Source organism: Mesoplodon mirus, assembly GCF_964341445.2.
Source record: "Mesoplodon mirus genome assembly, chromosome: 4".
NCBI lineage: Eukaryota > Metazoa > Chordata > Mammalia > Artiodactyla > Ziphiidae > Mesoplodon > Mesoplodon mirus.
In genome coordinates, this window is record NC_138979.1 from 188,041,679 (window position 1) to 188,111,643 (window position 69,965).

The following is a 69,965-nucleotide window of genomic DNA, read 5'->3' on the forward strand; positions in this document are numbered from 1 at the left end:
TGACGCATACGAGGCCCCAGCCCCTTCCCCGCTCACATCAGGGGCTCTGCGCCCAGAGGGGTCTTTGAAGCCACACGGAGTGGACGCTCCCCTGGGGATGAGCCTGAATGGCTCTCGAGGATGCTCGGGCCAGCAGAGCCTCTGAGGTTGTCCAGGCCAGCCCAGCCCGGAGGAAGGCCCAGCTGCAGCCCCCCTGCGAGGCCTCGGCAGGTGTTACTAGGCCTGTCACTGCCCAGCCAGTCAGCGCGGGGGAAGGGAGCCCTTGAGACACTAGACAGGGCAGTGGGGAAGGGGCTGACCCCCTACATCCCCTCCAATTAGCAGTCCCCACGCTGACGAGCAGGGCCGCGCAGGAGCCAGATGGAGCCTTCGAGAGAAGGTCAGCTGACGGAACTGCGGTGGGAAATCTACTCTGTAATAAAACTGTTCATAAAAGTGAACTGTCGGTTAAAGGCTGCGTTTCCGCGGGGAATCAGTTTTTATGTCACTGACTGTCTTGAAGACGCAGGGACCTCTCCGCTCACTATCCGGCTGGGCTCGGCAGGGGGTGTGGGACCTCAGGGGGTTCACAGGGGCAGGGGGGCCCCATGAAGCTGCAGTTTAGAGGGACCCCAAATGCCTCTGCTCCCCCTGCCCTCGGCCCTAAACGGGATCCGTGGGGACCGGCCACTGTGGGCACCGGCCACTGTGGGCACCAGCGTGAGGGTCCACCAGCAGGACAGGGTCCAAAGAGCAGGCTGGGGCGGGAGGCAAGCGGTAAAGAGGGGCAGAGGGGTTCTCCCCCAAACGCTTCTCCACTTACCCCAGGCTACGTAACCTCAAGTTGTGCAATGAGGCGAACTCAAGCATCCACTTTACAGGAGCCTCAATGGAGCCACTGGCCCCAGTACAGGTGGCCGAGTGGGCGGAGAAGCGGGTCTGTGGCCAGTTCCTGTGTCTGGAGGCTAATTTCCCGAGGAGTCTGGACTCGGAGGGGGTGTCTGACGGCACTAGGCGTGGGGAGGAGCCCCAGGCACGGGAGAGGCGGTCCTGGCACGAGGCGTAAGGGGTCACTGGCGCAGCTGCGTCGACGGCGCCTGAGGCTGGAGATGTCAAGGCTCCCTCCCTCACGTGGCCAGGGCTCTACACGAGGCCTCCCGTGTGGCCCGGGCTTCGTCAAGGCGCGGCGGCCACGTTCCCAGGGGCTGCCCCAGAGAGCCAGGTGAAGCTGCTACACCTTTACAGCCGAGCCTGGCAAGTCACACAGGGTCACGTCCCCCACATCTGGTCAGCTGGGGAGACCCAACGAGACCCGCCCTGTGCCAGGGAGGGAGGCGGGCTCCACCGCTCGATGGCGGTGGGGCGGTGGGCATGAGCGCCTGGACAGGCCTTAGGCGGCCGCGAGAGGCTCCCCCGGCCACCAGGGGCTCCTGATCACTACGGTCCCGTGTGGTTGCCCCCTTGCGTTGGGCTGGACTAATTCTCACACTTTCAGGGACTAAAATACTGCAGAAGAGATGGGGTGTCGCTTCTAAGATTAGGTTAAGAAAAGACTGGCTTCCGTCCTGTGGCCTCCCCTGCTGTCCCCCACCCCTACCTCCCTGGGAGGCCAGCTGCCGTGTCACAGGGCAGCCCCGTGGAGAAGCCCAGGTGACAAGGAGTGGAGGCCTCCTGCCAACAGCCGGTGAGGGAGTCCAGGTGGGTCCTTCCCCAGTGGAGCCTTCAGGCAACGGCAGCCCCAGGCTGCACCTGGGAGACCTGAACCGGAGGCACCGGGCTAAGCCACACCTGGATTCCTGACTCGCACACGCTGTGAGGTGCTGAGTGTGGCTTTCAGCTGTTCGGCGTCAGGTAGTCTGTTACGCAGCCGTACATAACCGATACATCCCTGTGGTTTGCGGGCAGCAGGGACGGCTCGGATATTGTGGTTCTTCTTTGAAGAGTCTGTATTGTTGAGAGACGCTTACAGAGGCACCTGGGATTTGCAGGTGTGGAGACGGGGGCGCAGGTCGTGAGAGACAAGCCTGTCTCACGGGCGAGGCCCATGAGGCAGGGAGCGCGCGAGTGTCCGCTGCTCGGGCTGCCCTGCTCTGGCTGCGTTTGCTCGGTGTGCTCAGGCACGGGCCTGCAGACAGTCTCTGCCGCCCTGGGCGCTGCTGGGAGCAGGCCCGCCGCCCTGCAAGGGCACCCTCCCTCGTCACAGCCCCTCCTGTCCTCACCCCAGGGCCCCAATCCTGTGGGCTGGACACTCCCCGGGGCAGGAGAAGCCCCAGCCTCCTGGATAGTGGGCCACGGCTGGGCCGGGGGAAGTCATGGCAGCCCCCAAGGTCCTCCGGTCAGCCAGCTGGAGATGAAGGCAGAACAGGGGGGCAGGTGGGGGCCCTGCTGGGAGCCGGAGCAACCTAGGGTCCCCAAGTCTGGAGGCGGGTGGATTCCCCAGCCCCGAATGCCCTCCCACTGCAGCGCCTTTGCCCTTGGCTGCTGCCCCCTCTGCGGTGAGGGGAGACCCCAGAGGAGGGGCCTCCTCTGCCCTGCTCCTCCGGGAGCCCCAGGGCCTGCACGTGGCTACCCCTGCGCCGCTTCCGTGCCTCCTCACCTGCAGCCTTCGTCAGCCAGCCTCCCGCCTTCCTCCCTCCTAAAGGCCTCTGCGGGGACCAGCAGCCCCGGCTCACAGCCGGACCATGACGCAGAGCTCCCAGCCCAGCCCCGAAGGCCTTCCTGCCCCCAGCCCACCCTGCAGACCAAGGCCCTCAGCCCATGGGATCTCGTTCTTGCGCGGCTGTGACTGTGGGTGGCTGCGCGGTGACGCAGCTCCTGTCACCCCAGCCACCAGGGCGCCTCCTGTCCCTCTATGACAGTCCAGGCGGGACTTTCCCCAGGAATTCTGTCCCTATGCTGTCAGCGCCTCAGGGCAGGCAGTGCCCCTCGGGGGCCTGTCCCTGCCGCAGCTTCAGGCGGGCTCTGTCGGGGGTGCCACCGACCCAGGGGCCCGCAGAGTGGTGGCCACTGCCTCTCAAGGGGAGGGGGGAGCGACCCTGAGAATCTGGATGGTGGGAGGTGGGGGCGGGGTCCCCTGGCAGCTCTGGGTCTGCCCCCACCTGCCCCCAATCCAGGTGAGCGAACCCACCAGGGCTGGACTCAGCCTGCGTCTGCCAGGATGGGAGCCCCAGGCCTGCCCCACGTGCCGTGAGGGCCGGGCTCCCCACCGCCAGCTCCTTCCTCCAAAGGGGAAAAGTCGGGCTTCCCTGGTGGCGCAGTGGTTGAGAGTCCTCCTGCCGATGCAGGGGACACAGGTTCATGCCTCGGTCCGGGAAGATCCCACATGCCGCAGAGCAACTAAGCCCGTGAGCCATGGCCACTGAGCCTGCGCGACCAGAGCCTGTGCTCCGCAGCGGGAGAAGCCACAGCAGTGAGAGGGCCGCGTACAGCAAAAAAAAAAAAAAAAAAAAAAAAAAAGGGGGAAAGTCTCTGCAGAGCAGCTCACCCCAGTGCAGGCACCTGTGGGCAGGTGAGCCGGGCACCGAGATGTCCGGGGACCCTGGCCCACCTGAGGCCCGCCTGAGTCCGTCCCGGGCCAGGAAGGCCGCACCGGCAGGAGACGGCCACGCAGCAGAACAAGGTTCCTCTCGGGCTGCCCGTGCACCCAGCCGGCCGGCCAGCGACGACCTCTCCCCATCTCAAGACGCTCTCCTTCCCAGCTGATCCAGCTGGGGTCTTCTCAACCTCACTCTAATTTACAAGGCAGCTGGAGCACAGGACACTTTTAATAAAAATTAGGTACAAGCAGATACAGGGGATTAATCGTTGGATTATGATTTTATAGTTCTCCATATACAGCGGCACGGAAAGGGCAATGACAGCAGATTCACTTCAGGCAGATAAAATGGGGCATTTATTTTTAATGGAAAGAGAATTTCAGGACTCGCCCAGCCGTGGAGAGAGCTGCTGAGGCCTCACTGGTGGGACAAAGACGAGCCAGAGGCACGGTGGCCTTGGTGAAGTGCCCCCACCTCAGGGTGGGGCGGAGACCCCCGGGGCTTGCCAGGGCTGGTGGGGGGAGGTCGCCAGGTGGGGATTTCCCCCCAGATCAGAGGGGCATGAGGCCCTGCTTGAGACAGGGACCAGGATGCGGCCTTGCAGGCCTGAGCCTCCATTGCCCACCTGTACAGCAAGGGCAGGATGCCCCTCAAGGCCCGGGGGGGGACGTCCCACAGCGTGACCCGCCACAGCCTCGGCTCCTGTCCTGGGGAGCAACATTTATTGAGCACCTACTGTCTTCCCTGAAATCACAGCTCTGCCTTAAATTCGACCCAAACCTGGCTGGTGGCACGGTCGTGGGCCTGCCTCGGCCAGGCGGGTCCGGCCCAAGCTCAGGCCTTCCTCTCACCTCCCCCTCCAGGACCCACCAGGCGGCTTCAGACCAGCTCAGAGCTTGAAAAATGCACCATCGGGTGGAAAGAGAGCCAAAGGCTGCAGCAGCTGGGAACCCCCGGGGTGTCACTGGTGGGTGTGATCTGGCCTAGGGGGTAGGTGGGGTGACAAGGAGGGCAGAGCTTTGGGGACGTTGAGGGTTTTGGGGGAGGAGAGGACCAGGGCTCTCGTCCCAGAGCCCTGAGGTGCCTGTCCCGCCCTGTCCAACCTGCAGCCCTAACGGGAAGAAACAACACAGACACCAGCTGGCCTTCCCTGGCCCCCAGGCTTCTGCGCAAACCACTGTCTCTACCCACCACCTGGCCGTCCACACAGCTCTGCTGCTGACCGAAGACCTCCCGCCCAGCCAACGAGGTGCAGGAACGCACGGACTGAGCCTGGTCGTCCCCGATCCTGCAGCCACCTGATGGGACAGTGACACGCCTCCAAAGACGGGGCTCAGCGCCAGCAGGGTGGTCACACCCTGTGGGGTCAGGGGGGTCCTCCAGGATTCACAGTGGTCCAGGGACCCAGGGCTGGAAACCGTGGAGGAACCATGGTTACCCGGGGGACCCCTAAGTCACCCTGGGAGTCCGGTCCTTGAACTGCAGGTGGTCAGCTGACCTCAGAGTCTGGCCAAGGACAGTGCCAGTGGCGGCCCAGTGCCTCCAGGCCTCCCAGACAGGCTCACCCACCACCAGACCCCGAGGGTGCTGAGCCAGTGTTAGGACCGGCCTCTGAGGACACGGATTCAACTGAGCCTCCAAAGCCAACTAGATCACATCACGTACCTCACCTGGGAGCAGGGGATGTGGGGGAGGGCCTCTGGGTCCTGCACATCAAAACCCAGAGGTAGCGGAGGCTCCATGAATGAAGAAGTTGATCAACTGATCAACTGAGAAACACAGAACAAACCTCGGAACCAGCGCCAGTGGAGGCCCCCCCCCCCATGCCAGGGCCCCTGTAGAACCGGGAGGCGGGCGTGATGCTCCCACTTTCTAAATCACGCAAATTAATTTAGAAATCAGAACGGCTCCCGCAGCTAGACTGCAGATTTCAAAACAGCTTAACAAATTACCAAACCCCCTTTAAGAAGACAAATTACTCTGGCTCCTCGTGCCTGCCTGGTTAATTATGCATGCGCTTTTGTTAGGCCTCGTTAAATATTCAGTAGCTGCAGGTTTGCACTCGTGAACCACAGCCTCACTCTGCGCTGGGGGGGGGCCAGCATTTGTGCCCCCTGCTGTCCCAGCACCCAAGCACCTCGGGGGGACCACCGTGCAAGTTCCCCCCTCAGCCCCCGGCAGGTGCCCCCACCTGACTGACCACGGACCTGTCACATCCGGTCTTTCTCCCAGGGTCCCTGCATGTCCCCGGGTCACACTGGGCAGGGGCAGTGCCTGCACGGGGGCAGACCCTGCACCCTCCTCCTGTCCCAGACTCAGCCACCTGGGGGATTCGGTATTGCCGGTGACAGCCAGTGCAAGCCATCCCCTGGGGCCCACTGTCAGCCACCCCGGCTGCCCCCTTTTCCCTCCTGGCCGCCCAGCATCCACTGATTCCTCCCTTCCCTCACACTGACCAGGCTCCAGCCTCACCAGTCCCCGCACAGGCTCTCATCCCTCAGCCCCTGAGCCCAGGCATCCAACCCAGAGGGGACACTCGGCCTGTGCGGTGCCGGGTTGGTGTGGGCTGGTGCCTCGGAGCAGATGACACCAAGTGACCGGGCGTAAGGGACACACAACCAGGCCGGAGCTCAGGCAGCCGGACAGGTCTCGGAGGGAGCACCCTCCTTTGCTGGGGTGGGGTCTCCAGTCCAGTGCCCTCACTCGAAAATCTCAGAATCACCGAACCTCAGAGCTGGAGGCGCCTCAGCTGCCGCCAGCCCAGCCTGCCCTTGATGGGAGGCGAGGCAGAGACCTGGGGCAGAAAGGACCCGCCAGGCACCAAGGCACCTGGGCCACCTGCTCCAGGACGCAGGCCGCCCCCGGCCCGGTCCCTCAAGCCCCTGCTCTGCCCCCGCTGCCCCGCCCGTGAGCTCCCGTGGTGTAGACAGCTCTGGACAGCAGCTCCCAACGTCTCTCACAAATGTTCCACCCAACGAAGCCCACATGAAGGGGACCAAAAAGGACAGGGCAGCTGCCGTCGACCGCTGGACCCCACGCTTCCCCCTGGACCTGGGGAGCTCTGAAAGTGGGCCCTGCTCGCCAGCGCACACGCACACGTGTGCGTACATGCCCACGCACATGTGCGCACACACCCCTGACACACGTGTACACATGCCTACACATGCAGGCACACCGTGTACACAGGAGCGTGCGTGCGCACACACACGTGTGCACACTCACTCGTGCACGCGGCCACAAAGAAGCCCTGGAAGCCCTGGCCGCGGCACCACCTCGTGGCTCCAGGGCAGGGACCCGACCCGCGGGGTCCACTCCTCATGGAGGACCTGTGGCCAAGAGAGGAAGGGGGACTCGATCAGGGTGTCCCCACGAGCTGGCGGCCAGGCTGCACAGGGCTGCCCTCAGGGCTGGTACAAGGACGAGCTGGGCCGGGCAAGCGAGGCTGGTTCATGCAGGCACAGGGGTGCAGGTGTGCAGGGGTGCAGGGGCGCAGGGGTGCAGGGGTGCAGGGCGGCCCCTCCCCGGCCCCGCGTCCCCCACCCAGCAGCCCACAGCCTGTCTTCACCGTAGTAGGACCCAAACCCGCACACCTCTCTTCCCTCCCTGTGCCGTGGCCCAGCCCCCGAGCTTGTGTGCTGGGTGCACTGTGGCCCACGGGGAGGTCTGCCACGTCTTAACCGGGCACTGATGGGTTAAAAGGCAGGAGATTTCATATCCAGGTCCCAACTTCCTGCCTCGTGGAGAAGCAGGAGCACAGGGAGGGCGGCGGGGCTGTTCCCAGGTGCAGGGCCGCTGCTCCCTGTGGCTGGGTGAGGCCTCCAGCCTCTACCTCACCTCCTTCCCGGGGCTCAGGACGTGCCTAGTCCTGGGTGTGGGGGCCTGACTCTGGACCTGCAGCCCTCCCCCCGCCCCACCCAGCCACCTGTCCCTAGCCCTGTCCTGGGCCACACCCAAAGGCAGGTGGAGAAGACTCCGTTCCCATCTTCCCTGGGGCACCTCTTCACCCCAGCCCCCTTCCTCCCCACCCACCCCAGCCCTCCAGCCTGACAGGGACCTTAGGGTCACTCCTCGGCTCCCTACCCTTCCTGGGGCGCCTGCGGCCCACCCTGCGCCGGCCACGCACCCCTGAGGCCCACTAGCCTCCCATGCCCTCCCAGAGCAGCCTGCGGTCAGACAGGACACCCCGGGCTTTCTCTGCAAGGGCTGCCAAAGACACGGTAAGTGTCCCCTGGGCGAGGCACTGGGCGGGCGCAGCGAGCACGCCCCTCGGAGCTGGGCTGCCTGGCCTGCCTTTGCACTCACTTTGGAAACTGTCAGTTCAGCAGTCTGGCTAACTACCTGCTCGGCGGTGGCCTTAAAACTGTCCACACTCATAAATCACCCCGGGATTTAAATAAGCGCTGGTGGCAGGTAATTTTTCAGAATTCCCCACACTCACGCGCAGCGAGCGTGGTCGTGCAGGATCACGGGTGGGGTGCGAGAAAGTGAACTGAGGCAGGTACGGGGGCGTGGCGGCCCGTCACCCGGGGCAGCGCATAGAGGGAGGCAAGCTGCGGGAGCCCGGCCGGCCGGTCAGGACCTCCCCGCTGCGCTGAGGCCGCCGCACAGCCGAGACGCCACTGGCTTGCAGCCTAGTAGCACGGGGCCCTCCTATGGGGTCTGGACGGATGGTTTCCTCCCTCCAGGTCTGCTTTCCCCAAGGGGATCAAGTGCTGATGGCGGGCTCAGGCCCCGAGCACAGAAGGGGCCACAGAGGAGCTGCATCCGGGGCGTCTCCTCACGCCACGGCCTGCAGGAGCAAGAGAGAATTAAACACCCCCTTGGGACATTTTCCCAGACTGCCCCCACCCCAGCAGGGGAGACAGGAGCCCCTCCACGCCCGCCCCACCTCTGCCGCCCTCACCCACTCGCTCAGCGCAGACCCCCAGAGCCCCGCTGCCGCCCCCCGGCCCCGAGCCTATTCTCAGAGGGGCCCCCCGGGCCACTCACCACCTTCCTATTCTTCCTGTTCAGGCAGGGGAAACGGGAGAACCCAACGCTTCCCACCCATCGCCAACGCTCTCGGGAGGGCTGGACAGGGGTCCCAGGGCGGTCGGCGACCCCATGACCCAGCACCCACCGTGCTGCCCAGGGTGTGACTGTGAGGACGGAGCCCAGACCCTCTCCCAGGATGCAGTCTGGCTCCCCACACGGCAAAGAGAGGTGTGCGTGGATGTGATCCCTGAGAGCCAATGGCCAGGCCCCCACAGGCTGCGAGCCCCCTGCCCTGGCCGGTGGGGCCCCTGCGTGCACCCCGTTCCCTCCGGCACGGCCGGGTCAGGCTATTCAGATGCGAGCAGAGGGCTCCTGGGGTCCGCCGAGCTGGGCCAGCCGAGGAGCACGGTGGTCCTGAGAAGGGCATGCCCCCCATCCAGGCTGTGACTCACACTGTCGGGGCCTGTGAGTGCGGGCTGTCCTCACCCAGCTGGGAAGTGCACCCCTGGCGGGCCCTGCCTTGGGGAAACGCACTGCCCTCATTGGTTCCCCAGGTGTCTAGTCGGCTGGGCCTTACGGGGGCGTGGAAGTGCCCCTCCGGGCGGGGCCCAGTCCTGCTAAGCCCCGCCTCACCCCCATGACCAGCTGGGACGAGCCCGGCCTCCCTGTCCGCCCTCCTGGTCCGTCCTCCACCGCCACCTGGTGGCCGGTCGGCCCACCCCCCCGCGGCCACCCGCCAGCCTGCCCCTCCTCCGCCTCGCCTGCGCCGGCCAGCTGTCCTGGCCCGGGCTCCCCGCGCACAGCCCGGCGTCCAGGCAGCTCCAGCCCCGGTCCTGGCTGGGGACGGATGCCCTTGGCCTGGAAAAGGGGGTTCGCTCACCGGAGGGAGCTCTGTCTCCCGAGGGAAAGACAATGAAAAGAACATAAATGCATGAAATGAGAGCTGCCCCAGGCGGAGGGGGCCCGTCCTGATTGCTAATCAGATTCCCATTCCTGAGGATCTTTAAAATCCTTCCTGTGCCGAGTTATTGTCTCGAAAGAGCTGTTATTACGCGTGTAAAAAAAACTTATAAAAAATTCTAATCAGCGCGGGTCTTAAACCTCGGCGTCTGGCGCCCAGCGCTGCACGTCGGGAGGGCCGTTTACGAGCCATTTCACACCCGGCGGCCGGCCCCTCCGCCCCACTGCTTTTGTTGCCCATCATAGTGATAAAGACGGTGTTTTGTGACCCCAAAGTTATTTATTAACACTCAGTATTTTCCACACAATCCCGGGGGCAGCGAGGGTGAGCGCCTGGGAGGCTGGGGACCATGTCGTTGGCATGCACGACAGTGTCCAGGCCCAAGTGGCCCCGCTCCACCATCCCCTTCAGCTTTACCTGGATAACTCGCAACTGCGCCTGCCCGGCCAGCACAGGGCAAAGTCGGGCAGACCCTTTAGCAGGACCGGGCGTCTGAGGCCCCCAGCAGCTGGTTGCCAGGTCCTGCTTCAGGTCCTACCCTGAGAGCCCGTGCGACCACCGTGCACCCAGGACACTGCGCGATTCCTCAGGCCAGGGCCACAGGGAGCGTGCAGAGCTCGAGACCTAGACCAGCTCCTCACTCAGTGGGCCCTACGGGTCCCCCCGTCTCAGGCCCCGGGCTCCCCGTCTGGGGCCCTGGAGTGGCCAGGCTCTCTGGGTTGGAGTCCAGCTCGACAACTCACCTGAGTGTGACCTGAGTGTTTGCTTGTCCCTGGAGCCCCAGGCCCACCAGCTGAAGCTGCATCTGCCAGGCTGGGGGCAGTCCCTGGGCTTGGGTGAGGCGCCCACAGTCACCAGAGCTTCCTAGTCACATCCAAGGGGGTCCAGCTCCCCGTGGCTGTGGGGTCCCCTGGTGGGGGCCGCCAAGCCACCTCTCACCCCACAGGTCAGCGGAAGCCTATCCCCGGGAGGTGCCGCTCAGCCTGGGGAGAGACGGGAGGGTGTGTCACCACGCAATGCAGGGCGCAGGGGACCTGGCCCCCGTGTGTCCCTCCTGGCCGGAGGCCTGGGAAACGCTGGCCATGTCGATCTCCCAGGGGGACGCTTGCCTTTCCGCCCCTTCCCTACTCAGGCTGCCCGGTGCCCACACAGACGTCCTTCAGCAGCTTCTCCAGAGGGTGGGAGGCCAGCCCTGAGGACAGGGACAAGCATGAAGGCCCAGCAGGGTGCCCCTCAGGCTCCACCACAGCTAGCAGAAGCACCACCCTCTCCTTCCCCAGGGGAGGCAGAGATGCTCTTTGCTGCCCGTCCTACAGGTGAGAGGGGAGGCCAGGCAGGCAGGGCACCCAGGCACACACCCCAGCCCACATCGGGCCCCACTGGCTGGTCCACAGCACAGAATTTGCAGCCTTCCCTCCCTGGGCCTGGGGCCACCCACCCTCACAGGGATCCGTGTGACAGGGACAGTGGCACTTGGGCCAGGCATCATGGCAGGTGTGGGAGGGGTGTGAAAGCAGGTGTGCTCAGGTGAGCACTGCCTGGGAGGCCTCGGGCTCCAGGGATTCCCAGTGGAGAGAACAGCCACATTCTCTCCCTCTGAGTCGCCTGTGAACCCCTGACCTCGGCAGAAGGAGATCCGTCCAAACGGCCATCTCTCGGAACCCGCTCGTCCACCTAGGATCCGAAAGAGGCCGGCCTGCCTCTCTGTTCAGGACGGGCTGGGGGTGGGTTTCGGGGAGGGGCCGGGCTTCCAAGTCAGGGGGCAGAGGATGACCCGGGGTGACCCTAAGCCCACCTTTCTTATTGAGGGGTCCGTCTCGGCTTCTTCTGTGCCCCTTGGAAAGTCTGCGGCCGGGCTGCATGGGGGCCAGTGATTGTTCACAGGGAGAAACAGTGAACTAATTGCGTTGTGAGGGCCTCCCCCTCCTCCGTTCCTTTTCTTTCACTCCAACTGCAGGCAGATGGGCTCCCACACAAAGTCATTTATCCACACAGCCCTCCAGCAGCCCACACGCACCGCAGACCCTCCTCGGAGCCAGGGCTGTGGGGCCAGGGTGGACAGCAATGGGCCGAGGGCCTTGGCCCCTGGAGCACCTGCCAAGCAAGACTCATCAAGATGCAAGCTCCAGAGAGGGGTCTGCAGGGACGCAGGGGACGTGGCAGGGCCAGACCCCCCCAGGGGTCCCACCGAGGCAACTTTGGGCAGGAGCTGGGGGGTGGGGGCCTGGGCCAGGAGGAGGAGCGAAAGGCCCCGAGGTGGGATCGGTGGTGAGCAGCCAGGGCACCTGGGCCTAGGGTACACAAGCGGGCCCCCCTGACGCAGGCTGCAGGGCAGGGAGGGGCCTCTGGGCCTGAGGAGGGAACAGGGGACGGTTGGTCAGGGGAGGCCAGCGCCCCCAACTCCAGGGAGGGGCACACAGCGCTCACTCCACCTCCCTGGTTCTGCTTCCTGCATTCTCCCCAAGTTGCCTGGAGTCCAAATATTCCCACTTTTAAAATCCCCCTGGGATGGCGGGGTGGCAGGATGCGGGGCTGAGGAACACCCCGTTGGAAGAGGCGAGAGGGCTTGCTGATACGATGCGAGAAATCCATCACACCGGCTCCTAAATCCTCGCGCCCTCCCGGGACACGGCCCAGATTAAAATGCATGATCCTCTGGGCTTCCCTGATGGCGCAGTGGTTGAGAGTCCGCCTGCCGATACAGGGGACACGGGTTCGTTCCCCGGTCCGGGAGGATCCCACATGCCACAGAGTGGCTGGGCCCGTGAGCCATGGTCGCTGAGCCTGCGCGTCCGGAGCCTGTGCTCCGCAACGGGAGAGGCCACAACAGTGAGAGGTCCGCGTACCACAAAAAAAAAAAAAAAAAAAAAGAAGATGCCTGATCCTCTGATGCCGGGGCCTGCGCGGCTGGTCTCCCTCAGAGCCAAAACGGAAGCATAACTCAGCGGGCAGAGCTCAGATTTCCCCCAGGTAAACGCCGAGAGGCACCCGTGCTGACACCCTAGACCACCCGCCCCAGCCCCCACTTGGACCCCGGCCCCTAACATGCACTTGGGTCCTGTGGGTGGGAGGCCCTGTCTCACTGTGTCCCCAGGGCCTTGACCCAACTGGGCGTGATGTCCTCGTCTGCAGGAGGAGGGTCGGCCAGAGTCTGGGCTCGCCAAGCTTCACACGCCAGGTGTGGAAGGGACCTGGCGACCCTGCATCCCAGGGCCATGGCAGGTGGCTCTGGGGGAGGGGGCACTACAGCCACCCAGGCCCCCCCACCGGCAGCCCTAGGGGTCAGCGGCTCAGCCGGCTGCCTTGGCCAGAGCATTCCATTCCACCGTCTGGTCCGGCGCCACCAGCAACACCACGGACGTTCCAGTGCAGACTGGGCTGCCCGACCTCCGGAATCAGAGCCCTGCTGTCCCGAGATTCCCAGCCAGATGGCCGGGCCGCATGAGGCCACAGGAGGCCTCCTCTGCCTTCAGTCTGGGTGTCCCCGGCTAATGGAATGGGGTACACTGTTGCTTGGAAGCGGGGAGCTGGGCCACTGCTGGGGGAGGCACTGAGGCACAGCCTCCATGGGCCACTCGGGCGGTCACGGGCCGGGGTCCCGCGATGGGAGAAAGGGCCTTCCCGCTGCCTCTCCCAGGTCCTCGGCCCCCAGCCCAGAGTCCCTCCAGCCCTTCCTGCCCAGGTGCTCCGGCCCGTGGGCCCTCCCACCACAGGCTGGCTCTGTCCTAAGGCTTGTCCGAGCTCCCGCCCCCCCAGCACCGGCCTCTTCCGACTTCAGAAACTCAGTCCCAACTACCGCCATCGGCTCCCAGGACCCCTGACCCGCCCTCCTGCCACCCCCTGGGCCCACCTGGGCAGGGGGTCCCTATTGTCTCCCAGCCCACACCTCAGCTACCTGGACCCTGCCTGGCCTCTGCTCGCTGCTCGCCTGGGGCCTGGCACGGGGTCAGCCCGGGCACAAATGTGCCGAGTGGACGAGCAGACAGCCGCACCGCCGGCCCCCGCGCACCCTCCAGCCCTCGGCCCCTCCAACACGTCCAGCAGGAAGGTGCCCGCGGGCCTGAGGGGCGTCCCGCGCCCACGCCAGCCACCCCTGCCTGCCGGGGGTGGGGCAGGGCGGCACCTGAAGCAGTGCGGCTTCGCGAACACTGTTCTACAGGGGAGGCGGCCCACGAGCTCTAAATAAGCCCCAGAAAGGAAAATAAGATTGTTTTACGGTGGAATCAATTCACCTCTGATTCTAATACTCTGAAAAGGTATTTTATTGTGATGACTCCATTATTCCATCAGACAGTGTGCAATAAACTCCCCCTCCCCGACTTTGCAGCCTGGCTCGCCCGCCGCGTGGGCAGGGCCCCCAGTGCTTTTAGCCAACCCTGTACAGCCAGAGCGCTCGGTCCCCTTTAGCGTGATTTTATGGCATATCCAGCGTCGGGCAATGGAAAGTCCAGCACTTAATTCACCTCCCTCAGCTCCTCGGTGCTCAGTCCGCCGCAGGGCGGGCGCGTGTCTGCGGCTCAGATGGCGCACAGGTGAACCACCCGCGCCCCCAGGTACAGAGCACGAACCCCGCAGGGCCCGGAGGCAGAGCTCAGGGCTCAGCGGGGCTCCCTGTCCCCTGCCGGCCAAGAGTCAGTGGCCATGTCCCCAGGCCAGCTACCTGGCCCCTGCCCCCGGGGGACCGAGGGCCCCGCCTCCCAGAGGTCTTGTTCCAGCCACACCTGAGACCGTGTCGTGTGTGTGTGTGCACGTGTACGTGCATTCGTGTGGGTGTGCGCCTGTGAGTATGCATGTGTGTGTGCCTGTGTGTGTGCGTGCCTGTGTGTGTGTGTGCCTGTGTACATGTGTGCATGTGCACGTGCATGTGTGCATGTGCTCTGCATGTGTACGTGTGTGAGCACGACCCCCATGGGTGAGCCAGCAAGCACGGGAATGACCAACCACCCAGTGGGCGCCAAGGGACAGCAGGGGACAGCCCCGCTGAGGAGGGCACTTCCTGCCATCGTTTTCCAGACCCATAACGGCCAGCTGGCCCTGTTCTAGGCATCGGGGGAGGTGCGGGAACACAGAGGAGTGACTACGGGGGCCTCTCACAGGGCAGGGCCACGGGAGGAGGGCAGATGTGCTGACAATGGGCCCAGAACAGAGGGAGAGTGACGTCTGGGGGACGGGGACGCCACAGGGCCGTGGAGATAAAGCCGAGTCTTAAAAGAACAGACCCAGAGGCCACCATGTGTCTGTCCCACAGAGATAGACACAGGGCCCGTCTCTGCCCCGTCCTGTGTGGTCCCCAAGCACGTGCTGGGTCTCCTCAGACACGTGTGGATGGCGGGCAGCTGAGGTCAGGGACAGCGGGAGTAGCAGGGACAGGTCTGTGTGAGGGGAGCAGTGGGCCATACGAGGGAGGGCTACAGAGGGTACAGGGTGGGGCGAGGTGGGAGGGCCGTGTGTGAGCCGAGTAGGGAGAGCACAGGCCTTCTGAGAGCCCGTGTGGCCTTTGGCTGCCCAAATCTCTCATGTCCTCCATATCCAGGAGGATGGGCAGGGCCGGCACTGGCCCCTGGGGCCCCTCTGCCCCTCCCCCAGTAAATATAAGCTGGCTCCTTGTTGCATGCACCACCTGAACAACTGCGCATGGCCGCTGTCCAGGGATCCCAGAAACAAACTTGTTTGTAAATTGGAGACCAAAGCCTGTCTGCTCCATGTGGGACTAGGCAAGGCTCCTGTGGCTCAAACACACCCTTTCTGCTCCACCTGGCTGTACACACACACGTGCACACACGCCCACCCACACTCCTGCCGGACACAGGCACACACTCACACACATCTCCCCGGCGAGGTGACATTGCTCATGGGGTGGAGGCAGCTGGGCAGGAGTCAGGCCGAAAGAACAACAGGGCCCGAAGGGCAGGAGGGGGAGAAACCACCTCCGAGGACACCCTAGATGCTGTGGGCACGAACACGCATGTGCCGCGGTTGGAAACCCAGGACTGGAAACTTCCCTGTGCTCTGGGCTGAGTCGGTCAATGCTGCAGCATGAGGAGGCTCCCGGGAGGCGGCAGTGGGCACCCTAGGCCACCCCGCTTTTGTTCCGGGGACCCAGAGGGTGGACAGCTATTCTGCAGTGTGAGCATACACCCCTCCCCGGTTCAGTCGCCGCGGCCTGGACCTTCCTGAAGCGATGCTTGCGTTACCCGAGCATGTGTGGACACTCGCAGCCGAGCCAGGGGCGCTCAGTAATCCGACGACACCGTGATGCCCGGCGCGTGGCTGCAGTCAACCTCTGGCACCCCACTTTGGAGTCAGGAAACTCCGCAGCCGTGGGGTGCTCGGGTGATGGGAGACCCAGCGAGTGGGCCACCGCGGGGGTGTCGCCGAAGGAGCCGGGATGCTCGCTGTCCGCGGGAGGCCATGTCCTCTGCTCTGGGGACCCCACCATGCTCAGCGGCCTCTAGGGCCACACCCTGCAGTCCTGTAACCCTCTACACCAGCCTCGAGACTGAAGAAAGAGCCCAGAGTCAGGACAGAGACCCCAGTGACTTTTTGGGCAGGGAAACTTACACATCAGAGACAAAGGTCCTGGAGCGACACCCCAGTGGGTACAGCAGACGGCAGGTAGGACAGGCAGCAGTCTTCGCTCATGGGGCGGGGGGGAGGAGGCTATCCGTACGGGGGCACAGTGTCAGAAGGGCTCCTGGGCTGCTAGACCACACCCCACACAGCTCTGTGGGTCAGGACTGTCATTTCCATCATCAGGCGCCTCTGGCCACCTCTCGCCACACAGGGAACACGGGGGCAGTGCTCACAGCCCTGGTCACTGGAACGTTCCCCAGCCCTGTCATTTACCCCTCCCTCACCACATCAGCCGTTAGTTTTCGCACCACACTTTTTTTTTAAAAAACGGTGATTTTTCTTTTTATTTATTCATTCATTCATTCATTCATTCATTCATTCATTCATTTATTATTTTTGGCCGCGTTGGGTCTTCGTTGCTGTGCGTGGGCTTTCTCTAGTTGCAGCGAGCAGGGGTTACTCTTTTTTGGGGTGCGCGGGCTCCTCAGTGCAGTGGCTTCTCTTGTTGCGGAGCACAGACTCCAGGCGCGCGGGCTTCAGTAGTTGTGGCACATGGGCTCCAGAGCACAGGCTCAGTAGTTGTTGCGCACGGGCTCAGTAGTTATGGCACGTGGGCTCAGTAGTTGTGGCTCGTGGGCTCTAGAGCACAGGCTCAGTAGTTGTGGTGCACGGGCTTAGCTGCTCTGAGACATGTGGGATCTTCCTGGACCAGGAATCGAAACCATGTCCCCTGCATTAGCAGGCGGATTCTCAACCACTGTGCCACCAGGGAAGTCCCTTCGTATCACACTGGCAAACGCAGTCAGCTCCTGGGACCACGGCTGGAGTTTTCCTCCATCGTTAGCGAATCAAACAGAAGGGCCCCGCTTCCGGAGGCCCCCGGTGTGAGTTGAAAGCATGATGTCGGTGTGGACCGTCTTGCCCACCAGGTCTAGTCAGCACGACACCTTGGGCATGGTGGAGCCACATGATTTTCTGCAGACTGAGGACGGGGAGGGAGTCCCAGCAGACTGATCGAAACAGGAGAGCCAGAGGTGGACGAAGCCCGGACACAAAGCTGCATGTACTGCCGTCCTGTGCAGGGAAAGACCATCCTCTTCACGGATGGGGAACAAGGACAAGGTATCCAGACCAGCTGGTGCAGCCCCTCCAGAGGTGGGTGACCTGTGCTGTTCCAGGGACTGCCTCAGGCAGAGCAGCTTCCGCTTGGGCTGCCGCAGGGTCGGGTTTGGGGTGACCCACCATTTCCTACCATCATCTACTTGGTTTTTGCTGGGGCCACACGGGTGAGCTGAGGGGGACATGGTGGGACCACCAACCGTGTATCCTTGGAGTCTTCAGGGATGGTTTCGATTTCCGTCACACACTCAGGATGCGTGGAATGACTCTCCTGAGAAGGGTGGGTGGGTTCAGAAGCTTCCAGTTGTTTCTTTGGTTGGTTGGTTGGTTAGTTGGGTTTGGTTTTTGTTATCATCATGGCTCTTACCCCACAGGTCAGGGGAGCAGTGAGAGGGCTCTGCAGCTGCTGAGAGCACACGGCCCAAGCGTGAGCAGGGGCCAGGGCGAAGGCAGCAAGCCTGGTCTACAGATCACGGGACCCACTGTGAGGTGGGCTCGAGCTGGTTCATCTGTCTCCTGGCCTCCATAAGCTTGCACTCGAATCCTGATGGTGCCTGGGTCCCCTGATATCGATGCCAGCCCAGACCCTTTATCCATCAGCCCTCTAAAGGTCTGGCTATGTCTCCTTCCAGCACATGGTTTCTCTAGAGACCTAGAGACTGACTCTTCCTGCCTCTTCGGGCCAGCCAACTTGGGGAGGCTTCTCTCTGCATAAGGCAGAGGGTCCAAAGGATAAGCATTCCCCCTCCGAGCCTGAAGGCTTCAGGCACAGCCCAGGGCAGACAACACCCCATGACAAGCACACCTGGGCCATGCAGACCTGTGGGCATCCAGGTCCTGGGCTGCTGAGCCGCTGCTGGGTCTGCCCCAGTGTGGACCAGCACCACGTGCCTGCCTGCTATTTTCAGAGTGTGGCGCTCAGAACCTCCAGAGCCTGCAGCAGCCCCAGGGTGAGGATTCCTACAGGAGAGGCGTCAGCAGCTCTCAGCTGGGCAGGCACTGGCCCAAAGTCATGTAGTCAGGGATGGGGGAGCTGGGGGGCCCTGCCTTCCGCCTCCAGGGCCAAGCTCTTTCTAACGTTCTGTGCCTACAGGTCTAGGTGACCACGTGATACAGGTGCCAGGATAGCCCCAGTGGCCCTGGTTCAAACCCCGACTCTGTGAGCTACCTCCTCGGGGCCTTGTGTGGGCACTTCCCCCCAAAATCTGTGTTCTGGTCGGGCCAACAGGAGGGCCCATCCATGGAGCTCCATCCATGGGGGGGTCTGAGAGGCTCTGAGCCATGCAAGGGTCTGGCACACATCCTGGCCCAACGAACACACCTCACTTTTGTGGACAGAGCATGTGCCCACGTGTGTGTGTGTGCGCGTGCGTGCACGCGTGCACGTGGATGCACAATCCCGGAGTGTGAACCTGGGGTGTGTGTGATGGGTATGAACACTCAGCCCTGGGGCCAGCCAGAGGCAGGTCCCCGAGACCAAGAATGGGAGTGACACCCACAAAACGGGAGATTGGCCACCACGGACGGCTCTAACCAGGAAGCCCAAGCCGGGGTCACCTGATCCCCCCATTAAAGGCCAAACAGACCCCCTCAGCAGGTCAGGCCAGCAGACTGAGCTACCCCCATTCCCGCAACCCTCACCGCTGCTCCAGCCACCCAGGCCCTGCTGGAAAAACAGCTGTGATGGGCAGCTTCCCACGGCCCCTGTCTCAGTTATGGCTTATGTACGGCCCCCCAGGCAGCTAGCTCTCGGGAGGGACCGGCTTTACAAATAAAATTTATCATTATAATTGTGGCTCCTGTAGAGAGCTGAGGACTTTTACGGCTTCCTGGCGGTCGTGAATAATTTAGGAGAAGGGAAAAGGAGCCGCTCCTATTAGTGCACTATGGGGCCCAGCGGTTCCCGTTACCGCGGCTGCTGAAGACCAGGGGGCCCACGTCCGGTGCTTCTGACAGGAGCGGCCCAGCCACACGGTGACCCAGGGCCCCGCCAGGCTCTGCAGGGATGCTGCCCAGGCCCCCCCGTCTTGTGAAGCGGGGCCTTGGTTGGGTGGCAGGGTGAGCAGACACGGCCCTAACTGCCAGAGGGTCCGTGCTTCAGGCTGAGAATGACAAGCTGTGGGCTCCCCAGTTAAGGGCATTGATGCTGCACGCCCGGGGCCGTGACCTCAGGCCGGACCCTCAACCTGCATCCCAACCAGAAGAGAAGCGCCTCTCCTGGCGCTCGCAGGGCTGGACCCCAGCCCGCTCAACAGCCGGGCTCTCCTTCCCTCTGCACGCCCCCACGGCACACATGATCCTGGGGTTGTGTGGAGCCCTTGAGAGGCCCCGACGTCAGCAATCATCTTTTCTTGCCTCCGAGGATGGAGGGCTCACTACCTGACAACTGGTGGAAATTCTCCCCAGCTCTTCTTTCCCCCAAGAAGGGTGGCCTGCACCTGTGGACCCCACCCCAGTCTCCTGTCCTGGATCCACCCAGATGGTACATCGGCCCCTCCGACCCAAAGTCTGCACTCTCCTTTCCCCCCTTCCCCTCGCTCCCTCTCTCCTGAGTCCCCCACCCTCAAGCCCACCAAGTCCACCTGTGACCTCCTCACAGCCAGGCCCAGCGGTGAATTTCCTCTCCTCGTCCCTCCTGGCCTGGCGGTGGCCCTGAGAGCACCCCCTTCCTCCCTGCCCCCCGCCACCCTGGGCTGTGCGACCCCACAGGCCCCCTGCTCTACCCCCCTGCCTGGCTTCTCCCCACCACGCCAGCCTGACCTCATCACACTGCAGGGTCCAGGGCTCATGCTCGGACCTCACGATGCACCTCTGTCCCTGGGCACCCCTGGGTCGCTCCTTCAGGCCCAAGGCTTTCTATGTCATCCCTAAGATGGCTGGTTCATTTCCCATAGCTGCCATAACAAAGAGCCATACACCCTATGACTTAAGCAACAGAAAACAACAGAAACTTATTCTCTCGGCGTTCTGAGGGATCCTAAATCAGGGCGTTGGCAGGATGGCGCTGCCTCCAGGGGCTCAAGGGGAGTGTCCCTCCAGCCTCTCTCAGCCTCTGATGGCTGCCAGTGTTCTGTGCCTTGTGGCCCCATCCCTCCAAGCTCTGCATCTGTGGTCACATCACTGCTTCCTCTTCTGTGTCAGATCTCCCTGTTATGGGAACACGTGTGATGGCACCAAGTAAGTTAACATCCACAGGTTCCAGAAATGTGATGTGGACATGTCTTGGGGAACCATTTTTCAAGCTAGCAAGAGGGTGACCCCAAATTCACATCTCCCATCTGGAGCCACCTGGAACCAGACACGTACATCCAACTCCCCCCGCCCCGACTCGGAAGCCCCCCACGCATCTCAGATTAACTGGCTCTCATATTTAATCCCCATGGTACCCCCAAAACCTGCAACCCGCCATCTGTGGTGGGCAGAATGCCCCCAAAAGATGTCCACATATGAACCCCCAAATCTGTGACTACGTTAGGTCACGTGGCCAAGGGGAATTAGGTTGCAGATAGAATTAAAGTCGCATGACTTTAAAATGGGGAGATGATCCTGGATTGAGGGGGCGGGACAATGTAGTCACAGGGTCCTTATTGGTTGAAGGTCGGGGGGAGGAGGTTGGAGTGATGTGAGGTGAGGTGACTGGACCAGACAGCGCTGGCTCTGAAGCCCGAGGCAGGGACCACGGGCTGGGGAATGTGGGGCCTCCAGAGGCAGAAAAAGCCAAGGAAACGATGGTCCCTGGCGCCTCCAGACGGGCCAGCCCTGCCCACACCCTGAGCTCAGCGCACTTCCCACTCCTGGCCTCCAGCACTGCCGAGAGTACATGTGGATTGTGTAAAGTCACCGTTTGCAGTCATTTGTGACAGCGGCCACTGGCGACACCTACACCGTCTTCCCCAGGCCAGCAGCCTCACAACACCCTTGACCCTCACACACCCACACCTGAGCTCTCCGTGAGTCCCACACCCAGCCGTCCCACCCTCCCCCAGTCCTTCCCCAGGGGAAGGCAACCAAAGGGCCCAGTTAAACCCTGCAGGTCACATCCATCCTCTGCCCCATCCCGTGGGTGCCCAGGCCCGTGCAGTGACCCACAGGGCTCTGCAGGAGCCTCCCCGCCTGACTTCCCGCCGCTCCTCACCTGCCTGGGGACCCTCCACCGAGCACCCCCCGGCGTCTTCCAGAAGGCGTGGAGCAGCTGACCGTCCGCCGCTGAGAGGGCAGTCGGGAAGGCGCGGCCCCGCCCAGCCAGAGGGGCCCAGGGCTGGCCCCGATGGGCAAGGACGTGGTCTGCGCCCCTGGTCCCAGCAGCTCGCACCGTCCCTGAAGTTCTGTTGCAGGTGCAGGAGGGGCGCCATCTGGGCTCTCCCACCCCTGTTCCCGCCTGGCCCTGCAGGGCTTTCTGCATTCAGGCAAGACCTCAGTCCCCGGAGGGGGACCTGGTAGTCGGGGCCAGTACTGGGGGGCGAGTGGGGTGAAGACAACGTGGAGGGTCACCGTGATGCTCGCGAGTTACCCTCCCCGACCTCCGACCTCTGCGCAGAGACCAGGTCTGGGAAGCCTCGTTTTGCGTGTCAGCTTGGCTGGGCCACGGGCGCCCAGGTGTTTGGTGGAACTTTCTTCTGGGGTCTCTGCTTGAGAGGAACATCTGAACGGGTGGCCTGAGTCAAGCAGGTGCCCTCCCCTTGCGGGTGGGCCTCGTCCAGTCCTGGAGGCCTCAACAGAACAGAAGTGAGTGACGCAGAATCCGCTCTCCTGGCCCGAGGGTCTCCAGCTCGGACAGCGGTCTCCTGCCTTTGGACATGGACTGGAACCAGCGCTGGCTTTCCTAGTCCCCAGCTTGCTGCCAGCAGATCGTGGCACCTCTCAGCCTCCGTAACCAACCATGAGAGCCAAACCCTACAGTGACTCTTTCTATACATGTCCTGTTGGCCCGTTTCTCTGGAGATCCCCGACTAATACAGCCCTCCCCCCTGCCCTCTCTCTTCTTGGGTTTCGCAGCTGCTGTTGGGACCACAGAGCCACTGGGATGTCTTCCACCTCCTGCTGAGCAATGGCTGTGCTACTAGGACACAGGGCCCCAGGGCCTGGCACAGGGCAGGTGTGCCATGCAGACCTGTGGGGGGGGCAGGGCAGGAGGAGGGAGGGAGGGAGGGAAGGAGGGAGGGGAGAGGGGGAGGGGGGCGGGATGGTGCCCACCTGAGCTGAGCTAGTGCGGCTGAGCCTCAGAGCCAGTGCAGCTCTTGGAAAACCCAAGGGCCGGCATCAGAGGCAGAGTGTTGGGTGGGGGGGAGGCAGAGGGTGGGGTGATGTGGGGGCCTGGCGGGGTGCAGGCTGTAGGAGGGTGGGGTGACGACAGAGTCCAGCCCCCGACTGACCCTGCCCCAAGGTGGAGCCCTGAAACAGAGAGGGGCCGGCCCTGACCCCCGCTCCTGCACCCCCATGCGTCCTGCCTTGGGGTCCCAGGAGGAAAAGGCAAAGCACAGATCGCAGGCTGCCGATTAAGGGCACAACGGCTGAGTCCCGACCTTGCCCCAGCAGGCGGGGCAGAGGGGGCAGCGTTTCCCAGGGTCTGTCCTGCGCTGGGAGCCGGGGGCATTCAGCTCTCTACTGAGTCCTATCGCCTGGCAGGTGCCGAGCTGCCCAGACTTGTAGATGAGCAAGTGCACCTCAGAGAGGGGAGGTAAGTTGCCCAAAGTCACACAGCCATGAGGGGTGGGCCTGGCCCAGTCTCGGTGCCCCCATTGTCCTCCAGCCAGCTCCTGATGTCCTGGCACATGTGGCAGCCCTGATGGAACCAGGTCTGAGAGAGGCTGGTGCTGGTGGCTGCGGGCCCGGTGGGTGCGCGCAGATCCCTGATGGGTTTGTACGGTGTCCACCAATCAAGGGGGCTGCCCGAGGGGCTTGGAGAGAGCCCTGACCCCTCTGCCTCTCTGCTGGGCGTGGAGGAGGTACAGCCATAGGAACCGCCCCGCCGTGTGCCTGGGGTGGACCGGGGCTGAGAGGGACAGTGGGACAGAGGGTGACTGCCCCTCAGTGTCCCAGGGTCCCCTGAGGGCTGCACGTGGCCACAGTGGCCTGGACCCCGCCGGTTGTGCATGTTCTGTGCAGAAGCTGGCGAGGGGGTCTGGGGCTGGCGCTCCCCCCGCCGCCATGTCCACACTGGGGCCGGGCAGCACACTCTCCTAGTAACAGGCCAGATGGAAGATGCTTTAGGCTCCGTGGCCACACTCAACTTTGCCCTCATAGGGTGAAGGCAGCCGTAGACAGAAACCAAGGTTGCATGGCTGTGTTCCAGTAAAGCCCTACTCACTTTTATTTACAAAAACTGGGGGTGGGCAGGGCGGCCGAGGGATGGAGTTTCTGAGCCGTTTTCTGGAGGCGGGCTGGGCAGAGGGTCCTAGAGTCACACGAGAGCCCCTCCCACTGAGCCCTTGCCGGGAGGTAACCTCTGTCAGCTTCCTGTCCACAGGGGGCTGGGGCCTGTCCCACAGCAGGAGGTGCTGCACTGCTCAGGCTGGGGCTCCAGGGCAGACGTCTGTGTCCCCTCTTGCCGACCTGAGAGGAGGGAACGGCCGGTGCCCGCGTAGCAGTTTGCTCGGGTAATTTACTAGCTCTGGGGCAATGTCAGGACTCAGCCGTTGTGCCCTTAATCGGCAGCCTGTGATCTGTGCTTTGCCTTTTCCTCCTGGGACCCCAAGGCAGGACGCATGGGGGTGCAGGAGCGGGGGTCAGGGCCGGCCCCTCTCTGTTTCGGGGCTCCACCCTGGGGCAGGGTCAGTCGGGGGCTGGACTCTGTTGTCACCCCACCCTCCTACAGCCTGCACCCCGCCAGGCCCCCACATCACCCCACCCTCTGCCTCCCCCCCACCCAACACTCTGCCTCTGATGCCGGCCCTTGGATTTTCCAAGAGCTGCACGTCTCCAGAACCGGCCTGGGAAGACACATGTGGGTCTGGAGGGCAGGGAGTGGGCACTGCCTCCTCATCTTTTCTGCAGGCCTGGCCTGTGTTCTCAGGGCCTGGGAAACGGCCACCTCCTCTCCCGCTCTGGGGCCAGTGGCCTGTCCTCGGGGTCGCTGCTATTTCTGCCAAAGAGGAGAGGTAATTATAGCTCAGCCTCTGCCAGCTGGCCGAGCTCTGCAACCTGGCAGAGGGGCCTGGGGCGGGGACACAGGCTGGCCACAGACTGGCTCCACAGGCAAGCAGGCAGCAGCTCCAGACCAGGGCAGCAGGAGGCTGGGCAGTCGCAGTCCCGTTCACCTGAGCAGCCCAGCACCCGCCTCTCCAGAGCACAGGAGGGGCACCGCCAGCGAGACCAGGCCAGGGCTATGCTGCACGGTGCCCACTGGGGGACGCCACAGAGCCCAGCTGGCACTACCCCTCACAGACCCAGGAGGGAGCCAGGTGAGAGCCACTCAGGGGCACAGGTGATGCTCACTCCCCATCTGGGAATGAGGCTGCCGGAGCGGAGAGATTCCCCGCAATGGATGTGGGCGGAAACCCTGCTGCAGGCGGGCGCGCGGGCAGTGGACTGAGGCCGGGCAGCGCGCCCTACGGCCCTGCACGGGGGCTGGGGGGCCGCCCATCCCACCCGCCCAGGCCGTGCGCTTTCAGCCCTCATTCGAGTACAGTCCCAGGCAAACCAGGCAGTGGGTGACGTCAGAAGCCCTGGCCCCTCTGAACCTCGTGTTTGGTGGGTACAGGGTGGGTGGCCAGCGCACTCAGACATGTCCCAGGCCACTGGTGCTCTGAGCCCCTCCTCCACGGCCAGGCCTGACGTGAGGGACCCACCGGCCCTTCATCCACGCTCCTGCCTGCGGCCATGTGCAGGCGAAGCTGGACCGTGGGTCCCTCCACGCTCCACCATGCGAGGACCCAAGACTTCCGAGGCACGGGAGCCAAGGTTCTTGGGCTCTGGGCATCTTGCACGGGCCGCGGCACAGGCTGCAGGGTCAGGCACTGACACCAACAATCCTTCCCAGAGGTCCTCGGGGGCCCTGCTGTGGGCCGAGCCCAGAGGGAACAGATGCGTTACTGGGGTCACTTGAGCCCAGGCCATGGCTTTTGGGCATCCCCAGAGACACGGCTCTTTTCTGAGCTGACTCAATCAGAGGGAACCCATATCCTGGCCCACCGTGCACGTGGGGCTTAGGACGCATTTATTTGGCACTTGCTGTGTGCAGGTACCCCGGGAGGCTTAGCTCTCCATCTTGACAGCACTCTGGACAGTGGGCAGAACCTGGGGGCTGGACCTTGGGCTGATGTGGCCAGTGTCTGGGTGGGGGTCCACCTGCCCTATCACCTGGGGCTCCCGAGGCCGAGGCTGGCTATCCCCACACACCCAGCAGGCACACAGCCATCACCCGGTCCCGCTGCCACCCCACGTCCCGAGTGCGCCCTAGAATGGTGTGGGCCTTGCATCTCAGCATGGAAGGGGCCTCCGGGCCAGTTCCCACTCTCTGGATCCCCGCGCCGGGCAGGGCCAGCGGGCGCCGGGCAGGCCTAGTGAGCAAGGCCAGCCCCACAGGGCCTCCCTGGCAGTCCTCCCCTGGCTTAATTCAGAAATGGTGTGACCTGGGAAGCTGCCAGGCTGTGAGCTCTGGGCTGGGAGCAGCCGGTAGCCAGCCAGCCCTCACTCTGTTCCCCACCCTCCAGAGGGAAGGCCAGCATGGGGGTGTCCACAGCCTCCCGTCCCCGTTTCCCAGCTGAGGAAACGCGCAGCTCGTGGCCTCAGGCCCCTTAATTCAGCCAAATTGCTCTGGGCAGGGGGTCAAACTGCCACCAGAATGCCTCAGGCCAGGACAGCGCAGAGGGCCGCTGAGGCCACTGCCCCGTGGCTGTAATGGAAACTTCTCGGCTGGCCTGTGAGCCGGCGCAGCTCCGGTTCCCACTGCGCTGGAGGCTCTAATCGCCAGCGGATTATAGGCCGTCAGGTGGGCGAGCTCACACAGGGTTGCGACAGCTGCAGGAACCCAGGTGGGCCGAGCAGTGTGCGTGCGCGTGTGTGTGTGTGTGTGTGTGTGAGAAACGTGTGTGGGGGATGTGCAGATGTGTACGAGTGTGTGTGTTTGTATGTGATGTGTGTACATGTGGGTTGTGTGTGTGAGATGTGTGTATGGTGTGTGCGTATGAGTGTGTGTGGCTGTGGGGGGGGGTGTATGTGTACATGTGTGGCATGTGTTGTGTGGGGGGGGGGTTGTGTGTATATGGTGTGTGAGTTGCTGCGCAGGAGCTCAGCCTCCCCGGCGAGGTCCCGGCGGGCTCTCCAGCCCCGGGGCAGGCGTCCGCTGCAACAGGACAACGGGGTGGGGGGGCCCGGCCGTGGCGCTGCTGGCCCAAGCCCGGGTCTCCTGGGGGCTGCGGGACTCAGCAAGCTCGTCTGTCCCCTGAGCCCTGGGGTCCCCACAGGCGCACAGGGAGGGTTCGAGGGGTGATGGAGCAGGTGTGGGGTCAGAGCCAAGGAAGGGCCCTCCCTGTGCAGGGCCGGCACCGCGCCGGGGGTCTCAGAGGTCCCCAGTGAGGACAGACATGGGCCAGCAGAGGCCGCGGTGGAGGGAGCGGGGGACGGACCCGGGGCACCGACAGCCTGGCCCACAGGAGGCCAGTGAGCGGTGTCACAAGTGGTGGGGCAGGTGCGGGCAGCAGGACAGGTGGCCGGGACTGAGGACTCAGCATTGCTCGAGGCGGAGGGCCAAGTGGAGCGGGCCCAGCCCAGCCAGCAACCCCTTGGAGGCCGGGGGAGCAGGCGGGGTGGGGGGACGGGTGGAGAGCTCGGCTGGAGGGACCCCTGTGGGTGTGATCGCTGTCTCCCAAAGGCTTCGCATCAAGGCAGGGCGGGAGGGAGGGTGCTCGCCCAAACCGCACGGACCGTCAGGGGTGGGGGTCCTGTGGGCGTGTAGTCCTGGCCAGGGCCCCTTCTCCTGGAACGCGGGCGGAAGCCTGAGGACCCCCGCTCGGTCCTGCAGGGCCCAAGCAGGACTGGAACAGGAGCTCTGGGGGAGCCCAAGGCAGGTCCCCACCCCAGGGAGTGCAGTGCCCCCTCCTCTCCAGGCAGTGTTCTGAGAAGCCCCACCCTCAGGGGGCGTGCCCTCCTCAGGCAGGGGCGGGGAAGTGGGGGTGACACTCCGCAGGCCCAGGCCCAGAGCTATTTTCCACCCTTTATCACCCATCTGTCACAAGGCAGCCTGAGAGCCAGGGCGCTCGTATTACATGTATGACACGCTGTCCCCGCCAGAGCCCAAGGCCTCCTGCTCCCACATGGGGCCCTGTCCTCACCATCCAGCCCGGGGTGGAGGGGGCCCTGCTGGCGTTGGAGGAGGCCTGGGGGGCAGGCGAGAGGTGGTACCCGGAGTGGCCTTTACCTGCTGAGCCAACCAGAGCCGCACACTCCTCCTCCATTTTCCTGATGGAGAAACTGAGGCCTGGGGCAGGCCCTCCGCTTGACCAAGGCTCCTGAGACAAAAGGGCAGAACCCAGGACTCAGGCCGGTCCTGGGGGTCTGCAGAGGCCCCACTTCCTCTGGGGAGGGGGGTAGCAGGGATAACACTTTAACGGGAAGCCGGAGCCTTAGCAAGGCTGCCGGGCGGGGTGAGGACGGTGGGCTCGGGGGACCACCTGGGAGCAGAGAAAGGTCCAGGCAAAGGCACAGGCCGGAGAGGGCCCAGGGCTCCTGAGAGGCGCGGGAGAGGGGACATCCCACAGGAGGCTCTCACCGTGTACGCAGGCTCCGTGCCAGGTGGTCACGCCCTCTCCCTGAGTGATGACCACGGCTGATGGCCGTGAGCACAGGCGGGTCCCCAGGTCGCCTCTGAGCCCTGACATGAGCTGCCTCACTCACCCCCACGGGAGCCACGGGGGAAGCTGCTACTGCTGTTTCCATTTTCAGCCGAGCAAACTGAGGCACCGGGCGGTTAAGACACTTGCCAAGGTCACACAAGGTCACAGGAGGCACAGGATGGAGCCGAGTGAGGCTGCCTGCCCTGGAAGCACAGAGCTGCCAGGGACCACACCACACACACGTGCACACCCAGTTGCAGGCACACACATGCATACAGGCACATTCACACACACTCACATACACACTCGCACATGTGTATACACACAGCGTGCACACACGTACATCTATGGACACCCACACGTGCACACTCACAAACACAAGTGCTCACACAGCTGTACACACACTCACACATTGTCCCACCACCCCTGGCCTGGGGGGAGGGCCCTGGGCACAGTAGGGGCTCGACAGCTGGGCCCGCTGGCAGTCCCAGTGTCACCTCCCCCCCCACCCCCCGCCACCCCTCCCCCCGGGGCTGAAGCTGGGCCCCCAGGCCACCCTTTGTGAGACCCAGTCCTTCAGATAAGGCCTCCCTCCCAGCCCCTCCTCCCCAGGCTGGCTGGCTCCCTCATGACCCTATTTGCAATAAAAAGCCTGATGCTGAGAAAGGAGAAAATTGCTCCTTTTTTAAATAACTGAATGGCCGGCCTGTTATCTCCCAGGTGGAGAAAGCCCTTTCCCAAACCGGCCCCCCTTGCAGCCCTCCCCAACCTGGCGGCTCCCCTTTGGGGAGGCCCTGAAGGAGCTCATCTGAGGTGCCCCTTACTCAGCTCCATCTCAGTCCCTGGGGGCAGGGTCCTTGGAGGGTGGATGGAAGCCAGAACACTCCTCATAAAGTGCAAACATTTGACCGCACAGGAAGGGAGCAGTAATGGCCGCCAAGGACCCAGACCAGAGACCCCTGGCAGAGCCTGGGGCTGGGGATAGGAGGGGAGATGGTTCCTGTGCCACCCCACCCCGTCTCATCGTCCAGTGGGAGGGGGGCAGAGAGGACCTGGCAACAGCCCCTGGTGTCTACGTTACCCCACATGTACAAGGAGGCGGGGGGTGGGGGGCCATCACCCCACAGGGCCCTCAAAGGACTGAGGCTAAATGCCTGCTGGGCTTCACCTGCACAGGCCCGGGGGGAGCAGGACAGGGGGAGGTCTCAAAAGTCAAGGACCATTCAAAGGATGTGAAAGAAAATTCACACCAGAAGGGCTGCAATTAGTGAGGAGAGATGGGAAACACTGCAATCAGAGGCTCACTGATGAGAAGGGACAGGTACCACCTTACACCTAGTACATGAGCAATCCGAAATCCGGGAGAGAGAGGGGGAGGGATAGACAGAGAGAGTCTGGGCAGGACTGAGGGGCGGGCCCACCAGCTCCAGCCCCCACGAACCCCTGGAGAAGCCTTTCCTAGCCCCCACGAAGCCCTGACAAAGCCCAGCCCTGGACCCCATCATTCACGCCTGGAGCATCCCGAGAAGGAAGCAAGCAGTGATGTATATTGCAGTCTTATCTACGGCCTCAGAAAATTGCAAGTGACCTAAAGAAACTGCAAGTGACAATAATAAAATGCAAACCTCCCGAAGGAGGAGGGTGGTTGTAAATTATGGAATCAGCCCTGTGGAATATTACGCAGCCATTAAAGCTGATAATTAGGAAGACTGGCAGCAGGGGAAGCTGCTGAGGACCTGGGTTTTGAGCAGGCAGGCTTCCTCTGCATCCGGAGCACCTCAAAGGAAAGCGGTGTCTGCCTGTGGGCCAGGCTGATGGGGAGAGGGAAGCCAGCCCGGCTTCCTGGGAAGAACCTCTCCTCCTTTTATTTTAGTCCCATAAGGAGTGTTCCGTGTGCACTAAATAATGTCTTTGCTTATCTTAGGACCATGTTCCAGTAAATGAAGACGGCAGCACACGCCCTGAGCCCCGACTCCCTGCCAGAGACGCAGCATCAGACCAGAAAGAATGAGGAGGCGGCTCCAGGCTCACCCATGCTCAGGGCGGGGAGGGTGCGGCAGGGCCCTGGGTGGGCGCTGGTCTGGTGGCGGGGGCCTCAGCTGGAGGCAGGGAGGGAGAGCAGAAGAGGGAAATGTGGTCCCTGCCCTTTCCCCGAGCTGTCTGCAGCCCCAGGATCCCCGAGAGGGAAATTGCTGGGTTGGGGGGCTGGAGGGGGGCTGGCAGAGAGGGTTAGAGGCCCCCAGGCTGGGGCACAGAATGACCAGGAGTGCACAGCGTCTGACCAGGGCTGAAGGTGGGGGTAGAGCTCACAAGGGGCCTGGAGGATGGGTCAGAGCAGAGAGTCCCAGGGGCTGGGAAGGGCAGGCAGAGGCGGAGGAGGTGGGAGCCATGGAGGGCTCGGGAGCAGGGCGGCAGCAAGTCTGGTGCTTCTCCTGGCGGCACAGGGAGGCGGGTGTTGCAGTGGGGGAGGGTGGGGACAGCAGGACCGCGAGGTGACAGGACGCAGCCAGGTCAGGCCCAGGTCCAGGACGAGGGAGAGCCGGCAGCCGCAGGAGAGGGAGGGAGTGTAAGGGGGTCTCCCCAGGGAGCAGGTGGGGCCCCGACTTCAGGCCCTGAGTCCTGATCTAGCCTCCGAGCTCGCTGCTGGCCAGAGCAGGCCACAAACATCGGTGTCCCAGCCGAGGGAACGGGACAGCCGTGAGCTGGGCCAGACCCCGGGACCGGGTGGATCTCCCGCCCCAGCAGGACCCCCTCAGCCCCGAAGGCCAGCAGCGGGCTCACGCAGCTGGGGGCCCCCCAGCAGGGGCCCTTCTCACAAGCCCCGGACCACAGGGCGTCCGCGCAGGAACACTGAGGTCGGAGCAGGCTGCTGACTCCGGGCTCCACCCTCCAAACACACAGTGGGCGGGAGGGCGGCCCCTGGGTGGGCTGTGTCCAGGCTCTGCCCCCTGCCCTGGGCCAGTGGCCTCCTGCTCAGATCCCTCCCCTCGTCCACAGGTAAGTGACCGAGGCCCAGTGTGAGGCGAGGGCTGTCCCACGGCGGGCTCTGGGTGGTGCTGCTGGGCAGTCACAGGGCGCTGAGCTCGGGCAGGGCCTCCCCTAGACAGAGGAGGCCACCGGGCAGAGCCCCCTGGGCGCAGGGAGGTGCCGTGTGTACAGCTCAGACGTGAAGGCAGTCAGTCCTCGGGGGATGCCAGCCGCAACCGCCGTCACCGTTACTGACATGGAGGAGTGATGCCGGACCCCGTCGGGATGGGTGGGGCGGGAGACACAGGCCTGAGTGACCACGGACCGCACCCGTCCCCACTAACACGGCCATGCGGTCGTGACCAGTCCCGGTGGCTTTGTCCCAGCCCTCGCCACTTGGCAGCAGCCCTAGGGGGTCAGACGGCCAGGCTGGGGCCGGGGAAGGTCCGCAGAGGGTCTCCACGCCCCTGTCTGGTCCCTGCTGCATAAACCCAGAGGAGACGGGAGGGGCGCGCAGGGCCTGCCTGTCTGCAGCCTCGGGGGGCCGGGCGGGAGGGGCTCACCCTGCCTGCCTCCCTCTGCTTCCCACCCCCCAGGAGGACGACAGGAAGGGCCCCCCCTCTATCCTGAGACGAAGCCCGCAGGAGCGCCGCAGCCATGAGGCCGAGCCACGGAGGACCACGAGGCGCGTGCGGTTCCGCGAGCCCCTGGAGGTGGCCGTCCACTGTAAGAGGCGAGCGGGCCAGGTGGGGTGGGGGGATACCACCCAGGATCTCACTGAGGGCCGTCCGCAGGGACCACAGTCACTGCCCTGTCCTCACAGGTGTAAAAACCCCAATAAAACCCAGGGCCATGGGGTCGGGCTGAACAGAGTGATGGTCAAGGAAACAGCAACTGGCAGGAAAAATATAAGCAGAGCCGCCCAAGGCACTCCTGTCCTCCCGAAGAAAGGCCAGTGGTCAGGCGCTCCCAGAGCCCACCCACTCTTCCTTCCAGCGCTCTGAAGTCTCCCACTGCCCCTCAGCTCCTCCCACCCCCTCAGCCTTCACTGCCCACCTCCCAAATTCTCCCCAACCCCCCCCCCTGCCCTAGGGTCCTGGTGCTGCCCCCAGAGCCCCCTCTCCACCCCAGTCTACCCACTCCTTCTCCAGCCCTTCCCGTGGGACACTGCCCTTGTATCAGCTAGCTACGCCTCGTAACAAATCACCACAAACATAGCTGCTTCAAGCAACCCACGCTGATGATCTCAGTGGTCCTGTGGGTCAGGGCTCCGGGCGCAGCCAAGCTGGTCCTCTGCTCAGGGTGGCACAAGGCAGGCATCAGGGTGTCATCCAAGGCTGGGCCTCGCCTGAGGCTCGGGACCCCATTCCAAACTCACAGGGTTATTTGCAGAATTCGTGTCCTTGCAGCTGTTTTATATGACCCTCTTTTATAAAGAGCTCGCCTGATGAGGTCAGGCCCACCCAAGACAATCTCCCTTTGATTGACTCAGTCCGTTGTGGGGATTTCCATCACAGCTGCAGAACCCCCGCCCCTTTGCCATGTTCTGTTGGTAGAAGCAAGTCACAAGCCCCCCACACTAAGCAGAGGGGACCACACAAAGGTGAGGACCTGGGCGGATCGTGGGAGCATCTTAGATTCTGCTCCCACAGGCCCGCAAGGGAGGTGCTCCAAGTCCCGCCGAGCTGCAGATAAAACTCACTCCCCCGACATGTGTCAGTGTCTCCCTTGAAGGCCCATCGTAAACGTCGGGTCCGGGCCTCCCGCCGGGGTCCTCACCCGCCCCACCCTCCCCGGTCCAGCCCCCAACCCCCAGAGCACAGCTCAGCACCCAACTCCGGAGCTTCCCAGCAGCCCCAGAAGCAGAGACTCTCAGGTGGGGAGTCAGGGCCCAGACAGTCCGGGGCTGGTCTGGGGTCCCCCAGTGAGCTAAGTGGAATGGACAGGAGGTGGGGGGTCCTGCCTGCCTCTCCAAAGTGCCAGCCCCTGCTGTCCCCCAGGACCCCTGCAGTCTCCTCCTCCTAGGCTGCTGCAGGGGCTCCACACCCCACACTCCCGCAGGGCCCCCGGAAGGCTCTGAGAGCAGTACCAGCATCTGGAAGCTAGAATCTGAATCAGTGGGGCTGCGAAGAACCCTGGGTGGTGCCGGGCAGCCTGGCCGGCCGGGGGGTATGGACAGGCAGCCGGGTCAGGACCTGCGGGGGCCTGAGTCTCCATCTGTAAAGCAGGGTAGCTCTAGCTGACCCGGCCTGTCTTGGGGTCCTTAGGGTGGGTGGGTGAGATGAGGGGCCCCGGGGGCTCCTGGCTGGCGGAGGCAGCGTGCCTTCCGAGTGGGGTGCCCCCCCGCTCCGCCCGAAACCAGTCTCTCTCTCCTCCCCAGATATCGCCTGCAGGGAGCCCTCCGCCACGGCCAGGGGTAAGTTCTGAGCCCTCGGCCCTCATCCCTCAACGCCCCAGCCCACACGCTTGCCCAGCACAGCCCCAGCTCCAGGCCACCGCCAGACCCCCAACTGCTCCAGCCGGGCTCCCCACCCTGGCAGGGCCACGGGGTCCCTGACAGCCACGGGTCGATGGCAGCGCCCCTGGGGTACCGTCTGCCCCACCCCCACCCCTTCCCCAGGGAGGGTGCGAGGGCAGGGCCTGCGGGAGGCCCTGTTGCAAGGAGATCACAGGCCCAGATAGGGACGGGGAGACCCTCGCCACAGGGGCCCACCCGACGGGCCGCACCGAGGTGCCAGCCTCCGGGCGAGCCATGCCCGCCCACCGCAGCCTCCCCACCAGCCCTGCAGGGAGGCGGGCGCCCAAGGGTCCTCGCTGGGGCCGGGGCTCAGGCCCGCGGGCCGGGCTCACCAGTCCCCCTCGGCCCCAGTGCCCAGCCGGCGCAGGCCCCGCGGCGGCACCCTGATCCTGCGGCTGACGGCGTGCGTCCTGCTGGTGCTGGCGCTGGGGCTGTGCTGCAGCCGGGCTGAGCCCGTGGCACTGGTCCTGGAGGACCTCCGGGCCCGGCTCCTGGCCCTCCGCCTGCGCCTGCGCCTCGCGGTCCTGGCCTGCTGGCGCCACCTCCTGCAGCTCTGATGGCCGGCGCTCACCTCCCCCGGGCCCGGGGGCAGCACCGCAGAGGGAGAGCCCCAGGTCGGAGCTGGGGGCTTCCAGACAGCCCTGAGCCCTGGACTCAGAGGGGCTGCCGCAGGCAGGGTGACTGGGAAACGGGGGCCCACGGCTTGAGATCAGACATGGGGTGCTACGGCCTTGGATGCAGCAGGCGGCCCCCCAGCTCCAAGCAGGCAGCCCCTCCTATTTCACATGTTGGAGTGCCCTGTGAGGTTTTAGGAGAACAAGAATTCCACCACTGAAACTCAGAGACCCACAGGTTCCAGCCCCCAGGCTACCCCTTGGGCCCCTCCCTCGCCCCAGCGGGAACTCTTGGTGACTTTGGGCCCAGCCCGGATGTGGCCGTGCGTAGCCCCTTGAGGATGGGGACACCCTCCCTATGTCTGTGGGAGTCCTAGGAGGAGGTAAAACCGGGCTTTTGCTGCTTGGGGCCTGCAGCCCAGACCCCGAAACCCCTCTGGGAGAGGTTCTGGCTGCGGGGCGGGGGTACTCCCTCCTGCAGTCACGTGCAGGGCAGGGCCCCGGAGCCCCCAGCTCGTCTGACGCCTGCACTGGGTCCAAGGCCTGGGGATCCCCTCGCCCCGGCTCCTCCCTAGCTGTCGGCCTAGGGGTGTGGCCGGCGCAGAGAGGACATCGGGGGGCCGAGAGGACCCCACCACCCTCAGGACACAGCCGTCTGCGCCCGGGTCCCAGCCGGCGCCGCGCGGCCTGGGAGTCCCGTGACTGTGTAGACGCCGAGCCTTCGTCCCCGCTGCCAGGCCAAGGAGGCCACGTGATGACAGACCCCAGGGTCCCCTCAGACGCTGCATGGAGCGGGGCCCTGAACAAAGCAGGGAGGCCCGGGGTCAGACACCAGGAGGCACCGCTAGGGGAGCAGCTGCACCCCCATAACCTTCAGACGAGTGTCTACGCAGCCGTGGGTGCCGTGCTGCCTCTCCCGCGGGCCTTCTCTAAGCGTCCGTTCCCACAGCTTACGTGGGGAGACACTGATTCTCTATTAAAACACACTGCCACCTCTTTCAGTCTGGGGACTTTTACCCAAAGGAGGGAAATGGGGACTGATTCGCCGTGGGAGTCACTCCAGCGGCTGGAGCAGAGGTGGGCAAGCCGTCCCCTCTGGCCTCAGGGACCGGGGCGGTAGCCTCCGGGGTCCCTTCGGGCTTCAGGACTTGGGGAGCCCCGAGTGGGGAGCCCAGCCGTGAGGGGCCCACCTCCAGGAGCGGTGGCCCAGGGGGAACCACGGCGGGCTCCGGGCCCTGGCCCTCTGGGACCCTCCAGCATCACCGCCCCCAGCCCACCCCCCCCCCAGCCTCATCTCACTCTGCCCCCTGAAGCGGACAAGGAGGTTAAGTCAAGTGCCAGAGCCCCAGGCGGGGGCGGGGGGTTGGGGGGAGCCGCCCAGAAGGGACTGGGCTGCGGCACTCCCCTCCTCATGGCCCAGTGCGCTCAGCTAAGGGCTGTTCGTTCATTGCAAAGACATGCTCAGCCCTGGAGGGTCCGAGAGACCATGACCCCCATTGTTTTCGGAAAAATATTGCCCAAGGTGTACACGACAACCCCAAGAATTCCAAACTTTGAAATCCGTCCTCACACCCGTGAAGTCTCGAGGGGAAGCAGTGACGGAACCCATGAGAAAATGTGCGCATGTGAGGGTACAGCCACCGTGGGGGAGGGGGACCAACTCCCAGTTCCTAGTAAGTTTCGGGAACTCCAGGAGCAAACACGGAGTGCAGCGCTTTAATCGAAAGCAGATAGAACCATAGAAAAAAGGCAAACTGGAGATGGAGAAAAGACGGGCAAAGAGATTCCTCCTTGTGCACTTTAGAGGCTCAGGTATTTTTGTTTCTATTTTGACTCGAGAAATAGATGGATACATTTAAGTTTAAGAATCTTTACTTTCAGTTACGCCAGAAGTAGAAGTAAAACAGGATGTCCATTATCAAACAGCAGCGGGGAGAAGCAAGGCCTCATGGAAGCGATCAGGTGGACCCACCTCAGGAGCCTCAGAGGCACGGCCACCTCTCCTGTGCAGCCCCAGAGGGTCCGTCCCCTGCCCACTGCAAGGGCGTGCGGCTCCTGTCCCAGTACCCCTCCCTGGGGCCAGCTGAGCCTTTCCCAGAAGCCCCCGGGGTGGGGATGTCGGGGGGCCGGTGCAGCCAGTGTGTCAGCGACAGTCCTGCTCTGTTGCCCTGTAAGTGCGCGCAGGTCTCTGCTAGCCTGACCAAGGTGCTGCTCAGACCAGCTCCAGGCCATCCACAAGTGTCAAATCCGCAGCAGACCCTCGGGCTCCAGAAGCCCACCTCCTGGCCCTGCTCCTCCCTCCAGGGCCCAGACGGCTGCTACCTGATGGGGGACAAGGCAGAGCCACCCCACCTTCTGCTGGAGACCAGGAACTCTCCAGGGCCAGACAGGGTCCCCACGGCCGGTGGACTAGGGTGGGCGCATCCCCTCGGGGCCCTCAGGTTCTGTCAAAACACCTCCCCAAAGACCCTGCTGCTCTTCCCAGAACTCTCGGCCAGGCCCGGGGCCAGAGCATCTGAGATGCCAGGAGCCTCAGTCACCCTGGCCCCGAGCCCCCACTCCCAACGCTGCCAGCTGAGCGGCGTCATGACAAGTGATCTGCAGCCTCGCTTCCCAGGCCCAGGCTGCCCGCCACACCTGGCACCTTGACCCAGGCCCAGATCCGTGGCCTCTGGAGGCCCCGTTGCCCCGCTGTTTGGGAGACTGAACCATCCACTGGTGGTGAGAGCCATGGACATGGGGAGCTGGGGGCTCACCTTCCCCTGGGAGGGTGGGGGGCAAACCAGCACGCGGGCCAGACCAGGAAACTATTTACTAAGCTCAGGGGAGGGGCGGGGCGTGCTTACACCTCGGGCACCCCAATCCCGGACAGGACACGGAGGACAGGGTGTGGAAGCCGGGCAGCCCCGAGAGGAGGGGGGGCCACAGCCAAGCAGCCCCCTGGTGGCTTGTCCCCGAGCCCCAGGGCCCCAGTTCCCCTCCCAGCTCCTCCACCTGCTGCCGAGGGGGCAGGACTGTGCCCTCGGGGCCTCCTGAGTTGGGAAGGCAGCCCCCTCCTCTGGGGTGCAAGGGGCCCTGGGGGCACCCGGGGACGGGGTTGCAGACAGGTGCCCGCTCTGGTCTCCACCCACACCTGCACGCTCCCACACACCTGTGCACGGGCACGCTCACCTGCACACTCACACCCACATTCACACACGCTCACACCTCACCATGCAGGCCCATGTGCACACACACACGCACACACTCTGACCACATGTGCACCCACATCACACACACACGCACACCCTCATGTGCCTCACATGCACACAGACAGACACCCGCAGTGGCACCTGGCCCCCGCTCCCCTGCAAAATGGCACCTCCACATCTGGAGTCCATGTCTCCGCCCCCCAAGCACAGGCCCAGCCCACACGGGGGCCCCCGGGCCTCCCCAGGCAAGTCCCCAGGACGCCCACGAAGCCACCACCTGACCCCAGGCCCAGCCCCCCGTCCCTGTGCTTCTTGTGCTGAGACTAGTCTGGACCCAGGGGCTCTGGAGCCACAGCAGAGTGGACTCAGCCCTGGGTGGGGACCACCCGGGGCCAGAGGGCAGCTCCATCCCACACTCGGCTCTTTCTCGCGGGTGGTGGGATTCTTGTCCACACGCGGCTCAGGAGCAAGTGACAAGAATGACGTGTGACCATCGTGGGCCGGTGGGGTCACGCTGGGGACTCAGGCTGCTGCCATGGAACCTTGCAGGAAACCACGCAAACGGCATCCAGCCGAGGCCCAGGGAGTGGGGGGACCACAGCCAGCCCGCTGGCCGGAGGGCGTCCCTCCAGGCTGACATGGGGACAGGCCCATTGCCCCCACATGGCACCTGGGGGAGGCCCTCCCACCCCCGTCGGCTGCCACGCCGCTCAGGCTGGGAACGGGGCGCCTGGTGAGGGGGTCGCTCAGTACACGCAGTGCCGAGGGGAGGCATGCAAGTCGCGGGGGGCCGGGCAGAGCCCCGGCCGCGGCCCCAGGGCAGGCCATGTGCCCTGGACAGGGCGTCCGGGGCCAGGCCTAGATGACGGCGCTCTTCTCGCCCTGGAAGGCAGCATGGGGGGCCGGCCTGGCCAGCAGCAGCTCCTTCTCATGGACCAGCTTGTCCAGCAGGTCCTCCTGGCGGTAGTTGTGGTACACTTTCAGGAAGGCCAGGATGGTGATGGCCAGCCAGGCCAGCCACGAGGCCCAGAGGCCGAACTGTGGGGGGCAGAGGGCACGGTGAGGGGCCAGCCAGACCCAGTGGCCACCACCCGCCCCCCAGGAAAAGGACGGACCCACTAGGGAAGGAACGAGGTGCTGCGGGGACAGGACAGGACAGGGACGTCACCCCTGGCATCTGGCGGCCCTCCCAGCCCCCAAGCTGTGCAAACGCCTTGGGAACTCTGCCCACGTTTGCACCCTGACAGGGCCCACGAGGAGCTGGGGCCGCTCGGCTCCAGGGGAGCTCGTCTCATCCGTAATGGAGCCTCTTCCAATCGCCGGAACAAATTGACCTTTATCTGCTGTTTCCAAACAGTTGAAGGGGAAACAGTTTAATCAGAACCAGCCTCGAGCTGCAATTAAACTGACTCAATTGAGGGTGTTTGTCATCAGACTTAGCCGGTACCTTCCTTGATCTGATCGGTATAAATTCCATAAATTCGGGCTGGAGCATTTCCCACTAAATTTGCGTGACGGTGTCCCTGGAAGACTCAGCCCATCTCAGCTGGACCCACACGACGTCCAGCGCCTCCACAGGGCTCCTCACGACAGAAAGAGCCCTCAGAGCAGCCACTGGCCAATGCGGGTCCAGAGGTGGACCTGCAGGCTGGTGAGCCCTGCCCTGTGCTGAGAGGACCCACCCCCTGCCCGGGGGGCCCCGCCATCCCTGCCATCGGGGTCATCGTCAGGGTCAGATGCAGATTTTGAGGGACAGGCCCTCTCTGACCACGTGTCCCGACATGCCTGTGTTCCAGCAGACAGGGTCCCCAGAGTTGCCCCGTGGTCTCCTGCAGGGCAGGGGATGAAGCTGATACAAGGGCAGGGCTGGAGGAGAAGGGTCTTCCCGACAGCGGCTGGGGGGCTCCTCCAAATGCAGGGGCGGATCCCCTCCTGGGACACCCTTCCTCAGACGCTGCCTCGGCATCCCTCTCTGGGGACTCACTGTGAGCCCTCAAGCGTCTATCTGAGGGCCCACTTGGTGCCAGGGCCAGAATCCAGACTCCCGGCCCCAGCACTGCAGACCTAGGATGACGCCCGGCTTCCCTCCCAGCACCACCCGGCACAGGGCCATCCCCTCACTCCCCAGGCCCCCCCACGTCTACAGTGAGCTCAGAAGCTAGCTGTTCCCTCCTCCTAGGGCGCCCCACAGCCCACCCCTCCCCACCCCCTGCAAACATCCTCTCAGTCTCCAAGATCCAGCCGTCCGCTGGGAAGCCTTCCCGACTGCACCCCAGCACGGTGCTCACCGGCTCCATGTCCTCTGCCTGGCACCGTCCTTGGCTACGAGTGTGTTTCCTGCCCCGGCTGGGCTGTGCACTCTGAACGTTCTGCAGTGAATGGCCCCCTGCCCCACCACGCGCGCCTCCCTTCTGCCTGGGCAGCTCCACCCACCTGGGCGATGGCGAACTGATCATAGAAGGCGGAGTTGTCCACGTTCAATTCCAAGTCGATGTCCTGGAGCTCCTCGCAGCTAAAATGGCAAGACGCAGGGTGGATGGGGGCCGCTGGGAGGCCAAGCGCGGCGGGAAGCAGAGCGTCACCCCCGAATGGCGAGGGGCTGCCCCCAAGGTGGGGCAGGGAACCTGCAGACCCGGCCCCCATCTGGCGCTGGACAGTGGGGACCACCGGCGCTGCCCGTCACTCTCCTGGAGACTCCAGCCTTGGCCCCCGCAGCTCCACAGCACTGCAGAGCCAGGGGCCTCAGAACAGGGGTGCAGGGCTGCTGCTTCTAGCCCCTTGGTCCCCGGACTGAGCTACACAGTAGCCCGGCTGAAGCGCCATGGGCATCCATGGGGGCAGCCCCACCCACCTGACCCGCGCACCCTTCACCTCCTGGGGCTGGCAGCACAGGCCAATGTAACCAGCAGGGACTAGCAGGGCAAACTACAAAGTGCTGGTGACCTGCACAAGCTCCTTGTCTGTAGACAGGCTAGGCCAGGCCAGCCTCAGAAGCCTGGAGTGAATGAGGCCTGGGCTCAGGGGCCCGTAGCATCCTGAGATGTCAGGACACGTTGAGCATGATGCCTGGAAGAGGGAGGCCCGGAGGCCCAGGCAGGCCCTGGAAGGGGCTGGAGGATGGGGCTTAAGGGCTGGAAATGGAGTTTGTGAGGGTAAAGAAACTCTTTCTAGAGAAGCCCAAGGCCATGCCCAAGGCCATACCCAGGGGCCTGCCCATGCTCTGAGGGCTCGGTGGGGAGGAAGCAGGTGGCCGGGGGCCCATCAGGCAGGGCACAGCTCAGCACGGGCAAGACCCCAGCCCACAGAAGGGCTGCTCTGGTGTGGACCCCAAAAGAGCCACCCACCCAGGGTGCTTGAACTTTCCTCTCTTGTGTGCCCCAAGCTGCTACAGAGGCACCCCGGGGACTCCCAAGGTAAAGGTGCAGGACAGCAGGTAGATGCCCCCTGCCCCCGCCCACTTTGGATCTTTTGTGCATTCTATACTTTAAGGTTCCAGATCTGATTTTTCTTAAAGAGAGAATCTGGAGTCTCTGGAAGAGGTAACCCAAGGGTCCCTGCCTTTCCAGGGGAATGGCCTGGGGCACTGGACAATGCCCCTTAGGGCTGGGCAGTGGGCAGCCCTTTGCTGGGGATCAGGCAGTCACCATGCTCCACCTTGGGCCGCCCCCAAGCCAGAGATGGCCCCTGGCTCAGGGCCCAGAGGATCCGTCCCAGCCCCGAAGGCCTCTGTCCCCGACACCCTCCGACCAGAAACTTCCACCCCCGTCCCTCACCGTCCCCGCCCCCTCCATCCTCATATTCCACACCCTCCTCATGACCACACCTGGGCCCAGGCCTTTGCCCCCAACGGCCTTCCGGGACCTGGAGCCCACCCTGGGGGGTGCCGTCACCCAACCACGTGCCAGCAATGACGGGGAAGCCGGAACCTCCGACCTCCTGGGCCTCCATCCCCCCCATACCCCGATCCACCCCCAGGGTTTGTGGGGCCCCTGCTCTTGTGTGAAGCTGCTGTGGGCTCCCTGAACCGGGAAGGGGGTACGGGCCCCAGGGCAGGGGTGCCCAGGTGTGCACAGGCGGGGAACAGGTGGGATGAGCAAAGCTGCGGGCTCAGGTGGGGTTCATGCAGGAAGACGTCACCCTAGGAGCGGCGGGCGGGGCCCAGGGCGCACCTGTGGGGCATAGTGCCCTTCTCAGTGACCGCATCACACCACATGGTGAAGCCCACGCTCACGATGGTGCTGGCGATGAAGACCAGGAAGACCACGAAGGCGCTGACCAGCAGGTTCAGGAAGGCATAGAGGAAGGAGCTGCAGCGAGGGCGGGAGGGGCGGTCACCGTGCCACCCCCGTCTCCGCAGCACCCCTGCGGGCCAGGCAGCAGGAAGGCAGCCCCCGACCCGCGGGTTCCCAGCTGGGGTCTGGGCCCCAGATGACGGCGTAGGGCCAAGTGGGGCCACCAGAGGTCGCTTCCCCTCCGCAGCGTTCCTCACCCCACAGGCCCACGCGCCGGCCAGAGCTGCCCAGCCCGTCCTCCCAAAGCCCGGGAGTGGGGACCATCTTACAGCGGAGTCACGGCCACCGTTCAAACCCAAGGCCGCCTGGTTCCGAAGCATCAGAACCAGCACCCATGCTGAAAAGGTCAGACAGCCTTTCAAGGTGGATCACCCTCGCGGGCACCCAACAAGGCCATTTACCCACACAGTCACCAATGCGGCTGGCCTGCACCTGCATAGGGGTCTGTGACCCTGCTCTGATTTCTCCACTGAAACCTGAAAGGCCAAGGGGTGACCAGAGCGGGCACCTGGGGGACCCAGGAGGCAGGGCCGAGAGGGCAGAGCTCGCTCAGGGCCAGGCTGCACTGCCCCTTGGGGCCAGGGCCTCTCCAGGGTCCACGGGAGCATGGCCCCCACTGGGGTGCTTTCAGAGGGCGCCGATGTTGGCCCTCTGATGGCACGGCGGGTGGGGGGAGGGACGTGGTGGGAACACCCACCCACCAGACTCTCCTGCCGGCCCGCAAGCATCCACCGTCCCACCATCTCCAAAACACCCCCTGGAGATTCAGAGTCCTGCAGGAGAGCGGGCGGCCGAGCTGATGCCGCAGGGGGCAGGGGGCGCAGGGCTGCCCCACGGCAGGGGTGGGGTGGGCAGAGGGAACGCCCTCACGTGGAACAGTAGCCTAGACCTACATCTAACCTGCTGCAGGTTTGATGTGAACATCAGGGCTTGCAGTACATTGAATCTGAGGGAAACGATTGACCAAATCTGGCTTCACAGGGAACATTCACTAAACGAGGTGTCAGCTGGAGTTTCAGCCAAGAAAACATCAAAGTTATTGTCACCGGACGCGGTGACTATCGGCCGAGGCCAAGCGACGATGGACGCACCGCTCCTGCGTCTGTTGTTTCTTTCTTTCGTTTATCCACCCGCTGGACGCTTTCTGGGCCTTCACCTCCCCCCCGTGCTGGGCCCCAAGGACAACGCAGCATGGATGCCGCAGTCCCGGCCCAGGAGCGGGCAGACGGTAAACCGAGGTCACCAATGCCCAACTCACAGCACGAGTGACCGGGCTGCTTTGTCACAGCTGGGACCGTCCGCATCTCCAGGGAAAGATCCCACAGGGCTGCTGTCGACAGGCCCAATCCAGGGCCGCCCTGCTGAGTACCAAGGCTGGGAGAGCTTGAGCCACCCCGACAAGAGCGTCAGAGGAGGGGCAAGCACGTTCCTAAAACCCCAACAATCACACCTGCAAGGGCAGGGACAGCCGGTCTGGCCCCATGTTTGCACTCACACTCCCGCATACACGTGGGGCCTCCACACCCAGGATCCAGGCCAAGGGGACGAAGGTGAGAGCCGTGCGCAGGAAGCTCCACGCCTGCCACAGCCCCCCATCCCCAGTTCTCCAAAGGCTGGTCCAGGCAGCGCAGGCTCGCCTGACCTCACTGGGCATCCCTGGTCCTTGCCCAGCTCAGTGTCGAGGTTGTGTGTTTACTGTGCTTGAGTCTCCAGCTGCCCATGCCCTGCTGTGTGTCACCCTTTGAGAGGGGCACCATAATCCCTGCCCGAACTGGACCATCGTGGGCCGCTGCTCTTCAGATCATGTCCCGTCCATCCTCCACCTGGGGGGCCGAACGGAGGGGCCCACCATCTCCCTGGCACCTGGTTGCATCCAGCCAATGGGGTCCCAGGGGGGACGTGACAGTGGGGGTGGGGGGTGCTCATCCCCAGGTCCCTCCTGGGGGCAGCCTCAGGCTGGTGGTGTCCCTCCAACAAAGGCTGTCCCTCTGGGCGGCATCATCCACGTAACCCTGCCCAGCCCCTCGTCCAGGCATGGTGACAGGGTCCCACACCTGGCCCACAACTTAGTGCTCAGGTTTTCCTCACTTGGGCGGTCATCAGTCTCCACCTGGGACCCTGATGGACACAATTCTAAACTGCAAAATCCATCTGGCCCTGAGAGCTCCAATTAGGAGTCAGGAGCCTATAGTTATGAAGAGAGGTACGTTATGGCCCATCCCCCTCCGAAGCTGTCACCAGGCAGAGGTGGTATCAAGCCGGGTCTGCCCTTTGCCAGCTGTGTGACCTTCACTCTGCAAGGCACTCTGGGGGCCTCGATTTCTGCTCTGTAACATCGGGTTCCGGTGGGAACTGAGGGAGCTTATGTGGGTGAAGGGCACGTAGCTGCGGGGCGACTCATGAGCTCGCACCCCCCCAGGACAGACCTCAGCCCATCATCCAGGCCAGGTCGGGCTCACTGCCCTCTGACCCCTAGCCAGGGGCACACCTGGAGCCCTCGGGCTGGGGTCTGTGTTGCCACAGGAGATGGGGTGCGGGAAGCAGGGATGGAGAAGCTGCTGAGTCACCCTTGGGAACCAGATTTGGAGATGGGCTCACGGCCAGCTGTGCCCCCCGTGGGGCAGCGTGGGGCTGGGTGGGGCTCAGGGGTTGGGGAAGGCCCAGCCCACTGGAGCCCCCCTTCCCAGGAGCTGGTGCTCCGAGGAAAGCAGAGGTTACCCAGAGCCTACGCCCCTGGCATCTCCATCTTGGATGGACCCTTGGCTCCAGCCAAGGAGAACATGGTGGTCCCAGGGGGGCCAGGGACGAGCTTCCACAGGCAGAGCAAAGGAGCAGGCCGCTCTTGGCACAGAAGTCCAGCCCACTGGGACGGCCGGCTCCCTAGGTGCCCTCCGCCTGCTGACAGCCCTCGGCCGTCCCCCCAAGAAGCCTGTCCGCAGCGGGGCTTGTGGGAGGAGGGATGGCCAGGGTGCAGAGGGCAGGCCAGCGGGCGACCAGCCGGCGTCAAACCCTGCTCCTTCTCGCTGGAGAGCGGCCCCAACCCCCGTCCTGCACCGGCTTCTAGAGGCCCAGGAGGGCTCCTCAGCCCTGTGTGCACAGCAGTGCCCTCATGGGACCCCGGCACAGTGGGCCTGAGACACAGCCGACCCGCCGGAAAGCCGCCCCTTCCCACCTCGGAGGGCGATGTACAGCACGGCCTCTGAGAGCCAGGAACCGCCGACACTCCAGCCACATCCCTATTACGTGGGCACAGTTTTGGGGTCTCCATCCCACGAGACAGGGCGGGGCCTGTGCTGGGGTCCTGCCAGCCAGCAGCCTCCTCTTGCCCTTCCCATCGGCTTCTGGTCATTTCCTGGCATCTGCTCTGGCTTTACAGATCTCTGAAGAGTCGGGTGTGTGAGAGCCTCACTTGGCCCCGGCCCCCCAGCGTTCACGACACGACTCCCACCCCCTCCTCCCAACGACAGGCTGGGGCAGCGGTCAGGAAGGGAGCCCAGCACTCACAGGGTTAACTTCATCTTTCTCCCGCTACCTCTCAGGGTGCCCTGCCTGGATGTGCCATCTCCATGGTGACAGCTATCCTGGGAAGCCCTGGGAGCGATTTGCAGGCTGAGGGACACGTGTGGGCAGGCAGATGGGTTGTTTTAACCCAGCGCTCCCCAGCCGTCAATCACAAACCACTGCCACCTGGACCGGCAAAGCTGCCCGGCCCCCAGGCCCAAGGCTCACCCTCAGCTCAGCCAGGGGCCTGAAACAGCAATGCCCCAGGAAGCCACAGGTGCCACTGATCCACTCACTTCTTCCCCCAGCCAGCAACCAGGATGACGCCCCCCGTACAAAAAGCTGCCCCGACCCCTTACCCTCCACACCCCTGGGCACAAGCCGTCAGGGGTCCCCAGTTTGCACAGAGACACACTGCACGAGGAAGGAGCTGGCACCACGGACACCGTGTCTGACCACAAGCTCGAGACCCGGCCGTGAGCTCCTCACACAGATCAAAGTGTAGGGGTCCACCCTGCGTCTCGGTCTGAAGTTGGACTCAGGAGAATTAGGGTGCACACTAGACCCTAGGCAGGCAGGGCCCTCTAAACACCCAAGTCTAAGGAGGGCAGTGGTGTCCTTCATGGGCCGGACGTCCAGTGGCCATCAACACCCCTGAGAGCCGTCGTCCAGCACACTGCTCTCTCTACCTGCCCTTCCCGGCCTCCTGGCCGCCCCGAGTCCCTTTACCCACCCAGCACCTGCCCGCCTGGTCTATGCAGCTTGACCAACAACTGTGCCGGAATTGGTTGCCCTCAGCTGACCGTCCTGCCCGTGGCTGGATGAGGTAGATCCAGCCTTCCCACAGGTCCAGACCTGGCTGACACACGAGCCCAGAGGGCTGAACCCTTGGTCAGACTGAATCTGCAAAGGCATCAGGGCCCGAGAGTGGCTGAGAAGCAGCAGACCTCAGGGGGCAGGAATCTTTCTGTCATTCACTCAACAATCACTAACTTGGTGACTCCTGGGCACCATGCCCCGTGCTCAGCCCTGAGCACAGAGAGGTGAACAAGGTACATGTGCGCCTTGGGTTCAGCCAGCCCGGGGTCCCCTCAGGTGCATAGCTGTGGCCTGGACATCCACAAGAGCTTTGACCTGCTCCTACAACCCAAACTAAGAAGAAAGGATGACACTTGTGACCGATGTCATCACAGCTGACCAACTGCCAACTGGCTTGTGCGGTGGACAGGGTGGGAGCAGGCAGCAGGACAACCATGTGGCCTTGGGCCGGGATTCCTGATGGCTGAGGAGGACACTCTGCAACAGATGTCCCTGGAGAAGAGAAGCCTGGCCCAGCCTTGGCTGCCATGGTCGAGGCCACTGGCGGCAGGACAGACGAGCCCCTAGGACTGATGCAACGGGACAGAGGGCCCTAAGTGTTCCTCCAACCAGGCCACCTCCTTGGGAGCACAGGCCCCCTCTGTCCTCAGGGGACGGGCAAGGTGAAGGAGCACAGGGAGGCACGTACACTCCCAAGCCTCAGTTTTCTGTCTTTAAGATGGGGATGGGGATGGTTTCACAGAGCTGATGGACACCTTCTAGGAGATGACAAAGGACAGAAGCTGTCCCTAGGTTCCTAGGTTTGCTGCCGAACCTGTGTGAAACAGGCGGTCCTGCGTGACCAGAATTCCTTCCTTGCAGGCTCTGGTTCTTAGCTCCCAGCCTCTGGTGGTGCCTCTGAAACCTCCCACCACTCAGAACCACGGGGGGCTGGGCCCCACCTAGAGAGCTGCTGACATGTCCTCGCCAGGTAGACCCTGAATGCCTTGAGGTCACCTGTCTTGTAGGGAGAAGCTGGAACCATGGGCGTGAGCTGATGACCAAGCCGTGGCCCCCACCTGGCCTGTGCCCACTGCCCTCAGCTTCCCAGACTGAAGGGGCCTCAACGTACCCCGCCTGCTGACCACCCATCCTCTGCCTCAGACCCTGTCTCGTAATCAGAGATGCTTCCCCAGCCTCAGCCTGCGCTGGAGACTCCGACCGGGCACCACGTGGGCTTGGCGCCGCAGATGCAGATGTGTCTCAAAGCCTCCTCGGGACGCCAGCCACCGTGCGGGTGGAGGGAAGGAGAAGCAAGGCAGGCGCCCCCCTGGGACTGGCCGGGGCTCACCCTGGGAAGAGCTGCCGCCCCACCCACAGCGCCCGGAGGGCGCCCCGGGCTGACACATGGCTTCTGCAGACCCCAAATGCAGAACTCTCGTGCGCTGGGTTGAATTGCGTCCCCTGACAACGTATGCCCACATCTGCACCCCCAGTACCTGTGAATGTGACCTTATTTGGAAATAGGGTCTTTGTGGGTGTCACTAAGCTAAAGATCTCAGGATGCGGTCATCCTGGATTTAGGGTGGGCCCTAGATCCAATGACTAGCGTCCTTATAAGAAGAAGGAAAGAGAGAGAGAAGAGGCCATGTGGAGAGGGAGACAGAGACTGGAGTGACAAAGGCCTAAGCCAAGGGACATCAGGGGTTGCAGCGGCCGCCAGGAGCTAGGAAGAGGCCTGGAAAATATTAACCCCCCAGAGGGAACCAATCCTGACAACACCTTAATTTGGGGCTTCTGGCCTCCAGAACTGTAAGAGAATAAATTGTCTTAAGCCCCAGTTTGTGGTGCTTTGTTCCAGCAGCCCCTGGAAACTCACACACGTGGGTTGCTGGGATTTCACCCCTCTCCTCCCTTTCCTCTTCAACCTGCAAGCCCCCTTCCTCTCTCCAGCCCCTCTCTCCATGCCAAGGCCAAGCTGGGGGCTCTCAGGAGTCCCTGCCCACTCACAGCCTCAGAGCCCCGCCTCCCCGAAAGAAGTGAAAAGCCACTAAAAACTGCCAGCAGATGATGGATGGGGGTGAGGGTGGGGACAGGGTTTGGGAGAAGGCGTGGACTCGCCCCGTAGATGTGAGGGCAGGCAACAGGCAGGAGTGGCCTCCCGGGACCTCTGCAGGAGACCTGGCCGCTCCAGGGTGCAGGGATCCACAGCCTGGGCGTGGGTGGGGCGGGCCACACAGGGTCCCACAGGGGTAGAGGCCCAGGGAGTGTTACTGGCTGAGAACCCCAGCCCAGGGACCCACATCCCACTCTCTCACAAAACAGAGCCAGGACAGGAAAAGGTGAAGAGAAAAATGGAGGCGGGGGGGGGGGTGGGGGGGGCGGGGCGGAGGCTAGCGGGGCCCCACACGCCTGCTGCTCCCTCTCCCCCATCCCCCAGCCAAGGTGTGTGCCATAGCGGTGGGCCTCGAGGGGCTTCCCTCCAGCTTTCCTTCCCAGGAGGATGGGAACGGGAGAGGATCCCCTGTTAGCCTGGTCGGCCCCCTGCCTGCCTGGTCCCTCCCCATCCACCGGGAGCTGGGAGCAGGCCCAAACCCGGCTGGGAGCTGTCCGCGGTGCTGATGGGCGTGGGCCCCGCTGGGCCCCAGAGGGAGGCCCAAATCGGCTCCGAGATGACGATGCAACATTTGCTCCCCGGGGTGTGGATGGTGATATGCACTTGGAGAGGGAAGCACTGGCCTGGTACAAGGAACACCATGGCCCCTCGGTTCTGCGTGTAGACAAAGGGCAGTTTCCGTGGAGGTGGTGAGGGCCGACGGTTGATATTTTCGGGCCTCTGAGACCACGGGGAGACGCAGGGACTCACCCTCCTCCTTGTCAGGGGAGAGCCTGGGGCGCTGTGGGCACGGAAGGGGGGCCGTGCCAGGGGGAAGGGCTGCGTCTGTCGGTGCAGGGCGGCTGCGGGGCCCCCACTTACCCCTCGTGTCCCTTGCAGAGGAAGAAGAGCGTGCGCCAGGCGTGCGCCGCGGCGAGCAACAGCGAGAGGAGGCTGGCCAGCAGGCTGAAGCGGCAGGCGGCCGGCGGGCCCCACTCCTGCACGGTGAAGCGCTCGCGCTCCTGCACCGTCAGGTTGGCGCTCAGCCACATGCCCTCGGTGAAGAGCAGGCAGCGGCCGCGGAAGTCGTGGCCGTTCTCGGACAGCGGCACCACCACCACGAAGCTGAACAGAAAGGCCAGGAAGTAGCAGACGCACTGCGCGAAGAGGAAATTGTTGAGCGCCATGGCGGGGCCAGGCGGGCCGAGGAAGCGGCCGGAGGAGGCCGCGGGGCTGGCTGGCGACGCGGGACGAGGGGCGCAGGCCGGGAGACGAGGCCGCGGGAGACTCCCGGCGCCGCGCGCAGGCCAGGCCGGATCCGCGCGGGAGGCTGCGCAGTGGCGGCGCCGGCGGGGTCCTGCGCGCCCCGCCCGGGACGCGTGCGCAGCGGCCGAGCGCGGGCCGCGCCTGCGGTCAGCACCGCGGACAGCTCCCGGCGGGCATGCGGCGCGGAAAGGGGGCCAAGGGGACAACGGGTGGGTGTGGGCCACGCTGGAGAACGGGTGCACCGACGCAGAAGCGGAATGGAAACCAGGAGAGGGAATGGGAAGATGGCGATGTCGGCTCACCGAGACCCGACTCTGGTACCAGGAGCTACCTGTGCGGGCCTCACACAGGATGGTTCCCAGGTCCCCAGCTGCCCCACTGGCGTTAAGGAAAGGAGGCCAGGAGAGAGGGATTCACAGGGACGGATCCAAGATGCCCATAATGTGGGGTGGGGGTGAGGTTTGCAGTCCGGACTGGAATGACTCTTTTTCGGGGGGTCCTGGAGTGCACCAAGTATACGGGAAATGGGCCGGGGAGGGGAGGGTCTGGGTTCGAGGAAATGGCACAGGGGTCGTCCACGGAGAGATGGGCACCGAGAGGACCAAGCGGGTCTGTCCGCTGTTTGTGCTTCTCCAGCACGGCGCCCTCAGAAGGGGCATCTCTCACACTGCCTGACACAAGCAGGGCCCTGAGTTGGTATTTGTAAGATAAATAATGGATGCCCCAGGCACCTCATTAAGACAGCCTTTCCCGAGATGGAATTAATGCCTTTTCTAGTGCCCTTTAAGAATAAGTCACATTTAGTCCAATTCCCAGAGTGAGGAAGCCTCCTTCTAAAAGAAACTGCCAAGTGGTTTAACATTACATCAGCTTTTTTGTTGCAAGCGCTAAAAAAAACCTTTTTGTTTTATTGCCAAAGTAATATGTGCTCATTTTAAGAGTCAAGCCACATAGATATGTATAAAATAAAAAGACAATGTCTCCTTCTTGCCCTCCCCACCCCCATCCGGTCACATGACTGGGGTGACCACTCTTCACAGTCTGACTTCTACTTTTCTAGACATTTTGCTAAGCACATAAACACTCACACCCACAATTTACACGAGTGCTTCATACTATACACACCATTCTGCAGGTTGATTCCTTCATTCAGCAGTATGTCATGGACATTATTACCTGCCCACACATAGAGATCTACTTCATTCTTCTTAATAACTGTGTAAAAGTCCATAATCATGAAGATTCCACAATTTGCATAACTATCCCTCTTTGGGTAGCTGGTTAACGTCTTCCATTTTTGCTAGTTCAAATACTGTTGAGTGAGCTTCCTTGTACACACATGCTTGTGCACTTGTACAGGTACTTCCTAAAGAGAAATTCTTAGGAGAGGAACTGCTGGGTCATGGGGTATGCACATTTTAAGAGTTGACAGAAATTGCCAAACTGGTCCCTTAAAATGTTGTACCAGGGCCTCCCTGGTGGCGCAGTGGTTGAGAGTCCGCCTGCCGATGCAGGGGATACGGGTTCGTGCCCCGGTCTGGGAGGATCCCATATGCCGCGGAGCGGCTGGGCCCGTGAGCCATGGCCGCTGAGCCTGTGCGTCCGGAGCCTGTGCGTCCGGAGCCTGTGCTCCACAACGGGAGAGGCCACAACAGTGAGAGGCCCGCGTACAGCAAAAAAAAAAAAAAAAAAAAAAAAAAATGTTGTACCAACTTACCTTCTTATCCATGCTGCAGACACCCTCTCCAAAACTGAGAAAATCAGTTGTATTTACATTCTATCAGTCTTCATTGATGTGTAACCTCGGGTTTCCCTTATCATCGTGAGGCTGAGCATCTTTTCCTATGCTGGTACTATTTGTAATTTGTCTTCTGTGCATTGCACATTCACTTTGCAGTCACTTTAAAGCACACATTGAAGACCAGCCATGGGTCTGGGACAGCAACCCTTCCCTTGGAGAATACACATGGGGTTTCTGCTACTGTTGAGTTCCCCGATTCAACCAAAGGGAGCCTGCTCAGGAAATTCAGTGCCCCCCCCCACAACTTGGACAAGAGTTGAAATCCCATCCAATCATTATCCAGTGGACTGACTAATTTGAACACATCTGGGGGTCTTACACTTTAAGGGTTAGGCCAAAACAAAAGAGACCATGACAATTGAGAGGTAAGTGGCCCAAAGGGAGAACTACAGAATAAATTGGAAAGATTATTAAATATCTACCATTTTTTAAGAGATCTTTATTGGACTATAATTGCTTCACAATACCGTGTTAGTTTCTGTTGCACAACAAAGAGAATCAGCCATATGCATACGGTAGTTTGATAGGGATTGCACTGAATCTGTAGATTGCTTTGGGTAGTATAATCATTTTCACAATATTGATTCTTCCAATCCAAGATCATGGTGTATTTCTCCATCTGTTTATGTCATCTTTGATTTCTTTCAACAGTGCCTTATAGTTTTCTGAGTACAGGTCTTTTGCCTCCTTAGGCAGCTTTATTCCTAGGTATTTTATTCTTTTTGTTGCGATGGTAAATGGGAGTATTTCCTTAATTTCTCTTTCTGATTTTTAATTGTTGGTGTATAGGAATGCCAGAGATTTCTGTGTATTAATTTTGTATCCTGCAACCTTACCAAATTCATTGATTAGCTCTAGTAGTTTTCTGGTGGCATCTTCAGGATTTTTTATATATAGTATCATGTCATCTGCAAATAGTGACCGTTTTACTTCTTCTTTTCCAATTTGTATTTCTTTTTCTTCTCTGATTACTGTGGCTAGGACTTCCAAATCTATGTTGAATAATAGTGGTGGGAGTGGACATCCTTGTCTTGTTCCTGATCTTAGAGGAAATGCTTTCAGTTTTTCACCATTGAGAATGATGTTTGCTGTGGGTTTGTCATATATGGCCTTTATTATGTTGAGGTAGTTTCCCTCTATGCCCACTTTCTGGAGAGTTTTTATCATAAATGGGTGTTGAATTTTGTCAAAAGCTTTTTCTGCATCTATTGAGATGATTGTATGGTTTTTATTCTTCAATTTGTTAATATGGTGTATCACATTGATTGATTTGCATATATTGAAGAATCCTTGCATCCCTGGGATAAATCCCACTTGATCATGGTGTATGAGCCTTTTAAGTGCTATTGGATTCTGTTTGCTAGTATTTTGTTCAATATTTTTGCAACTATGTTCATCAGTGATATTGGTCTATAATTTTCTTTTTTTTGTGATATCTTTTTCTGGTTTTGGTATCAGGTGATGGTGGCTTCATAGAATGAATTTGGGAGTGTTTCTCCCTCTTCAATTTTTTGGAAGAGTTTGAGAAAGATCAATGTTAGCCCTTCTCTAAATGTTTGATAGAATTCACCTGTGAAGCTGTCTGGTCCTGGACTTTTGTTTGTTGGAAGATTTTTAATTATGGTTTCAATTTCATCACTTGTGAAAAGTCTGTTTATATTTTCTAATTCTTCCTGGTTCAGTCTTGGAAAATTGTAGCTTTCCAAGAATTTGTCCATTTCTTCATGGTGGTCCATTTTATTGGCATATAGTTGTTTGTAGTAGTCTCTTATAATCCTTTGTATTTCTGCAGTGTCAGTTGTGATTTCTCCTTTTTCATTTCTAATTTTATTGATTTGCATCCTCTCCCTTTTTTTCTTGATGAGTCTGGCTAAGGGTTTATCAATTTTGTTTATCTTCTCAAAGAACCAGCTTTTAGTCTTATTGATCTTTGCTATTGTTTTCTTCATTTCTATTTCATTTATTTCTGCTCTGATTTTTATGATTTCTTTCCTTCTATTGACTTTGGATTTTCTTTGTTCTTCTTTCTCTAGTTGTTTTAAGTGTCGGGTTAGATTGTTTATTTGAGTTTTTTCTTGTTTCTTGAGGTGAGATTGTATTGCTATAAACTTCCCTCTTAGAACTGCTTTTGCTGTATCCCATACGTTTTGGGTCATCGTGTTTTCATTGTCATTTGTTTCTATGTATGTTTTTATTTCTTCTTTGATTTCTTCAATGATCTCTTCGTTATTTAGAAGTGCACTGTTTAGCCTCCATGTATTTGTGTTTTTTACAGTTTTTTTTCCTGTAATTGATTTCCAGTCTCGTAGCATTGTGGTCAGAAAAGATGCTTGATATGATTTCAATTTTCTTAAATTTTCCGAGGCTTGATTTGTGACCCAAGATGTGGTCTATCCTGGAGAATGTTCCATGTGCACTTGAGAAGAAAGTGTATTCTGCCACTTTTGGGTGGAATGTTCTATAAATATCAATTAGATCTATCTGGTCTATTGTGTCACTTAAAGCTTGTGTTTCCTTATTTATTTTCTGTTTGGATGATCTGTCCATTGGTGTAAGTGGGGTGTTAAAGTCCCCTACTATTATTGTGTTACTGTCAATTTCTCCTTTCATGGTTGTTAGCATTTGCCTTATGTATTGAGGTGCTCCTATGTTGGGTGCATAAACATTTACAATTGTTATATCTTTTTCTTGGATTGATCCTTTGATCATTATGTAGTGTCCCTCCTTATCTCTTGTAACAGTCTTTATTTTAAAGTCTATTTTATCTGATACGAGTATCGCTACTCCAGCTTTCTTCTGATTTCCATTTGCATGAAATATCTTTTTCCATCCTTTCACTTTCAGTCTGTAAGTTTCCCTAGGTCTGAAGTGGGTCTCTTGCAGACAGCATATATATGGGTCTGGTTTCTGTATCCATTCAGCCAGTCTGTGTGTTTTGGTTGAGGCACTTAATCCATTTACATTCAAGGTTATTATCGATATATATGTTCCTATTCCCATTTTCTTAATTGTTTTGGGTTTGTCTTTGTGGGCCTTTTTCTTCACTTGTGTTTCCCGCTTAGAGAAGTTTCTTTAGCATTTGTTGTAAAGCTGGTTTGGTGCTGCTGAATTCTCTTAGCTTTTGTTTGTCTGAAAAGCTTTTGACTTCTCCATTGAATCTGAATGAGATCCTTGCTGGGTAGAGTAACCTCGGTTGTAGGTTTTTCTCTTTCATCACTTTGAGTATATCCTGCCACTCCCTTCTGGCCTGCAGAGTTTCCACTAAAAAATCAACTGATAACCTTATGGGTATTCCTTTGTACATTATTTTTTGCTTTTCCCTTGCTGCTTTTAATATTTTTTCTTTGAATTTAATTTTTGTTAGTTTGATTAATATGTGTCTTGGTGTGTTTTTCCTAGGGTTTGTCCTGTATGGGACTCTCTGTGCTTTCTGGATTTTGGTGACTATTTCCTTCCCCATGTTAGGGAAGTTTTCCACTATAATCTCTTCAAATATTTTCTCAGACCCTTTCTTTTTCTCTTCTTCTGGGACCCCTCTAATTCGAATGTTGGTGCATTTAGTGTTGTCCCAGAGGTCTCTGAGATTGTCTTCAATTCTTTTCATTCTCTTTTCTTTATTCTGCTCCTTGGCAGTTATTTCCACCATTTTGTCTTCCAGCTCACTTATTCATTCTTCTGCCTCAGTTATTCTGTTATTGATTCCTTCTAGTGTATTTTTCATTTCAGTTATTGTGTTGTTCATCTCTGCTTGTTCTTTAGTTCTTCTAGATCTTTGTTAAACATTCCTTGTATTTTCTCAATCCGTGCTTCCATTCTATTTCTGAGATTCTGGATCATCTTTACTATCATTACTCTGAATTCTTTTTCAGGTAGATTGCCTATTTCCTCTTCATTTATTTGGTCTTGTAGGTTTTTACCTTGCTCCTTCATCTGTGACATATTTTTTTTTCCCTCTCATTTTTTTTTTTTTTTTTTTTTTTTTTTTAGTGGGATTGTGTTCCTGTTTTACTGGTTGTTTGGCCTGAGGCTTCCAACACTGGAATTTGTAGGCTATTGGATAGAGCTGGGTCTTGGTGTTGAGATGAGGAACTCTGTGAGACCTCACTCCGATGAATATTCCCTGGGGTCAGAGGTTCTCTGTTAGTCCAGTGGTTCAGACTCGGAGCTCCCACCACAGGAGCTTCCGCCTGACCCCAGGCTCCCCGCAAGCCGTGTGGGGTGGCAAAAAAAAAAAAAAAGAGAGAGAACAATAACAAAGTAAAAAGGCCCTGGGGGCTGTGGGAGGTGGGGCTTAGGCTCAAGGAACAGAAGCGGCCCAGGTGTGCCCCCCAGCCATGGTCTCAGAGGGCAGGGACCTCGCCTGGGAGCCCAGTAGGTTTCCTGGGCCCGAGTGGGCAGGGCAATCACCCTCCTCTCCTCTCCCGCTCCTCCTGGATGGCCCCTCCTGCCTGCCACTTCTGATCTCCCCAGCCTCCTTCCTATGCCCCCCGGACCCACTAGGCCTGGAAGGGGCTTTGGAGGGCAGGGGACCTCATGTGGGAGCTCAGCAGGCTCCCCGGCCGAGTGGGCCAGGCGATCGCCCTCTGCTCCTCTCCTGTTCTTCCTCTTCCCGGAGAGCCCCTCCCGCCTGCCTCTCCTGATCTCCCCTGCCTCAGGGGTGCCAATCCTGTCTGGCCTCCACTTCTCCTCCCCCCTCGGTCCCCCAGCGTCCATCCTACCGGTTCACTCTGGGGTTCTTCCCGTCTCCTTGGCGGTCAGAGTCCCCCAGCAACTGCCGGCAGGCGCTCGTGTTGTGGGGAAATGCTAACTCTGCATCTGGCCACACAGCCGTCCTGACTCCACCCCCCTAAATATCTACCGTTTTAAAAGGCACAAGACACCAGCATTTTTAGAGGTGAATTCTACCTACCCTTCAAAAGTCGTGGAAGTCCCTTGTCCTTAAAATAATTTCAATCTATAGAAAATCTGGAAAACTCCAAAATTCATGTTGTAAAAGTCAGCATTACACTAATGCTAAAATCCTATTAGAATAGTGAAGGAAAGAAAGTAACAAGGAATTTCATTTACAAATATTGATGTAAAATTTTTCAAAGAAAATATTGGTGTATTAATACAACCCAATGTATTAAGAAAACAAGAAAATACAAACAAGCAGAATTTATTAAAAATGTGAGAACAGCTTAGCTTTAGGAAATTTATCAATAGTTTATTACACCAACAAATAAAGAAGAAAACCACAAAGTTTTTTGTCAAGAGATACCTAAAAGTCATTCACACAATTAAATATCCATTGTTTTTTTTAAGTCTATGTAAAATAAGAAGAAATGTACCTGAATATGATTTTTTTTAACTGCCTATAAACATTGAAAATCCGCACCCACTCAAATCAGAAACAAGATGGGAATTCTCATTGTCACAACTATTATGACGATTTGTTTGGCAATTCTACCTAATGAAACAAGTCAAGAGAATAAAATAAGTAGTATATCTATGGAAACAAAGAGGCAAAATTATATTTGTTGGAGGATAATATGATTATATACCCAGGACACTCAAGATACTCTATTTAAAAAATTACTAGAATTTACAAGAGAATTTTGTACGATAATTGGACACAAGATAAACATACAAAATTCAGTAGCTGTTCTCTAAACTAGTATCTTAGGTCAGTTCCCTGGGAAACAGACTCTGAGACTCTGAAATCTACATGCAGCAACACATGGCGTGAAGAAGCAAGACAGCAGACCTGGGCGAAGGGGGCATCGGCCTGTGATGCAGCTGTAACGGAGGCCTCAGCTGATCCCACAGGAAGCTCTGAGCGTTGGTGGACGTGTCCCAAGCTGAGCCATGGAGACCAAGCCAAGGGATGCAGCCCTGGCAGGGATGAATTGTCTTGGGTGAGGCAGCTTCCCACGACAGAGAGCAATTTCTAGAGAGAGTCACAATTGTGGTCCATTAGCAGGTCCGTCTGTCCTGAAGTGGGTGTGAGCCCCGGACCACAGCATTCACCGCAGTCCACACCTTGAGCAGCCCAGCCCTACGTGCTATGTATAGATCCCGAGCTTCTCTAAAGCTCTGCTCACCTGAAGGTTTCCCCTCACCTCTCCTTCAGGGCCAGACTCGAGGTGGAGCTGTAGTTTGTCCCACAGACCTTCCTGTTGTGAGTTCCCAGGTAGCTGCCAACAGAATCCGGCCTGTGCATCTCACCTGTGACTTTCACCGTGACTGCTCCTGATTGAAATATACCAGTTTCCATGTTCTGGTGGGCTGCCGCTGGGTGGGCATGACCTTGTGATATAGTGGGTCAGACAGAATCCAGCTCACGCTAGTCAGTCCTGGCTGTGTGGTCGGCTGATGCCCCATGGTTAGGCCCCCTGTCTCCACCAGGGCCAGTGGCAAGTCAGGAGCTGTTGCATAAATGGTATTCAGTTCTCCCGTGTGGATGGCGGGCCCTTGCTCCAGAACCTCAGGGTCTACATCGATGAACCTACTGGGGCTTATAAACTCCACATAGCATCCTTTCCCCCCATAAATACCTCTAATACTATAGGCATGAGACCTGTCCATTTGTACGACCCAAGCACAGGGACCACTTGTGTCCAGCTTAGAATTTCTACAGCGTCTTTCCTGCTCCGGGACCCAATCAAAGGTGGTGGCCTTCCATGTGACTCAGTAAATGAGTCAGAGCAGGGCCCCAAGTGTGGGATATGTGAGCTTCAGACCCAAAGAGACCTCTGAGCATTGTCCCTCCTCCTCCTCAGTGGTGGCAGGTGCCGGATGCAGTGGTCTGTCCTTTGTTTCACAGAGGATGCTCCAGCATGCAGGGGGCCACTGAAGCCCTAGCAGGATACTGGTGCGGCAGGCCCCTGAGTCCTGCACAGCTCAGGCGTCTTCCCGAGGCCTCCAGCACACGTGCCACTGCCTGCTCCTCCCCACAGAGAGCGTGGCCACTGACACAGTGGGCCTCGCGAGAGTGTGCAGTTTGTCCAGATGGCTCAGGCCCTTCGGCTACGTGATGACAGAAGACAGGAGAGTTAACGCAGCCCTGGGCAAGACTGTGATGAACGCTGCTGTTCCTCCCACGTGGATGCAAACCGTCTCTGGCGGGGATGGAAAGGAATATATTCACCAGATCAGTGGCCGGATGCCCTGTACCGGGGGCACCTTACTCTGCTCCGGCAGAGACGCCACATCCAGATGGGGCTGTGGTTCAGGGTTCCACGTGGTTTCATTTGTGGAAGTTCGCTGTCATCCTCCAGAACCCATCTGCTTACTCAGGGGGATTTCCATGGGGGTGTTGGGGACCCCAGCCCGCATCCTTCAGGGCTTCAAGGGTGGTTCTCATCTCTGCTGGTCCTCCCAGGATCTGAGATTTGTCTTTGGGGGTGGGGGTCACTTCCAGAGGCTCTGAATTGCCTTTCCCTCCAAGGGACCAAAGAGTAGCTTCTCCCAACAATGTTTATCCATTTCCAGCCTTTTACACGTTTGAGATCTCACTGTGAGCCCCAAACACCACTTGTTAGCTGGGCCTCTGCTCTAACAAGAAGGCCAAGACAAATCTGTCTCCCCAACCCTGCAGATTAATCTCAGCTCCGACCCTGTGCCCGGAGATGTAGGGCTGCCTCCCTCACCACTGAACTTACCTGAATAACTGGCTGAGACCCCCGGGAAGGGCGGGGCAGCACACCAAACACGAGTCTCGGCGTGGCCGGTCCTCCCCTCGGCCCCCTGCCCATCCTCCAGCTGGGGCTGTTGGCGCTGAAACCCAGCTCAGGTCTGGAAACAGGGCGGGGGGCCATGGCATCTCCTGTGGGGAGGGGCTGCTCTCAGGAACGTCCCCTATTCACTCTTTACGATGGTCTGGAGTGTAGAGTGAATGACATAGTCGGTCCCCCGCGGACGTTGAGGGGATCATCCACCTCCCTTCCTCTCTGCCATCAGGATGCCCGGCTCCCACTGTGGCTTTGCTGCTGGTGTATCTGAGCCAACCCTGCCTCTGACAAGCAGGTACTGCCACCTGGTCTGTCTTACTTGGGGACCCTGTCAGCCCCACTGCCATCAGGGAGATGGTCCTGTGACAGCAACTGCTACCGCCATCCAGGGCCTACAGAGGAGGCCCCCCTGAGCTTCTCAGCAATGCTGGGGCCCCTTCCCAGCCTGGCCCTGCTGCTCTGGTAACTGGAGGGTTCAGTGCAGCCGAGCCCTTAGAACACGGGCCTCTGGTGGGCGTTCCAGCCTCAGGGAGCGTTTCCACTCAAGCCCTTTCCTTGCCTTTCTGGGGTTCTGGAGGTTCCCCACAGTCCTCGGTCCACAGCCTCCCAGCTCCATCCTCAGAGCCAGCAAAGGCGGGCAAGTCCTGCCCACACTGCCGTCTCTCTGGTGCTCCGCGGCCGGGAAAGCTTCTCCGTGATGGCACGGAGCCACCTGGACAACCCGGGATCATGTCCCCAGCTCCAGGTCCTTCCATGGAAGGGCGCCCATTCACAGGATGCAGGGACTGGGCATGGACACCTTCGAGGAACAAGTTAGCACGCCTCCCAAGGGCCCTGCCCAGAGCTAAATCCTGTTTTCCGGGAGTGTCCTCCCTTTTCTATAAACTCCTTCATACCCAACTTCACACTCTGCTCCCCCCGCCTCGCCCAGCACCCTGGCGCAGCCCCGCACATGCTCCCTGCCTCATGCAGAGGCATGTTCTTAGGTCCTGCGGGTCCTCTGGGGCAGGCTCACTTCCCCCAGCAGCAGCTAATACTGTGACTTAACATGTCATTGTCCCATGGGCAGTGCGGGGTTGGGGGGTGTGGGGACAAGGCAGACCCCTCCAGAGAGGGCCGTGGGTTTTCTTGCGAGGCAGAGACTGCTGCATCATCAAGCAAAGTGCTGGAGATTGAGCCCCAGAAAGATATGCCAGGGTCCTAACCCTCCCCACCGGGGCCTCAGAATGTGACCTTACTTAGAGATGGGACCTTTACAGAGGTGATCAAGTTAAAATGAGGTCACCAGGGTGGCCCTGATCCACTATGACTGTGTCCTTATTAAAAGGGGACATTTGGAGACAGACACGCGCACAGGGAGAGACCTGTGAAGGCAGAGGCCGAGGTCAGAGTGACGCTTCTACGAGCCAAAAAGGCCAGCGACAGCAGCAACCCCTGGCCTAGGAGAGAGACACGGAGTGAATTCTCCCGCACGGCCTGAGAAGGACCAGCCCTGCCCGCACCTTGACCTCGGACTCCCAGCCTGCAGAGCTGCGAGAGAACAAACGCCTGATGTCCAAGCTGCCGGGTCTGTAGGCAGGAGGACGTGGGGGACCGGGGAGGGGCCTCCTGGGAAAACACCTGTGAGTGACCAAGTGCAGCAGGACTGGGCCTGGAGAAGCTGCTCAGCGACGCAGACGCAACAGAGAACTAGCCAACCCCACGGCGGTGGCCCTCCAGAAGTGGCCCAAATCAGGGCCAGGGGCTGGGCCTTTGGACGCCCAAATCGGCCAGTTACTGGACATGGGACCTTCCCAGGAGGCATTGAAACCTCGGAGGAGGTGGCCTCCATCTTCAATTGCCCTCAAACTGGCCGAGGGGGCAGCAGCTGGTGGGGGAGCAGGCACACAGGTCCTGCGGGGCCTCCATGTGGCTCATCCCAGCATCCTGGGAACCAGTGACCCGCTGACACCAGCTGCAAAAGCCCTGACCTAGAGAAGACTGGACCGGAGGGGCACGTGGTCTAGAGGAAGGGCCATCCACATCACTAAAGGGCAGGAAACAAGGCTGGAGGTGCGAGGGAAACTCCAGGCTTCGGGACGCGCTGTCTTTCCGCACCTGAAGGCCAGTCCTTCCCAAGACAAACCTGCAGAGATATCGGCACTCCCACCCAACTCCTATTTTTTACTTTGAAGTTTAATGATAAAGAATGAGTATGCAGTGATTGCCAGAACTTTCTGCAGAATGTTCAGGTTTGCATGTAGCTGTGCTAACCTACAGACAAACAGGTGCTGTGTAGGACATAACCAGGGAAACGGACAAGAGGGACCAGAAACCAATTCAGGTACATCGGGAGCTGGTAGAGGAAACAGTGGCCTGTCCCTCTGGGGTTGGGAGAGGGGAGGGCTCACTTCACAATAAAGTTGTCACAGCCGACCAGACACAGGAAGGAGGACGCACTTAACCCCTCCCTCACACCATACGAAAACCAACGCAGAATGCTTTAAAGGACCAAAATGCAAAACAAAGAAGAAACATCTAGTAGGAAAACAAACGGGGGACTTCCCTGGTGGTCCGGTGGTTAAGACTCCCTGCTTCCAATGCAGGGGGCGTGAGCTCAATCCCTGGTGGGGAAACTAAGATTCCACATGCCATAGGGCATGGCCAAAAAAAAAAAGACAGAAAGGAAAAAAAATGTAAGACTCTATTCGCATAATTTCAGGTGAGGGTGACACTTCCAAGCAAGACAGGTAAGTCCAACAACAAGAAAAGCAAAGCCAGAAAGATTCAACCATATAAAAATTTTAAATCTTCTATGGCGAAATAAAACATATTAGTATTTTTAAAATATTTTTCTACTTAATATTTAATATTTCTATTTAAGATTTTTTAATATTTTTCTATTTTCTATACATATTAAATAGAAAAATATTACATTCGTATATTTTAAATATATAGTATTGAGTCAAAAGACAAACGCCAGGACCTGTAGCTTTCAGAGCTGTCTTTCCGATTGCAGCAGAAAACACGTGCAGCCCACGTAAACAGGCGGTTTGATTCCTCACCTGTACCAAGAGCTTCCACAAACCGAAGAGACGAGGGATGAGCGGAGGGCTCACAGAAGTGGAAACGTAAGCGTGGATACAAAAAGACGCCCGCGCTCTCTAATAGTGAGGAGATGCAAATCAAAACAAAAATCAAACACCACCCTCTTTTCCCCCTGCCCCCTCCTGTGCTCCCGCTCTGCCCTGCCATGCCCCGCTCTCAATCTCCTCCTGCAAGCGGCCCAGCCTGCGGAGGAGGGCGGCGGTGCGACCCCGCTTTGCCCGGCACTCGGAGCGCACCACCTTGCCGACCACGGGGTCCGCGCGCCACGGGCTATAAGACCTGTACAGTGCCTGTGATTACCCAGTACCACCTATGGAGAAAGCCCCTGTGAAAACAAATATCCAGATAGCTCTTGCTTCTGGGTGCTGTGCGAAGGTAGCTCCGTGTTCTGGCTTCGCCTCAAAACACTTCACCGACGTAGGAGCTGCTGTCGTAGATGAAGATGATGGAGGAAATTTGCTGTTGCACACCAACATAATTCTGTCAAGGAGAAGTCTGAAGTCAAAAAGGGGGACCGATTACACAGCTCATTTGTGAATGGATTTTTTACCCAGAAATAGAGGAAGTTCAAGTTTTAGATGACACCAAAAAGTTTTGGTTCCACTGGAAATAATTAAAATTTATGCCAAGGACAGAAAATGAGAAAATGTAGTTTTTCCTTAAAAATAAAGACTTTGCTTAAAGTGAAAAAAAAAAAATCAAATACCAAAACAGTAAAAGATCAATCGTGTTGGTTTGGGTGGCGGGGTGCGTGCTGTGGGATGCTGGCGTGTCCAAGCCTGGAAGCGGATGGGGACAGGGAGCTGCTGGTCTCCGGGGGCAAAGCTGAGAAGCCACCATCTGAGCCGTCTTCTCACCACCCCACCCCAGCCCCCGGCTCTTCCTCTTATGAGGACATATGTACATGAATGTTTATTACAACGCTCTGTGCCGGCCAAACACGGAAACAAGCAGAATGTTTGCAAACCAGGGAGAGGCAGAACACATTCCAGTGCCCCCTTGTGATGGGAAACTACACACCATGAGACAGAAGGAGTCAGGGCTGTGGGCTTCGGCTTGAAGGATTACCTGTCACAGAGTTAAATTTTTTTTTAATTGCAAAAAAAAAAAAGCCAATTGTAGGGGGCTTCCCTGGTGGCACAGTGTTTAAGAGTCTGCCTGCCAATGCAGGGGACACGGGCTCGAGCCCTGGTCTGGGAAGATCTCACATGCCACGGAGCAACAAAGCCCGTGCACCACAACTACTGAGCCTGCGCTCTAGAGCCCGTGAGCCACAACTGCCGAAGCCCACGTGCCACAACTCCCAAAGCCTGCATGCCTAGAGCCTGTGCTCCACAACAAGAGAAGCCACTGCAATGAGAAGCCCGTGCACCGCGACGAAGAGTAACCCCCACTTGCCGCAGCTAGAGAAAGCCTGCATGCAGCAACAAAGACCCAACACATCCAAAAATAAATAGTTTTTTAAATAATAAATTTTTTTTAAAAAGCCAGTTGCAAAGTAATGTGTACAGTGTTATGCATTTTTGTACCTAAGATGTCTGGCTATGTGTTGGATACACGTGTGAGCTGTGTGCACCCAGAGGGAGAGGCTGCAGACCAGCCCACTGTCCCCCAGGGAGTACACAGACCGCCGGCTGCCCATGTTCACATCCGTCTGTCCCACTTTGGCCCACAGGTATCTCATGCTACTGGCGACTGAAGGAACACCGCGGGAGTTCAAGGCAGTCGCCCCAGAGTTAAATGCAGTGGCTTCATTCAGAGCCTGACAACGGGCGCCAGCTCCCACCAGCATCCTCAGGGCAGAGCCTGTGCACTGCCTCTGGTCAGGAGAGTGGCGTGGAGAAGGCAAGCCCAGCCTCCCTCCAGCCTCATCCCGGGCCTGCAGCCTTTGCATCTTCATCTGCAAACTGGGGCAATATCTCCTCACCCCAGGCCAGGTGTGCGCAGGGGCAGGGGCCACTGCCCAGAGCTGTTCTCAGGATATTGACTTAGGGGTCCCTCCCTCCCCTACATGGACCATTCCTGGGCACCTGCTCCATTACGGCCCTGAGCCAAGCACTGGTCCCCCCTCCAGGGCCCCCAGACCAGAGGATGGGGGGACAGACTTCTAACTAAATGAGGCGTAGGTACTGTAGGTGCCCAAGCCATAGGCCATGCTGGGCCAGAGGAAGCCGTTGATCTGACTGGGGGTCCAGAAATATCCAGGAGAGCTGGGTGGGGCCTGGGTGGGAGAGTCAAGAAATTCATACAGGGTCAAGGCACACCTGAGAGCTCTTTAAAGTGGGAGAATTGTAAATGGAAGACTCTGGAAGGAACACCCCCATCAGACACCACCACCACATCTGGAGGACACAGAGCTGGAAGGGCAAGATCTTCCACCAGGATTCTGGATTTATAAATTCCCTTTTGCTTTGCCTATGTTTCATCATATTGCAGTTGATGGGTCTCATGTATTCTTTATTAGTTTTTCTATTTGCCAATTAGAAATACCCCCCTCAGCACCTTTTAAATATTTTGCCCTGAATTTTATTTTGTATGATGTAAGTATTGCTAGGATTACTTACCTTTTGTTGGCACTTTTGATAGGTTTTTTTTCAGCCTTTTTTATTATTTGTTTCTATTCCATCTGAGAGTCTCTATCTTTTAACACGTTTGTTTAACCCATTGACATTTATTGTGATTTTTGGTAAAATAAAATCTTACTTTATATTTTCTATTTTATTTGTTTTTCCCCTGTCTTACCTTATTTTAGAGAAAAGTTTTCTTATTCCATTTTTTCCTCAACTGGCTTTGAAATATTTACATTCTATTTCCCATCCTCTCTTGATTGCCTATAGATTTCAGCTTACATTTTTCTGGCAGTGATCTAAGCCTAGATACCTCAAACCAAGACAAGGCCCATAGCATAATTTTACTTCTCTCCACACCTCACATCACCTCCAACCTTCCCTGTTGATCCCACATGGACTTTAATTTCAGATTGCTAACATTTTTTATAGTCAATACCTATTTGAAGTTCACAGTGTGCTAGCATTTTTACACCTCCATCCTCACCTGTGAAATGTGAATAGCAGCACCTGACCCATAACATTGCTGTGAGGACTAACTTAGGCAATCCGCGTGCAGCACTTAGCAGAGAGCTAACAATAACAATAACCATCGCCAGCAGCACCTGGGTCCCCTTTCTTCTTGCTAAAACACATCCACATCTTCTAGCAATTCTTTCAGAGAGTGGTGGACTGTGGGAGCTAGATGTCTTTTTTTTTTTTTTTTTTTTTTTTTTTGGCCGTACCACACAGCATGCGGGATCTTGGTTCCTCGACCAGGGATGGAACCCGTGCCCCCTGCATTGGAAGCGTGGTGTTGTAAGCACTGGACGGCCAGGGAAGTCCCTAAATGTCTTTTTTTTTTTTTTTTTTTTTTTGCGGTATGCGGGCCTCTCACTGTTGTGGCCTCTCCCGTTGTGGAGCACAGGCTCCGGACGCGCAGGCTCAGTGGCCATGGCCCACGGGCCCAGCCGCTCCACAGCATGTGGGATCTTCCCGGACCAGGGCACGAACCCGGGTCCACTGCATTGGCAGGCGGACTCTCAACCACTGCGCCACCAGGGAAGCCCCCTAAATGTCTTTTTTATTCACACATAAATAACGAATTATCCAGGGGTTTGCCTCAGAACTGGGAAGATTTTGCTGTCTTGTTGTTTCCAACACTGAGAAGACAGGTGTCAATCTGGTCCCTGTTCTTTTTCAGTAAAGTCCCCTACCTCCTCCTCCACATCCCCCCCACAACCTGGAAGCCTTCAGGATTTTTCCTCTGTTTCATCAATGATCCGCATTGCACTTTGATGTGTCCAGAAGCCAGTTTGGGTGTTTCTGTTTGTATTTGTCCTGCTTAGCACCTGGTGGTCTCTTTTGGTGAGGTCAGTTTACCTCTGGAAAAGTGCCCACCCCCGCCTTCCCCTGACTGTCTTCTGGAATCCTTGCAGATGGGTACAGAGGCTTCCAGACCTGCCCTCCACGTCTCAGCTTATCCCGTGCATCCCGATTCTGTCCTGACTGTCCCTTTGCCCCCATTCTAGTAGAACCCTCGGCCCCTCTCCCAGCCCACTGCCTCTGCCGCAGCACCTCCAGTCTCCACTCAGCTCATCCACAGACACACCTTTGGCTTGTTCCTAATGACTTTATTTAATTATTTATTTATTGGCTGCGTTGGGTCTTCGTTGCTGCACGAAGGCTTTCTCTAGGTGCAGCGAGCAGGGGCTACTCTTTGTTGCCGTGCGCGGGCTTCTCATTGTGATGGCTTCTCTTGTTGTGGAGCACAGGCTCTAGGTGCGTAGGCTTCAGTAGTTGTGGCACGTGGGCTCAGTAGCTGTGGCTCACGGGCACTAGAGCACAGGCTCAGTAGTTGTGGCTTGCGAGCTTAGTTGCTCCGCAGCATGTGGGACCTTCCTGGACCAGGGCTCGAACCTGTGTCTCCTGCATTGGCAGGCGGATTCTTAACCACGGCGCCACCAGGGACGTCCTCCTAATGACTTTTTAAATCCCAGGCCTCTCATGGTTTCTCTGAGACACCTGCCTGTCTCATTTCTCAGGATCCCAATCCTACTCAGGTCTGCCCTGCCGGCTCCATTAACTCTGCTGCCCTTTGGCCTCATGGAGGTTCACATCTCCCAGAAACTGGGTGATGCCCGACGGTGAGTTCACCTTAGCAGTGGTGCCTCCCCATGATGCAGCTGCTGCACCGTTTGCCACAACCCTTGGGGGTGACAAGGGCCCCTCGTGACCGAACTTCAGTCTCCTCTGAACCCTCTTTGCAAATGAGCCTCATCCTTGGCCTGCTGAGTCCAGTTGACCAAGAACCCCTCATCACTGGGACTTCCCTGGTGGCACAGTGGTTAAGAATCCACCTGCCAATGCAGGGGACACAGGTTGGATCCCTGGTCTGGGAAAATCCTGCATGCCACGGAGCAACTAAGCCCATGGGCCACAACTACTGAGCCTGCGCTGTAGAGCCCGTGAGCCACAACTACTGAGCCCACGCACCACAACTACTGAAGCCCGTGTGCCTAGAGCCCATGCTCCGCAACAAGAGAAGCCGCCACAATGAGAAGGCCGCGCACCACAATGAAGAGTAGCCCCCACTCGCCACAACTAGAGAAAGCGCGTGCAGCAACAAAAACCCAACACAGCCAAAACTAAAAATAAATAAATAAATTTATTTTTTTTTAAAAAGAAAGAATCCCCCACCCCTGACACCCAGCCAATCTCCTCTTGCCCCACCCTTGATACCTCCCACGTCCCTCTTGGTAATTTTCCATCCATTCCCTCACCCTGCCCACCTGTCCCTGTGTATTCAGAGTTGAGCCCAGTTTCTCTCTCCTTTTGCAACAGTCTTGAATAAAGTCTCCCTTGCCATTTTTTAAAGTGTCCAGTGCAATTTTTTCTCTTCTACAAAGAGAAGGCTAAAGCTTTGGCTGAGACTTAACTTCAATCTCCAGTAAGAGTGGGGTTATTGGGTACAGACTGGGCACGGGTGCTCCATACCCCTCCCAGGGTCACTGGACCACAGGACAGGCCCTGTCTCTTTGAACCAAGATCTCACAGCCATTGACCCTGCTTTAGGCAGACCCTTGGTCACTGAGCCTGACCCAAGGTGGGGAGACTGGTGTGCAAGTGTGGCCAATCACTGCCCAGGTGAGAAGGCTGCATTTACATACAGGCATCGATTTTTTTAAGAGGTCCAGAAAACGGTTTGTACAGGGTGGAGGGAAGCCTTCAGGGAACAGAGGGGCCTTTCCGTGCACGGAGCAGACCCTGTTTGGTCCCTGGGGTGGGGTGGGTCTCCCACCCACGGGCCAGGTGTCCCCACTCACTATTGTTACAAGTCTGTGGCCACAGACAGAATGTGGAAACAGTCTCCAGTTGGAGAAAATCTGGCTGGGGGTGGGGGGGCAGTGGGGGGTAAAGGGGGTAAAGGGACCCGTGCAGGGAGGGCAAGTTTGGAGAACTTCCACCCTTAATTTGGCACTTCCTTTTTTAAAAGAAAATTTCTGTAGCGCAGGAAACCAAGAGAAGAACTGAAAATAAAAAACTGCCACGCCCTGCTATCTAAGGCCAATGGCAGCACGTTGAGTTTGTGCACAGAGGCAAAGAAACTGTTCCGGAAAAAAAGTGCAAACTGCTACTTCGCTGCACATAAATGAGCCACTAATTGCTTTTTGCAAACAGTATCTAAGCAAATGGTCCCCCACTCTGTGCAGCTGCGCCTCTAATGCACTCACGTCTCCATTTGTCACCACCCTCCCCTCCTCTCATGGAGCTGCAGGACCCCCACCACACACTCTCCTGCTCTCTTCCTCTGTGGTCCTGGGGCCCCTCTCTGCTGCCTCCTTCCCCTCCCTCCCCAGCGCCTCTGCCCCAGGCTCCTCATCCCTGAATCCTGCCTTCCACACATGCAGGTCCTGTTCTCAGATCTCCTGTCCCCAAGTGAATATAAAGGTCTAACGGCTCACCCTGCACTCAGAGCTGACAACATCGCTCCATCAGCAAAATTAACAGAAAATCTAGGAACCGGGGAAAAGTTTTTGCAAGACATGTCACAATTTTCCTAATACATAAAGACTTTCTAAAAATCAATAAGAGAAGGGCCCACAAGTCAGTAGAAAGAAATTTTCAAGCAAGAGGGATCATTACAGAAAATAAAATCAACTGAGTCTTAAACACATGAGAGGGACCTTTAAATCATTCTCATAAAGAAATGTACACTAGGACTTCCCTGGTTGTGCAGTGGTTAGGAACCTGCCTGCCAACACAGGGGACATGGGTTCAAGCCCTGGTCTGGGAAGATCCCACATGCTGCGGAGCAACTAAGCCCGTGCACCACAACTACTGAGCCTGCACTCTAGAGCCCCCGAGCCACAACTACTGAGCCCGCATACCACAACTACTGAAGCCTTCTACGCCTAGAGCCTGCGCTCTGCCACAAGAGAAGCCACCGCAATGAGAAGCCTGCGCACCACAATCAAGAGTAGCCCCCTCTTGCTGCAACTAGAGAAAGCCCCCGCACAGCAACGGAGACCCAACGCAGCCAAAAATTAATAAATAAATTTTTTTAAAAAAGAAAAGAAATGTACACTAAAGCTACCCGAAGAGCACTTGGGGCAACCAAGGAGCACAGATGCTGCCTGGGTCTGCATTACCCTGTAGAGCCTCCAGAATCAGTGCAGAACTAGAACAAATAAAACTGCACGGAAGCCGTGCCCTCAGCATAACCAGAAGACAGGGATGCCCCGACTTCAAAACAACTGTAAGTGCAAAAGGAAAAGAAGAAAGAACCAGAGATGCCAGCAGGCAGCTTCCCACCCTTTGCAGTGAGTCAGGGCAGCCCAGGATGACTGCGGGGCGGGGGGGGGGGGCGTGAGATGAAGGCGAGGGCTGGCCCCGCAGTCTGCACAGGCGGCCCCACATGTGCGCACACTGAGCACGCCTCCGATACACCGGAGCACTGACTGCAGAGACGGGACTAAAAGCACATCTGTTTAAAGTGAGATCTTTGAAAGGCAAGGTGTCAGGAGAAGCAAAAAGCACTGTCAGGAGAAGCAAAAAGCGGTGTCAGGAGAAGCAAAAAGCAAAGCCAAAGGGAGACATGCCCTTTAGGTGTCACGTGGCAAAGGCAGAAAGGAGTAAAAGAAGGAGACTTCGGGTCCTGTTAGAAAGACTGAACCAAAACTTTGGAGGAAACACAACTTGTTCCACTCCCACCACCACCAAATACAAATCCACTAAAGGAACCTGGACTTTGCTCTTTGCTGCATGGATGGAAGAGGGGCCATTGAACCAGGAATCTTGTCAACCACCAAAATCCACAAAACGAACAGATAAAAATTACCTCTATTCTAAGTTACTACAAAAATCAGAACATGAGCATTGACACACTTCAGCTGATTTAAAAAAAAAAAAAAAAAAAAACCTTCCTGGGAAAAAATAAATGAAGCATTAAAATACTGTGAGGCAACACTCCAAACTGAATTAAATATACTTGCAAAAGCATTTGGGGAGACAGAAACTCACCTTGAGTCAGAAATTCAAACTCAGAACACAAATGGACAAAAGCGAGAAGAAACGAAAAGGTTGGTGGAAATCAGGAAAGAAAAGGAAGGAACAGACAAAATCATCCACGAAGTAAAGACTAAATTCAAGATGCCCGAGAA

The 69,965-nt window shown here is 59.3% G+C and overlaps 2 protein-coding genes across 2 annotated transcripts; one reads left to right on the plus strand and one right to left on the minus strand.

Moving 5' to 3' along the window:
• Positions 1-29,854: 29,854 nt before the first annotated feature.
• Positions 29,855-33,956, plus strand: LOC309802984 (nutritionally-regulated adipose and cardiac-enriched protein homolog; the record flags this gene model as incomplete). The annotated part of the gene is made up of 4 exons (XM_082618832.1): positions 29,855-29,965; positions 31,481-31,607; positions 33,262-33,297; positions 33,751-33,956. The coding sequence occupies 4 exons, from the start codon at positions 29,855-29,857 to the stop codon at positions 33,954-33,956; spliced, it is 480 nt and encodes a 159-aa protein (XP_082474958.1).
• A 4,106-nt stretch (positions 33,957-38,062) lies between these two features.
• TMEM179 (transmembrane protein 179) lies at positions 38,063-49,077 on the minus strand (the record flags this gene model as incomplete). The annotated part of the gene is made up of 4 exons (XM_082619040.1): positions 38,063-38,242; positions 39,638-39,716; positions 41,374-41,511; positions 48,773-49,077. 4 exons carry the CDS (start codon positions 49,075-49,077, stop codon positions 38,063-38,065), a joined length of 702 nt encoding a protein of 233 aa, XP_082475166.1.
• Between the last annotated feature and the right edge of the window lie 20,888 nt (positions 49,078-69,965).